At 37.8% G+C, this 52592-nt stretch overlaps 1 protein-coding gene and 1 long non-coding RNA gene across 2 annotated transcripts; one reads left to right on the top strand and one right to left on the bottom strand.

Moving 5' to 3' along the window:
• Window positions 1-42756: 42756 nt before the first annotated feature.
• On the bottom strand, window positions 42757-43342 carry LOC126620917 (uncharacterized). The gene is made up of 2 exons (XR_007622731.1): window positions 43155-43342; window positions 42757-43045 (listed from the first exon to the last, which is right to left on the bottom strand). It is a non-coding gene; the product is annotated as an uncharacterized LOC126620917 (long non-coding RNA).
• Window positions 43343-47310: 3968 nt separating this feature from the next.
• On the top strand, window positions 47311-51542 carry LOC126620916 (putative polyol transporter 1). Its single transcript, XM_050289234.1, has 3 exons — window positions 47311-47626; window positions 47907-48253; window positions 50246-51542. Exons 1-3 carry the CDS (start codon window positions 47467-47469, stop codon window positions 51320-51322), a joined length of 1584 nt encoding a protein of 527 aa, XP_050145191.1. The 5' UTR covers window positions 47311-47466; the 3' UTR covers window positions 51323-51542.
• Window positions 51543-52592: the final 1050 nt, after the last annotated feature.

Genomic DNA, 52592 nt, shown 5'->3' with positions numbered 1-52592 from the left:
CTCTTGGAAGTATGAAGGTTTGATCAAGAGCATGTGATTTTTCCCTGGACTCGCCGTACTGAGTCCCCTATACCTTCGTGTTTCTCTAAGACTTATTGCCCCTTCCCCAAATTGGTAGCCGGCATGGGACATGAGAGGGGATCGAGTCTTTCAAAGACTCTTGGGTCATTGATCTTCGAGCTTACATGGATGGGATTGTCTCGACGTTGCTTTAGGAAATCTCGACAGTCACGAAAGACGGCTTTCATTCCTTCCACTCATTCTGTAAGGAGGTGTCTTCCTCCACTTCTCCTTCTTTGGGTCGAAGCAGCTGGGTTGAGAGAAGTCTCATGTTGATCAATGTTCTGATGATTAGCTCGCTTCTCATCAGGGATACCCATGTTGAAGGAAGGTGACCGTTTATGTTGGGGGGCACCAGATGCTGGTTGATGTCCACAGGGGTAACGAGCTCACGTGTTTGAGTACGCTTAGTTTCGTGGAGCGTCTGAAAGAGCTTCTCATACTGCTCCTGAAGAACCTCATTCTTCATTACTATCTTATTGTTCTGAGCTTCTAGCTCATCGACTTTAGTTTGAAGAGCAACCCTTTTTCCTTCCTTTTTTTGTTGCCTCACACCAAGTGTAAGATGGGTGTCATTTTGCATGTTGTGGCTTCCTTTGCTCCCCATGTTGGAGAGGGATGCCTGGTCAAAATAGAGTGTACGAATGGTGGAAACCACCTTAACAAAGTTGAAGAGAGTGGGAATAAGTGTCATTCCCACAGACGGCACCAAATGTTGATGTATAAAATCAGTGAGGACTTTGGTACAACAGAAAGTGTTAAGTTTGTGACCTTTGCTAGATTGCTCCGGTCACTAGTGTGGATAAGTATGTAAATGGATAGGGACAGGGAAGTAAACACAAGATGTACGTGGTTCACCCAGATTGGCTACGTCTACGAAGTAGAGGAGTTCTCATTGATTATGAAGGGTTTACACAAGTACATAGGTTCAAGCTCTCTTTTAGTGAGTACTAGTGAATGATTTAGTACAAATGACATTAGGAAATATTGTGGGAGAATGATCTCCTTTTATAAAAGAGTTTCTAGCTTTGTTCTGACATTGACACATGTCGTGTTGTGATTGGCTTCTGATGTTGACATGTGTTGCGCTGTGATTGGCTTCTGATGTCGACATGTGTCGCATTGTGATTGGCCTTCTGGTTTGAGGGAAACTCTTTTGGGTCTTTAACGGTATAACGTTGACCAGTGATGCGAAATATATAAGCACACAAATTAAACCCTCTTTTTATCAATTGTAGCAAAGTATGTAAGTAGGGATCGTTCTAGGCCGGGGATTAGAAGGGATTGCTAAATCACTTGAAAATTGACTCAAAACGTAAAAACAAAGTTTAAAACACTAAACTAGACTCAAAGAATGCAAAACTAAACTCTAAAACACTAAAACAAACCAAAAGACTTAAAACAGCCCAGAAACACTCAAAACTGCCTTAAAACCACAATCTGGGCAGTTTTGAACACAAACACAAATTTGAACGAAAATAGGTTGTAACTTGACTCAAGACACTTAAAAACACAAACTAAATTGATTTCTAACTAATCTAACACTTCAAAATAAATGGGGATTTAGTTTTGACGAAAATTGAAAACAAAAACAAAACTTTGTAAATTGAACAGATTCTAAAACGAATTTGATAAAAGTGAATGGATGGAAAGCTAGCTAAGGGGTTCTTCTCCACACATGTCACACTTGCATACGAAACGATTTCCAATTTCTTTTCAATAGATTATGAATTCCCAACGCCCCAGATTAACCGTGAATTGCACTAATTAACCCTCAGATTTTCCTAAAGTTATCGAATTGGATGAATTGCATACGACAACCCAAAGCATTCCTCACAAGTTCCCTGCATGAATTGCATAACAAAGATACAAGCAAAGATCATTAAGTTCTGTGAAAATCATAAGCATTGGCGAGGCATTTGTTACTATGATTTGCATGAAACTTATGCCAAGAATTTACTTAACACGATTGTGATCAACAACCTTTACTACTTTTGAATATAAGTTCATAACGATTAGGTGAAATTCCCTTATATCCTAGCATCAAACTTATGCATGAAAATTAAGCGTGCACTCTCAACCAACACACACAAATCAGTTTTAATTCATATAGATAAGTAAATTGAATTCACAACTTATGAAATGCAATTAGAAGTAATCAAATCATATAGCAAGCATAAACATGGTTTCGAATCCCCCCCCTAGCCAAGGGGGGTTTAGTTCCTCATACGCATAAAGCAAAGATAAATAAGTTTAAACATTGAAATCCAAAGAAAGAGAACACCTAAAACGCTACAACTTCGCAGCAGGTGCATCCACGATTCCTCCTTCCTCCTTGCTGCGGCACAAAGATTTTGGACAGGTTTTGGGTGGTATTTGTATGGGGGAATGGATATGGAATGGTATGAGAGTGTTTATGATGGATGGGTGGTGCGGCAAGGGGTGATTTTTGGTAGAAGTTATGGAGTATGGTGGTGGAAGGCTGCGGCAAAAAAGAGGGCAGATTTCTGGCGTGAATTGATGTGTATGAGAGGTGGTAATTCAGCCAAGGGGTGAATGAGAGTATATATAGGCACTTAAAACCCTAGGGTAATCAGATATGGACTTGGATAACCCAAATCCACAAGGAATAAGGCTTAGAAATCAGAATTCACAAGGAAAAAGGCCTAGGGGGTGCGGCAGATAAGGATAGGGTAGGATAAGGCTTCTAGAAAGCCTTGCAAGGTAAGAAAACAGGTTCTAGAAAGGAGGAAGTGCGGCAAGGATTAAGGGGAAAATGATAGGGCTTCTAGAAGCCCAAAACCAAGAGGAAATAGGCCCTAACCCACGACAAGGATAAGGAAATGCTCTCCAACCTTTCTTTGTGTCTTCCAACACTTAGGAACCTTCTAATTTTGCTGAAACTTAAGGCCGTTTAGGTTTAGGAAAGATCAACCCAAAATAGCAACTTCTAGGCTTAACTCTCCTACTTCAAGTAGGAAACCTTGTTTGAGTAGGAATCTTCATTCTTCTAGGAATCCATCTTCAACTAGGAATCCCTCGTTGATTAGGAATCCTTCTTCAATTAGGACTCCTTCGTTGATTAGGAATCATTCTTGGACTAGGAATCCTCAAATCTTCAAATCTTCAATTTCGTCCAAACCTTTTGTTCCAAGCATGTGCTATTCAATCCAAGCTCACTTTTGCTCCAAAAAGCTCCAATTTGCATCTTTTTGTATAATAGGCTCTTAAAACCTGAAAACACATGAAAATAGCTTAAAAGACTACTTTCACTAAGAAAACATAACGAAAATGCATAAGAACTAGCTAACTAAGGCGCATAAATATGCTCCTATCAACCAGTGCTCAGTAGTTTCGGGATTGGTCAAGTATGGTACAAGCAAATGTAAATTTCATTTGAAAATTTTCCATCTCAAATGTTGTAGATGTAGTTCACATGAGCATGAATTTTGGAGCTAAAATTTGGTGCCTTTTGTTTGGGGAAATTTAGCCAAATCCTTAGGTGGATTTTTTGGGTTCTTGTTTGTCTTGTTAAAATGGTTTTAAAGTGACATTAGGAACCCCTAAGTACCCTAGTATGCTAATATGTTATTTCCCTTAAGTTTGAGAGGTTTTGGGGTGTCTTTAGGTGAAAAATGTTCATGGAGCTCTTATGGGTTTTCATGGACGTTCTTTAATGTTCTTGTTGTATTCTTCATATTCACAACAAAGAACATAAAGTTTTGGGTGTTTGTTTCTAAAATGTTTTTGAATTTCATTTAAAATTTGCTTGAAATAGTTGATGTGTGATGCGAAAATTAACTTAACACACAAATTAAACCCTCTTGTTGTCAAATTGTAGTATAAATGCAAGTAGGGATCATTCTAAACCGGGGATTAGGAGGGCTTGCTAAAACCTCTAAACTGACTTAAAAACATATAAACAAAGTTAAAAACACTAAACTAGACTCAAAGAACTTAAAACAAACTCAAAGGACTCAAAACAAGCTAAAAACGCTCAAATCTTCCTAAAAACACAAACTGGGCAGATTTGGACTCTAACACACTTTTGGGACACCTAAAAACACAAATCAAAACAAATTTTGACTAATAAAACACTTTAAAGTAAATGGGGTTTTGGTTTTGATGAATTTGAAAACAAAACAAGTAAATTAAAGAACTAATGAAATCTGCACAAATTTGAGTAAATTGAATGGATGGAAGGCTAGCTAGGAGGTTCTTCTCCACACATGACATACTTGCACATAAACCAATTTTCAGTTGTTCTTTCGATCAATCATGAAACTCAACACCCCAGGTTAATTAAGTCCGCTTAAATTAACCTTCAAGTTCTCCTTAAGTTATTGAATTGGATGGGAAAACGCATACAACAATTCAAGCATTCTTCAAAAGTTCTTTTACGTGAACAGCACAATAAAGATACAATCAAAGATCATTAAGCATATGAAAACTATAAGTATTGACGAGGCATTCGTTACTATGATGAGCATGAAACTCCTACCAAGAATTTATTTAACGCAATCGTTTATAAGCGACCTCCACTTCTTGTGAATATAAGTTTGTAACTATTAGGTGAAACTCCCTTATACTCTAGCATCATATTCATGCATGCAAACTAAGTGTGCACTCTTAATAAACATACATGAATAAGTTATCAATCAAGTAGTTAAACAAATTGAATTCACAACTTATGAAATCACAACTGAAGGTAATCAAATCATATTGCAAGCATGAACATGGTTTCGAATTCCCCCCTAGCTAAGGGGGGTTTAGTTCCTCATACTCACAAAGTAAAGATAAACAAATTTAGACATTGAAAACAAAAGAATGAAAACACCTAAAAACGCTCCAACAATCCAACTTGAATGGCAAGCACGTCCAAAGGTCCTCCTTCTTCTCTTTGTTGCGGCATGATGGTGGATGGATATAGGTGAGTTATGGTGAAGGGTGGATGGGTGGATTGTGTTCTCTCAGCCAAGGAATGAAAGTGTAAGTGTATGGAGTTGTGAGATGTGAATGTAGTGTCTTTTGGTGGATCTTTTTCTCCCTCCTTTGTTATGGTGAAGGGTGGATGTATTTATAGGCTAGGGAGAGGACCGCCATCTAATTAAGGTGGTAGTGGTGTATGTTGTGGTAATGAATGGATGTAATGGGTGTAGTGGGTGAATGTTTGGTAATGAGTGGATGTAATGGGTGTAGTGGATGAATGTTTGGTAATGAGTAGATGTAATGGGTGTAGTGGGTAGTGGGTGAATGTTTGGTAATAAGTGGATGTAATGGGTGTAGTGGGTGAGTGTTTGGTAATTAGTGGATGTAATGGGTGTAGTGGATGGATGTTTGGTAATTGTAGGTCAACACACTTGCACACAAACATGCTGATTTCTAGCATTCAAATATTCAAAAACGTCCATCCTCATGTCTCTATGCTTGCACTATCCAATTTTGGCCCAAAAATGCTTCAAAATGCTCCAAATAGCACTTTGTTGCTAACTTTGTTATTTGAACCTACAAACACACGAAAATAGCTTAAAGTACTAAAATAACTAGAATTAAACTAAGTAAATGCCAAGAAACAAGCTAACTAAGTTGCATAAATATGCTCCTATCAATGTGCGATGATTTGCGCTATTCAGATCAACACTTTTTCCATGTTACATGGAACCTTTTTTCATGGACATCACCCATCACTTTTCTTTTTGAAATTGTGTCTCACCCTCTCCCTTACACACCAAAATCGGCCACCTTACAAGTAGGGTACTTTCATGCAATTACATAAAGTTTTGATACTTTTATGTATTTGCACTTTGGTCCAAAAGTTTATGTTTTTGCGTAAAGGCCCAAAATCACTAAAGGACAAATTGTTTTGCTCCTTTGATGAAGTTTTTGCAATTGTTGAAAATTTTGGGTTCTATTTGTAATTACATGAAGTAGTGGACTTTTGTGTTTTTACAAAGTGACCCCAAAAGTTTGTGTTTTGCATAATAGCCAAATTGCTGAGGTTATTGCATTTTGGCCCAAATTAGGTTGAGAACAAAATAGTTTTGTTTCCTTAAATGAAAATTGGATTTTCATTTCATTTAGCTCCATTTAAATCAATTATATGGATAAAAAAGCCAAATGATATTGTTGCATTCTAGTTTAATTAGTCAAAGTGTTAATTAACTAAAGAAAGGGTGATTATGAACCTAAACCTCCGATAATTGAGTTATGTGATTGGTTGTCTCTCAAACTTGTTTGAACCATGGGAACGTGTAGATTAGATTTTTGTTGTAATTTGATTTGATCAAATGTTGTAAAAGAGCATAAACTCTTATTTACTTTAAAGTACTCCTTTCTTGTTTTATTCGATATGCATGTAATTGTAGTTGGGTCCAACACCCAATAGGGAAACACACCTTAATTTGATAAAACGTGTAACTAAAATCAATCATCATCCCTAGACCGAGATCCAACAGTAGGCTTGTGTTGGATCAAATCGAAGGTTCATGGTCATCCTAAGGCCATAAGGCAACTATATAGTCCAGCAAAGAATGCAAAGCTCAAGTTAGTAGTACCATATACTCTTGCTTTAAAAACGTTTTACAAGCTTAGTGGGAGTATCATATACTACTAAATCAATCACATGGACCAATAGTTGTCTTAGGACCAAATAGTTTTAATTGGATTAAAATGTATATTAACATGTGATGAGACCTAAAACCCTCAATCAAACCAATATTAAGTTGACAAGCATAAGAGTGCTTTGAACACTCTTTCATGGCCTTCCACCAAGGTAGGTTATCTTTGAATGTACACAAGTGCACTGCGCTTTAACTCTACATTACACGGGTGCAAAGCATGCATTTACATTTAAGGAGTCTATTCTATACATTTGATATTATGAAGGTAGGCAATGAGTATGACCAATAAAAAGACATTATGAGGTCATGCTTGAACCCCTACAAGAACAAGCATGGTGGGTAAAACTTAACTAAGTGAATGAAGTGCCAATAAGAAGATATTTTGAGGCATTGATTCTCTAGAGGCCAAATAAGATAGGAGCTTACAAGAGTTGTAAATGAGCCAGAGTTATTCTCTCATTATTATTAATGCTGGCCAATAATCAAACATGAAGAGGTGGGCACGGTAATGGTGAGCCTTCCATACCTTACTAAGAGTTTCCTCCAAAACTCTTGAATTCTAATGAGGGATATGGAATTTGACAAAATAGTGGGTGGTGCTATTTGATTTAAAGACCCGGATCAAATGGCTTAAAATCAATCAATTTATATTCATTATGTATTTATTTACCGATATATTTGCAAATGCTATCCAAACTTGACAAAGAAAAGTCGAAAGCTTTAGTTTCTGTACTTGGTACCATAATCCCATAGATTGTCTTGAATGGATTGTATATGTACCCAAGTAGCCTCATCCTCACCACCTTCCTATTGATAATGTATCACAAGAAGAACATGTTAGATATGTCTATCATAAAGAGGTTAACACAAACAACATGTGCTTATTCCTTTGTTAATTGGACAAAGGAACTTGAGAAGATTAGCTCAAAGACATGGACACTTTAAGTGCCATAATTCTTCACTTACAAATCGTTGTATGAAGAAATAAGAGTTTCTTCGAACAACCCTTAGTTAACACAAACACTAGTGCTTGTTTCTTTGTTAAATGAACAAGGAACTTGACAAGTAAGCACAAGGGCATGGACACTTTAAGTGCCATTATACTTCACTTACAAATTGTTGATGAAGAAATGAGAGTTGCCTTGAACAACTCTTAAAAGTTTGTAATATTGTTTAGAACAAGATGGTTGGTTGACAAAAATAGTCCATCAATATGGACTTATGATGATTTTGGATCATTGAGAGTTGAAATTGTTAAACAACTCCACGAGACGGAAACTAGGCTAGGACTTCACCTTTTGTGTCACTATCCAAATGGTTAAAAAAGGTTTCACTAGAGACAGTGGGAGTTTAGGGACCATGACTATTGTAGTCATAGGAGAAGTCAAATGAGGAAGGCAAAATAACTCCAAGGGAACAAACTTTCTTTATGAAAGGATGAAAGTTGGAAGGGGTATTTGCAAAATTTGTCTTGCAAATGTCAAGAACACACCTTTTTAAGGTGTTATAAATTGTACTTGAATAGTTCAAAATAGTTGGTTCTTCTACTTGAAAGCTTTGATTCTGTATTAGTAACTATGTTTTGCAATCGTTGTAAAAGTGTGACTAATAAGAAGTAGAAGATTAATGAGAGAAGAAAAGGTACTTCACATTCGAAACGTGAATAAAGATATAGATCTCTGCGAAAGCATATAGTACTTACTTCCTCATATGAACTACCAAGGAAATTGGAAAAACAAAGATTGTCTTTACATTCCAATTTTGAATAAAGAACTTGATTCCGTCACTATAATTTTAAGAAATTGATGGATTGTTTTGTTTAACAAAATATTGTTCTTTATTAATGAATAATTGGATTATTGTAATCCGATTCATTGTCTCTATAACGTAGAGATGATGTGGTAGTGATAACTGTTTAGGATATAATGATGCTTAAAACCCAAAAAGTTTCAAGGTAGTGACTAACCTTACTGAGTTGTGACACCTAGAAAATATAAATGACAAGTTGGTCATAGATGGATGCTTTGGATTGTTAGATCCGGATCCAATGCCTTCTTGTTAAACTTGTATAGAGGCAAAATGTTCAAATCTTTATTCTTTTGGAAAGAAGAAAGAGTCACAAAGTTGTTGAGGTTCACCAAAGATCACTCTCGGTTGGACTATCGTGTATTTTGAATAAACACAAGTCCGAATACTTTCGATTTGATTGAAGGAAAAAGAACACTTTAGAAGAGTTTCCTTGAAAAGTATTAAGGAAAATAGTATCATAAGATAATGGATTTCTCCATTGGGAGAAGAACGAACTCTAGTAAGATGTGGTTTGTTAAATAATATCAAATTACCAGTATATAGGATATACATATCTAAGACAATATTGTTGTCAATAAGAATGTCTTCCAAAATGTTTCATAACTCCATAGGATGTAATTAAAAAGAAAAACAAGTCTTAATCGAGCTAAGATTTGGGGTTGTGTGTGAATAAGCAATATTTGTTTGAGAAAACTCTTGGGAGATATCCTTAAATTAACCTTTGGATATCACTTCTAAAACCCAACTAACAAAGGTTGCATGTTTGGTAGTTCATTGTAATCCTACAATAGAATTTGCCTAAGATAGAGCAAATGAACGGGAGATACAACTCAAGGAATGAGTTCTTTTAGAGACAAGATGATACTCAACAAACATAATAACCTAGTTCCTACACCACGAGCTCTAAGATAGACGAGAAGGATCTGCAAACCGTCTCAATTGAATGGTTTGAACTTTATGACTATGTCATAGAGTTACACCTCTTAATTTGAAAGAAATAAGAATGAAGATCCTTATGACTATATTGAGTGTGTGTATGACATATACTCAAGGAAATGGTATAATACCATTTGACCCGAAATAGTAAACCTTCAAAGCTAATTGGTATCTTAAGGTGACTACAATCAAAGAGATTGGTTCACTTGGAAGAAACCATCTTTGACATAGTCATGGTTTCAATTAATTTGAAGCTTGCTTGCTACAACTAAACGGTGATTCAACATTTGGACATAGTATCGGTTTCCAAAACCATTATCAAGATAGTCTTGATAATATATGTCTAAGACTAGGAATCACAAGGTGTGTAAGTTGTAGAGATCCATCCACCATGAATCTTAACAAAGCTAGTGGGAGTTTTACGTGTCTTATGAGAAAAGATCAAACCGTTTGATTTTTCATAAAGATGTTAATGAATCTTTTGTTTACTAGTTTTACAAAAGATTAGTGGTAGTTAATCATATTCCTAAATTTGAATGTATATATAATATATTAATTTTGGAAATTAAAGGAATTCTTCTTTGATAAAGTTATGATTTTAAACATTCTATAATGATAGAACGTATATGGGAGAAATAGTCTATATATTTGGGATGGAAATCTATAATGATAGATTTTAAGATATAATAAGATTATCTCAATCCCTATTAATAGACAAAAGATGCTAGGAAGTTTCTCAAATGATAAACTTTAAATGGAATGACAATTCTAGTGAGACTAGGAAGTTGCTTTTCTTAAAGGGAATATGCCCTTTGGCTTCCAAAGAAACAATGTGTAAATTGAATCATGTATGCATGCGCATAAAGGTGATTTACGTATTTCATGTTGTATGAAAAACATTGTTATGTGTTGTACCAAGATCAGTACATGACGATATCAGTACAAGCCTAGAATCAAAATCATGGGAACTGTCAAGCGAGTCCTTATATATTTGAGAAATACTAAAGGATAGATTCCTCAAAATTGAGGAAGAATCAAAGTAACAAATGGAAGCGTAAACATATGAGATTATGAATCTAATATCGTATCCATCATTGGATATCTCTTCATTATGAATGAAGAAATTATTGGATCTCTTTATTATGACTAAAGAGATATTTGGGTGGAAACATTGAAAGTAATAACTTTAATGTGTTCTATCACGCATGCAAAATATATTGCCATATAGAAGTTTACAACAATGTTGTTTGGATGGGAAAGTTTATTTATGAACTCTCCATTTGGTTCCAATCTGAAAGTGTCATAAGTGTACCCACACTACGACGCTAATGAGGCAATAGCTCAAGCTAGGGAATAAAGGTCTCATCAAGATCCGAACACAAATGAGAGACCGAATCGCATGATTGAGAATCATGTATAATGGTGACGATGTTAATCTCAAGGTTGCTTCTATGGATAACATATAGATATCCATTGTTTAGGCTTATTACTCAGCTATTTTTAAATGAATTCAGAAAAGGTATCATCATTGATGACAGAACTGATTGGCTCTAGTGCAAATGGGATATTGTTGGAAATGTGCCATAAATCCAATCATATTTTACGGACATTTCACATGTTAAACTAAACTAGTTTTATATAAGAGCAAAGATTATTGTTTAAAACCCTCTCATATAAATGTTATACTTTTAAACAATAAGTCTGAGGAATATGTAATTAAGAGAATGTGATCTAAAGAAGTCAGATTCATGAGACCATTCTCTTCCATACACATATCCTAAACGTTATTGATCATATGATTGCCAATTGGGCATTGACGATCCGTTAAGATCAGTACATGCTATATCTTTTCGCCAAAATAGTGACTGGTCTCAAGTCATTGTTGTGATTGATACCAAGACAAGTATGTAGGTGCTCAATAGAGAATGGGTTCACTGAATATGAGAACAAGGAGTTCTCATACACATGTCTCATGAGAACTAATGGCTGGGATAATGCAAATTAGTCCTTTGAGCTGAGACAACATAGTTCTCTTATGGTTAGGACCTTAATCTTTGATTATGTTAAAGGCATTTTGTTAAGAGTGTCCATGGCATCATTGGGGTTAAGCTACCTATTCGTAGAGGAATATGAGTGTGCAACAAGGGATCTCTAACTTTCAAACTGTTGAAGGAGAATACTCTATGATATGATTAAGAGTCTATGGCCATAACATATGAATATGATTTAGGAAGTATATTCCAAATCAAATTCAAGGTAATCATATGACAAGAGGATCACATTGGATAGTAGACATGAATAAACCATCATCCAAACAATATGATCAAGAGTATTAGTTTAGAGAATGACCGTATTGAATTGTAATCCCAAACTAAATAGGTTATCCACCTCTTATGTTTAGCTTGGGTAGTTATGACATACTGTTAGGTATCACTCATGGTTTGTAGAAGCCCTGAATATTAACAATCACTAATATTTGTTAAAGGGAGAACTGAAAGTAAGTTTCAATTCACAATCGATTAGTAAGAGTTATAATCGCCCACTACCTCGCTAATTAGAAACTAATGGATCGTACACCGTGTAAGGTAGAGATTGAACAAACAACGGAAATGAGTAAGGATAATTGAATGGTTTAATTTTTTATGAGTAGGATTAATTAATATGTTAATTAATTAAACGCATAAGTTCGTTTTAGACCTCGGGTTAGTTTTGGGCCTCAAGGCCCAATGGGCTTTGAATGTCAAGTCCAATAACTCAAGTTGTTTGACAACTTGAAAACAGAAAAGGCATGAAAGCTCAATGAACCCATATGGCCGGCCATAGAGAGTGTGAGGGAGAGTTAGTTTTAATTTCAATTATGCTACTCAATGTTAGTGGCTATAGAAAGGAAATGATAACCCATTCCCTCATTAAGGTTTTCAAGAGAGTAAAGAGAAACACAAAAGGCTCTCTCTCTTCTCTAGGAGGCCGACCCTTAGGGAGGATTTCACTAGCATCAAATTTTTCCTAGGTCACTCATCTCTTCTTCAAGTCTTTACTTGGTGTGGAAACTTAGAGGTTCCCTTTCATGACCTTCGAATTGCTTGCTTGATTTGGAGCTAGCCAAGTTCGGGTAGTCTTGCTTGCTTGTCTCTCAAAGGTTTAATCTTTCAGAGTTCCGAACCATATTATAAACCCCTGGTTGGAGTTCCGAATGCATAACTGTAAAACTAGATGCGAGGCTGAATGGGCCTATATATTCCTGAAGTACTTAGATGCCTTAGGAAATATTTTGCTAAGTTTATTTTACTCAAGTCATTAAGCCTGTTAAAGTAAAACACTTGGAACTTTCATCCTTTGGTCTTTATTACGGAATAAATCCAACAATATTTATGAAGTAAGCTAAATTTGAAGTATCGAGTACTGAGATGAAACACGGGTAAGTTTGTAGGCTCGAGATAAAATGTTAACCAACCCACCCACCACTTTAGACTTACTTCACGTATCCACATGCAGTTTGTCATATTATGGAAACTATTTCATTATTAGCTTATTGTTTATTTAATAGTCATTTCGTTTTCAATTTTTAGGTTTTAGGAATGGTATGTAGGGCAAATGATAGATTAAGTATGGTGAAGGAGGAATATGACAGAGGGACAAAGGAGAAATGAAGATGAATGCATGAAACAAAATTTTTATTCTTTAACTTTATGTTTTTCATTTTTTTGTATCAATCTATATAATTTACTCATCCCTCCGACCATTATTTATCTTCATGTAAAACCAAACATTAAAACAAAAAAAAACTAAAATAAACAAACTAGTAAGCAGTCATTTAAACTAGTGTTCATAAGTTTTGATGTCAAGCTGAAGTTTCCAACCCAAACATTAGTAATAAACTTACACTAGTAAAAATAATTTGGGAATACCCTAAAATAGAACAATTTCTTAATCTTGGGACAAAAATAGGATTTTTCGAATATGCACAGAGCATGCACATGCCATGCACAATTGCTGGACATAAATAAGATTTTCCTCCACCTTGAAATGACCTAATTGCCCTCCCATATAAATGGGTTACCCAAAAAATTGCAACCCTCATTTATGATTTTGTAGAGAGAGAAACAGAGAGGAGTGAGAAAGGAAACCTCTCTCGCCTCCCCCACCGTCTCGTACTCCGCCAGCGACCTGGAATATAAACAACGAAATAGTTAAATCTCATCTTCCATTTTTCCTTGGTTTTTGCTTCTCATGATTTATATGACTCTTTTTCTTCATGAGGAAACCTATCTCGCCTCCCTCGCATTCTTATACTCCGTCGGCGACCTAAAACATAAACATCCACACATGTAAAACCCATCTTCTATTTTCCCTGGTTTTTGCTTCTTAGGATCTTTATGACTCTTTTTCTTCATGTTCTTTTTATGTTTGGCTTAATTTAAGCAAAATGTTGTATTTTTGCAATGAAATTCGATGCTTTGATTTGTACAAATGGGCTTAAGTTTAATGTGATTTGTTATTTGGTTGCACTTTTGAAGAAGTGATTTAGTTAGAGGAAAGTTGATTTTAGTTGATATGTGGAATTGAATTCTAGGTCATTAGAATTTGGGAATAATTTTGGTACTTTTGTTGGAGTTGTGTGAATTGAAACTTGTTTACATGGTTTGTTATGATTTCCATTTTCCAAAATTACATCTTGGTATTGGTGCATAGTTGGGATGATTCTTTGCAGCATATATATAGCTTCTTTAATCTTGAGATTCACATTAGATTAGAAAAATGTTCAAAGCTCTTGATCTAAGAATGGTTTTGAAGGATATACAATATAGTTGTTAAATCTTTTTTTAAACTTTTTATATACTTTTTCTTATGCGGTCTCATGTCATTTCAGAGGGATGGTTATGTTCTTGGATTCAATGGATTATCATATGTTGACAGTTAACGATGCTTTTAACTTCTCGAGAAAGATTAGCAAGAGAAATTTGATTCTAGTGGCTACTGTTGTAAGCTTCAATGCTCTTATTGATGACATTTGTAAGACTTCTGAGCTTGAGGAATCACATTTATTATTGTATAAGATGAATTTGTTATTTATGTTCTGTTGACAATTTTTGACAATTTTATGGAAACATTGTTAACAATTTGAATGTTTTAGCCTCTGTTGAAGGCTCTTGTGAAAGACAAACTGAAGAAAATTTGTACGATATATATCCAAATGAATGTTTTTGGTTATTTTCTTATATTGTTTGTAAATTCGTTACTCGCTTCTTTTATGGGGTGTTCTTGTCCATTTCAATTTCTTGTATCTTTTTTGTAGCTCCTATGACTGATTTACCATGAGGAATGCTACCAGGATTAGTGCTATTTCAAAGTTTTTTTTTCTTTTTGTATATTTCAAATGTGCATATTGTGAGCATGGTGTATACATTCTATGTGCATATGGCTTATCATGTTCTATGCATTAAAGGAGGTCAAATTTGGGTTTGTGCTCAATTATTGTAGTCTAATGTTGATGTAACATGATTAACAACGACACATAATCACGCCCTATAAGATTCGAACCTACGACATCGGGTTTTGGAGACTTAAGCATGCTTTGTTCATGCTTTGTGTTGTGCATCTTTTCATTTAAGACAACCCTTGAGAACCTAACCACACACCAAAGCTATGGGACTCGTCATTGACTATTGTTTGTAATTTTTGGATTCGTTTAGGGGACATAAAGATGTCGTGTGCATATACTGTGCATTACATGTGCATGTGTTGTGCATGGCATATGCATTTTCTTTGCATGTCAGTCATTCATCATAATATTTAAAGAAAAGAATAAAAAGACAAGCAAGCATTGATGATTGGGAAAAAGTGGCGGTAAGGTAGATTGATGACGTGGTAATGATCACACCTTGGGCTAGTTTTTTTGTAATTATGCATAGTTTTTAAAGCTTGTTGTTTGTGTATTTGTATGAAGAAAAATTAAAAGTAAAAAGTCCATAGAATTATGAATTCAGTAGTTTATGATAGTCATAAAGGAAAACAAAAGGCTGCATTGGAATTTAAACACTACGATTACCACAAAATTAAACGAACAAAAAACAAACTTAGTACCTATCTACCACATACTATATCACAAAAAAATGCTCATTTCCTGATGCCATCGACACGAATTGTAGCTACTGAATTTGTCTTGGCACCAGTAATCCCAATGCGTTCGGAGTGTGACCGGACCCTATTGACTTCCACAATTGTTGCAAGATTTGATGGCTGCGTTGTTGTGGTGAAATTTTAGGATTCAGGCCCTTACTTCCTTATGCACCCAAAAACCTGACAAACACTGCTGAAACCACTCTCGGCATTCCATTACACTCAACCATCCCTAGTTGTGACAGTTGAGAGAATAGAGAAGTTTGAGCCTTCGTGCTTGGATCCCACCCGTGGCACACCAAGATCGGACCGTACCCGTACTTTGCTACTTGATGGCCCTTAGAGATTGCACTCTTAAGCCGCTCAATTCCGTCTTCTTCCTTGTTGTTTTGGAAGAAGTATCGCATACCCACCATGTAGAGGGCCTCGAGGTTGCGTCATTAGATGTAGGGATTGATGAAGTTTGAGACTTTGTCACACATGCCTCATAATCTAAGCGGGTTGACGATCTTAAAGTCCATAGTATTGATGTGTTGATAGATAGGAGGGTCTTAAGCTATTTTCTTGAACTTCTTCGAGACCATATTTGCCGAAAAGAGGTCCCTTAACGAGTGGGAAGCAACGATGATGAGAATTTTGAAAAGAATATCGTCAAAAACAAATTGCATGGAGGAAGATGTGGTGTGGCCATTCTTCACCATTTTCAACTTCTAGTTATTTTTTTTGGGAGGATGTAAATTGAACTTATGGTTTTGTAATGAAACACAAACCCACAAGACAACTTAAATAGATGGAGAATAAGGGTCATTCAAGCGATGCAAATTCCCATCACAAAAAGGGTCATTCAAACGGTGCAACTTCCCATCACAAAAATATGTAATGATTCAAAAATAAAACCACCCAATACTATTATAGAAGTAAATTAATGATAATCGCCCTCCGTATACAACGCATGCACATTATATACACACACTACGCACATATACACACTATATACCCAAACAAAACATTAATTAAAACCCACTACTTTTGTAATATATTATTATTAAACACTGGGAAATTTATGAGTTGACATGAGGAAAAGGCATATCTTACACATATTGAATGCAATCCAGACCTCAAGTAGGCTAAGACAGGACATGAGGGTCATATACACCACATCTACACTGCATGTACCTTGTTTTGTTAATTTGTTAACTAGCTTGCCAACCAATCCATTTAGAAACAAAGTATGGAAGGCAAAATTTGGTATCCAATTTGCACTTTGTTTTTTTTTTTTGGGATTTCACTAATATGATGATGGTGCATTTTTGAAGATATGAAACCCTAAAATAATGGGGTATGTTGATGTACAAAATCAGTGAGGACTTTGGTACAACATAAAGTATTAAGTTTGTGACCTTTGCTAGATTGCTCCGATCACTAGTGTGGATAAGTATGTAAATGGATAGAGACAGGGAAGCAAACACAAGATGTACGTGGTTCACCCAAATTGGCCGTCCACGGAGTAGAGGAATTCTCATTAATTGTGAAGGGTTTACACAAGTACATAGGTTCAAGCTCTCCTTTAGTAAGTACTAGTGAATGATTTAGTACAAATGACATTAGGAAATATTATGAGAGAATGATCTCTATTTATAGAAGAGAGTTTCTAGTTTCATTCTAACATTGACACGTGTCGTGTTGTGATTGGCTTCTGATGTTGACACGTGTCGTGCTATGATTGGCTTCTGATGTCAACACGTGTCGCGCTGTGATTGGCCTCCTGGTTGGAGGGAAACTCTTCTAGGTCCTTGACGGTATAACGTTGACCGGTGCTCAGTAGTTTCGGGATTGGTCAAGTATGGTACAAACAATGCTCCCCTAAGTTCCCGAGTGAGGGAAGCTCCTTGGTTGGGGACTTGCAAGATCCAAACCATTAATTAATCATGAAACTTCTAATTACCGAAGTGTGGTATCATTTTCACTTGCCTTATTTGTCTCATATGTAGATGTGGCATCTTCTTTGGAAGTACTTTTCCTCCATCCAAGGGTGGTATCTTTAACCGATGAAGATGCACAAGGTAATGTATCAATTTCACTTGAAGCTTACTTGTAGTTTCAGGGTTGGTCAAGTGCGATACAAACCCTATAGTAGGAGTCCCCCAAGTTGCCGAGCTAGGAGATTTGCCGAATAAGGTAACAGACAAAGTAAGCAATCAGACTTCCAAGCAAGCAACCTGGATCGAAGGTTCAACTTCGGCTTCCGGTTGATTGTTCTCCTTCTCCTTGTGTCGTAAACAGCAACAAGGATAAGGAGAAGCAAATGGAGAAGAGATGATATGAGATACTTTTGCTTTTGAAGAAGTAACTTTCCACATGCTTATTCTTGAACTGGGCTGGAGGGTTTTCTGGTTTCCTTTAGAGTATAAGGCCGACTCAAGAATTTGAGGGTCAAAACAAGTCCATCAAATCTAGAGTACGTTCAACCCTAATAATATGGAATACTTTTGCTGTTGACAAAGTAGTGGATGTATCGACACGTGTTCTGTGACGTTTGTCTCCACATGTTTCCTTGTATCCTTCTCACTTGCCTTATCTGTTCCTTAGGCTGATGTGGTATCTTATCTGGAAGCATAAGATGTTGAAGATGAGTACTCAAGAGCAATGCCAGGTAAGTAATCATACAAGGGGTTCTAGGCAGTCAATTCCTAACTGGAAGCTTGATTCCAAGTGCTGACTGATTGCTCTCTTTCTTCTTGTCTTGCAGGTAAGAACAATGCCAAAGGAAAAGACAGAGAAAGAGCATGATATGGGATACTCTTGCTTTTAACCCTGATGATATGAGATACTCTTACTCTGGTGTGGCTTGTTTGCAGAGGTATTATCAGGGGAAAATAAGCTGAGTATTTCGAGAGACTTTGCTGAAAGTGCCATCTCGGATGTGAAGAAAAGTTGAGCATTTTTTTTTATTTGCAGGTCTGCCTGGTTGTGGAGGATGAAGGTTGACATATATAGGAATTGTCCCAACAACGAGTGGTAACGCTGTTCCTTTACCCTTATCGGTCATAGCAATGTAGTGGGAGCTGCAAGATTCACATGTTTTAACTTTGTCAGACCACTTTGAAAAAGTGGTCTGTGGTATCTGGAAAGCTGATGTTGCATGTGAAGATTGCAGACAAGCTTTATCCAAGGAAATCTAGCTCTCGAAGTTCGGAGAGTGGTGCCTCTTCGGTTTTCGAATAAGCAATCCTGTCAGGCATCAGGCTCTTGAGATTCGGAGAACGGTGCCTTTTCGATTTTTGAGAAAGCAATCCTGTTAGGAGTCTGGCTCTTGAGATTTGGAGAGCATTGCCTCTTCGATTTTTGAGCAAGTAATCATGTTGGAAGTCTGGCTCTCGAGATTCGGAGAGATGTGCCTTGTCAATTTTTGAGCAAGTAATCCTGTTGGGAGTTTGGCTCTCGAGATTCGAAGGGCGGTGCCTCTTCGATTTTTGAGCAAGTAATCTTGTTAGGAGTGTTTTCTAGAATGTGAGTAAAGGTTGGGCACTTTTGCTGGTCTGCCTTGCCACAGAGCATGAAGGTTGACACACATAGGGACTTTCCAGTTATCAAGCAATGGTGCTGTTCCTTTACCTTTGCGGGTAATAGTAGGGTAGCTGGACCTTCAAAATTTATGTGTCTAAACTTTATCAGAGATCTTTGGCAAAGTTATCTATGGTACCTGAGGAGCTGATATTGCGTGTGGGGATTGTTGACATATCTGGAGAGTGGTGCCTCTTTGATTTTTGAACCAACGGCCATGTTGCCCTTTCTTTTATTGGGGTTCCAATTATGTGCAAGAAGTACGTTCAGAGAGTTATTGCTTGTAGAAATTTTCCCTTTATTTTTGTACTTCAGAGATTTATTGCACCTCATTTCTCCTTCATTATTTCTGAGAATGTCTGGCCCATTCGACCGTCGTTTTGACTTAAACTTTGGTGAAGAGGTAGTCATGCCATCTCAAGACAACATATGGCACCCATCCTTCTTATCCCTTACTGGTCCTCTTACCGTTGGGGACTTTGTGATGAAGAATGATATGACAGCTGCGGTGGTGGCCAGGAACCTTCTCACTCCCAAAGATAACAGACTACTTTCCAAACGATCTGATGAGTTGGCTAATAAGGATTCTCTGGCTCTTAGTGTTCAGTGTGCAGGTTCTGTGTCTAATATGGCCCAACGTCTATTTGCTCGAACATGCCAAGTTGAATCATTGGCGGCTGAAATGATAAGTCTCAAACAAGAGATCAGAGGGCTCAAGCATGAGAATAAACAGTTGCACAGGCTCGCACATGACTATGCTACCAACATGAAGAGGAAGCTCGACCAACTGCAGGAATCTGATGGTCAGATTTTACTTGATCATCAGAGGTTTGTGGGTTTATTCCAAAGACATTTATTGCCTTCGTCTTCTGGGGCTGTACTGCGTAATGAAGCTCCAAATGATCAACTTTCAGTGCCTCCTCCTTCTGGGGTTCTGCCTAGTATTGAGGCTCTGAATAATCACCCTCTGGTGCCTCCTTTTTGTAGGGCTCTGCAGACTGCTGAGACTTCTTTTGAGCAACCTTTGTGAAGGCTCCCTCTTGTTTGTTTATTTTGATTCATGTATATGTACATATTTGTAACTTAACATAAATATCAATCAACAAGCTTTGCTTCATTTCAACGTATTATGTTAAATACACCAATGCCTTCTTCACTAAGTTCTTTGTGTTTTTTCTTTTGTTGAAGCTTGTATGTTGAAGCTTTGTGAGTGAAGCATATATGTTCAGGTAGTGCTCCCTTAATTTCCCGATAGAGGAAAACTTCTCGGTTGGAGACTTGAAAAATCCAAGTCACCGAGTGGTCGTGAGACTTCTGAGTATCAAGGTGCAATAGCATATGGTAGGAGTCCCCCAAGTCTCAGGTTGAGGGAGTTGACGAATGAGGCATTTCCTTTCTAAGTGGTAGCCCAAAACTCCTCCTTCATATATATTTGTTATAAAAATTGTTAGGCCCAAAGAAGAGGAGGCCTAGGCAATTTTTTTTTTTTTGAATTTTTTTTTTGAATTTTCGAATTTTTGAATTTTCGAATTTTCGAATATATATATAGTTTAAGCTTTGTAGGTGAAGCTTTGAGGTTGAAGCTTTGTTGGGTACTATGATTTGATTTTGCTTCACACTATCTTGATCAAGATAATGTGAAGCTTTTGTAGGTGAAGTTTTTGTGTTGAAACTTTGTAGGTGAAGCTTTTGTGGGTGAAGCTTTTGTAGATGAAGCTTTTGTGGGTGAAGCTTTTGTAGATGAAGCTTTTGTAGGTGAAGCTTTTGTGGGTGAAGCTGTTGTTAGTTAAGCTTTTATGGGTGAAGCTTTTGTGGGTGAAGCTTTTGTGGTGGGTGAAGCTTTTGTGGGTGAAGCTTTTGTTGGTGAACCTTTTATTGGTGAAGCTTTGTAGGTGAAGCTATTGTGGGTCAAGCTTTTGTGGGTCTAGCTTTTGTGTTGAAGCTTTGTAGGTGAAGCTTTGGAGTTGAAACTTTGTAGGTGAAGGTTTTGTGTTGAAGCTTTTGTAGGTGAAGCTTTGGAGTTGAAGCTTTGTAGGTGAAACTTTGGAGTTGAAGTTTTTGTTGGGTACCATGAATTGATTTTGCTTCACACTATCTTGATCAAGATAGTGTGAAGCTTTTGAGAATTTGTAGTTGTCCTCCATTGATGAAGCTTTTGTGGTGAAGCTTTGTTGGGTACCATGAATGGATTTTGCTTCACACTATCGTGATCAAGATAGTGTGAATCTTTTGAGAATTTGTAGTTGTCCTCCATTGATGAAGCTTTGTTGAATTTCCCTTTTTGTTTTTTTTTTTTTGTTTTGGGGAACTAGAAATTTGGAAATGTGGGAGAGACAACATATACAAATTTTGCTTCCACACCGTTGAGCAAGAGATTGTAATGCAAGCCACACCTTGTAGTAGTCGAAGGTTTGGACGAACCATATAAATTGAATTTGCTTCGAACAATCTTGATCAAGAGTGTGTGAAGCTTTCTACGAGTTGTAGTTTCCCTTTATTGATGAAGCTTTTGTTGGCACCATAAATTGGTTTTACTTGATCAAGAGTGTCTGAAGCTTTTGAGAATTATGGTTGCCCTCCATTGATGAAGCTCGTGTTGGCACCATAAACTGGTTTTGCTTCACACTGTCTTGATCAAGAGTGTGTGAAGCTTTTGAGAATTGTGGTTGAACTCCTTTGATGAAGGTCTTGTTGGCACCATAAATTGGTTTTGCTTCACATTGTCTTGATCAAGAGTGTGTGAAGCTTTTGAGAATTGTGGTTGCCCTTCATTGATGAAGCTCTTGTTGGCACCATAAATTGGTTTTGCTTCACACTGTCTTGATCAAGAGTGTGTGAAGCTTTTGAGAATTGTGGTTAAACTCCTTTGATGAAGCTTTTGTTGGAACCATAAATTGGTTTTGCTTCACACTGTCTTGATCAAGAGTGTGTTAAGCCTTCTACGAGTTGTAGTGTTTGCATTGTTACAGAGGGGAAATGTCTGAAGTAGATGCAAGAGGGCTGAATAACTTGATCTTCGTATGCCATGCACTGAAGTTGTTGTTGGCTTGCAATAAGACTTTGTTGGTTACTATAACTCTTGTTAGGCATAAGTGCTCCCTTAGTTGAGTTGTTAAGCTTGAGGGTTTTTGATTATTTGTGAATGCTAGGAGTTCACATGTACAAGTTGTACCACTCGTCTTCTGGTAGGTGGAATGAATGATGAGTTACTTTCATCACTTGGTTGGTGGTACGAAGGTGAGTTCCTTCATCACCTTTCATCACATTTCATCACCTGGTTGGTGGCACGAAGATGAGTTCCTTCTTCACCTGGTTGGTGGCATGAATGGCAAGTTGCCAAATGATATTAGAGTAGGGTTGTACATTTCATCACCTGGTTAGTGGCATGAAGGAAAATACGGGTTGTACATTTCATCACCTGGTTGGTGGCATGAGTGGAAATTTTCCAAATGATATTAGAGTACGGGTTGTACATTTCATCACCTGGTTGGTGGCATGAAGGAGAGTATAGGTTGTACATTTTTTCACCTGGTTGGTGGCATGAAGGAAAGTACAGGTTGTACATTTTATCACCTCGTTAGTGGCATGAAGATGAGTTCCTTCTTCACATTTCATCACCTGGTTAGTGAGAATAATGGTAAGGTGTCGAGGCACATTGTAGCAAGTGTCGAATGACACAAAGTATGTTGAACCATTTCGAAGCACAGTTGGCTTATGTATGAATGTGTTGGAATGTATGATTGAACGAATATACTGTGAAGCAGTTCGTTTATTTGTATAGTCTTGTTGACATAAACTTTGTTTCATGTTGGAAGCATTCATGTTCAAGCTTTGAACCCGGGTGTTTCATTACTAGGAATGTAAGAGGATTAGGACCGAGTTGTCTAAATCACCTCTTTATTGAATTCATGCCAAATAGTCTTCGTTACATAGGATACCGAACGACTGAAGCTTAACACTTGTATAATGTGAGTTTACTTGTAATAGTACTTTAAGTGATCAGCGTTCCATGGATGGCCAAGGGTCTTGCCATCGGAGCTTCTAAGCTTGTAGGAACCAGGGCGACTGAAGCCAACAACTTTAAACGGTCCATCCCAATTTGGACTAAGTGTTCCTTCACTCGGGACTTTGTCGCAGAGTAATCTTTTCTTCAATACCCAGTCCCCCACTTTGAAAGAACGAGGTTTGACCCTCGAGTCATAGTAGTTGGAGATGCGCTGCTTGTAGGCGACATTCCTCAAGTGAGCCTGGTTTCTATGTTCCTTGACTAGATCTAAGTTAAGGGTAAGTTGTTTGTCATTTTCGCTTTGCACGTAGTTCTGGACTCAGAACGTTGCTTGCTCAAGCTTAACTGGGACAACTGCCTCTGTACCAAAGGCAAGTGAGAATGAGGTTTCTCCTGTTGATGTCCGATACGAATTGCGGTATGACTAAAGAACTTGGGTATAAATTCTGGCCAATAACCTTTAGCCTTGTCCAAGCTGGTTTTCAAAGTTCGCTTGATTATTTTGTTGATGGCTTCAACTTGTCCATTAGACTGGGGATGAGCTGGGGAGGCAAAACATAAGTTGATGTTGAACTTAGAGCAGAACATCCTGAACTTATTGTTGTCAAACCATCGCTCGTTGTCAGTGACTATCGCTTTGGGAATGCCGAATCTATAAAGGATGTTCTTCCATACGAAGTCTTTTATTTTTGCCTCAGTATTGGTTGCCAAGGGTTATACTTTAGCCCACTTTGTGAAGTAGTCAACTGCAACGATTGCATAACGGACCTTACCCTTCCTTGTAGGCATTGGGCCAATCAAATCAGGTCCCTATTGGGCGAAGGGCTAAGGGCTAATCATATTAGTGAGCAGCTCGGGAGGGGAGTGAGGAATAGTTGCGTAGCATCGACACTTATCACATGAGCGAGGTATTTTAATGGCATCTTGGTGGAGTGTTGGCCAGCAATATCCTTGGCAAAAAGCCTTATGTGCTAAAGATCGATATCCAACATGATCTCCGTAGACTCTTTCATCTTTTTCCCGAAGGACAATTTCCGCCTCTGCGAGCGTAAGGTATCTTAGGTATGGTAGGTTAAAACCCCGCTTGTAGAGTTGGTCATTAATGATCAAGTAACGGGTAGCCTTATATTGAATCTACTTAGCTTGGACTTTATCATTTGGAAGGGTGCCATGAGGAAGGAATTTATAAATCGGGGTAATCCAACTATCCCCTTGTTGTAAGTTGCACACTTCCGCAGCCATAGTGCTTGGTGTTGCCAACAATTGACCCTGAATTTTTCTTCCAATCTTGTCTTCCACCGCTAAGGCGAGGTAAGCCAAAGCATCTGCATGACTGTTTGCTGCTCGAGGATTTTGGGTGATCTGGTAATGGAAGTGCTTGAGCAACAATTGTGTTTATGCCAGATATGCTGCCATGGAGCTATCCTTAGCGTCAAGGTTGTTGGTGACCTGGTTAACCACCAACTGGGAGTCACTGAAGGTATAAATTCATTTAACCCCAAGGTGTTTGGCCAAACGTAAGCCTGCTAGGAGGGCTTCATATTCGGCCTCATTGTTCGACGCCTTGACTTTGAAACGAAGAGCATACTCTATCGCCATTTTGTCAGGGGTCGTAAAGACTAGTCCTGCTCCACAACGCTGTTGGTTAGATGAGCCATCAACATATAAACTCCATGCTGAGGCTGTTGGTTCTATTTTCTGAGCTTCCGAGGGTAACGAAACCATTTCTTTAGGCGTAGAAACAATGTCAACAGGATTTGTGAAGTCGGCGATGAAGTCTGCCACTGCTTGGCCCTTCTCAGCTGGCTTTGGTTGGTAGGAGATGTCAAACTCACCCAATTCTATTGCCCATTTTATCATTCGCCTGAAGTGTCAGGACTTTGGAGTATCTGTCGAAGAGGATGATTGGTAAGCACGATGATGGAGTGTGCTTGGAAGTAAGGGCGAAGTTTTCGAGCAGACATGACCAATGCTAGAGCCAATATCTTAATGTTGGAATATCGTGTCTCTGCATCTTGTAAGGCCTTGCTAGTAGAGTAGACAGGCCGTTCGACATTACCATTCTTTCGAATGAGAACGGAACTTACTGCTGATGCCGATACCGACAGATAGATAATGAGAGTGTCACCAACCTCAGGTTTGGAGAGCATAGGGGCTTTAATCATGTGGTCTTTGAGGTTCTTGAATGCCTCGGCACATTCATCAGTCCATGTAATGTACTTCTTACTTCTCTTAAGTGCTTTGAAGAAAAGAGCACATATGTCTGTGGCCTTAGAGATGAACCTAGTTAAGGCTGCCACCTTGCTAGTAAGGCTTTGGATGTCTTTTGAAGTTACCGGTTCCTTCATGTCAAGGATTTCTTTGATCTTGTCGGGGCTTTAATCTTCTCAAGATTAGCCTTAATGCCTCGTTGGCTTATCATGAAGCCTAAGAATTTGCCAAAGCCTATGCCGAAGGAACATTTATTGGGGTTTAACCTCTATCGATACCTCTTCAGAATGGTGAAAGTTTCAGATAGGTTAGCGATGTGTTAGTCAGCATGTTTGCTCTTGACTAGCATATCATCAACGTAAACTTCCATGCTCTTCCCAATCTGTTCGGCGAACATTGAATTGACTAGTCTCTGATAAGTCGCTCCTGCATTTTTTAGGCCGAAGGGCATGACTTTAAAGCAATATAGTCCCATGTCAGTAATAAAGGTTGTGTGTTATTGGTCCGAAGGGTTCATGATGATTTGGTTGTATCATGAGTAAACATCCATGAAGCTTAGGAGTTCATACCCTACCGTAGAGTCTATAAGTTTGTCAATGAGAGGAAGAGGAAAACTATCATTCTGGCATCCTTTGTTTAGGTCGGTGTTGTCGACACACATTCTCCACAAGACCTTTTGGAGCAAGAGACTTTCTTTGGTCGAATTTTTCTTAACAAGGACCACATTTGCTACCCATGTTGGGTAATTGACTTCGCGGACGAAGCCTATGACTTTGAGTTTTTCAATTTCTACCTTCATTGCTTCTTAGCGTTCAACGTCATAAGATCTTTGCTTCTGCCTCATTGACTTGGTCTTGGGGTCAATACTTAAGCGATGACATATGATATCGGGAGAAATGCCTGGCATGTCCTCGTATGACCAAGCGTAGACCTCAGTGTTCTCTTGCAAAAAAGAGATCAATGCCAACTGAATGGGTGGTGACAAGGTGGTGCCAATATTCACCAAGCGATCTGGATAATCTTTTGATATAGAAACTTTTTCCAGCTCTTTAGCGGGTTATGCTTGCTGGGTGAAAAAGTCATCTCGAGGATCATTGGGTTGACTGTTGCCACCGTGAAGATCTAAGTTGGCTTCGTCCGAGTTTGTCTTTATGACTTGGTCATGTATAGAAAAGGTTTCCTTGGGCACAGGCAGGTGTTTTTGCTTGACCGAAGTGTTGTAACATGGCCGTGCACTAAGTTGATATTCTCTGATGAACCATTGCCAAAGAGGGTTGGAAATTTTATCAACAACATATGTGTGGATACCATGGTCTTGAGATCATTGATGCTTGTGCTTCCAAAGATGACATTGTATGCCGTTGGGCAATCAACTACCAGGAAGTTAGTGGTAATGGTAGCTGTGTAAGGGGATGTACCAATGGTGAAAGGTAAGTGTATGCTCCCTATAGGTTGCACGATATCACCAGAGAAGCTTATCAGAGGAGAAATCGAGTGATCGAGCAAGTGTTCAGCTACATTAAGTGCCTTGAAAGCTTCAGCAAACATGATATTGACCGAAGCCCCAATGTTTACCAGGATTCGTCTTACTTCAAAGTTGGCTATGTGAGCCTCCACGATTAGTGGGTCATTGTAAGGGTAGATGATACCTCTTTCTTCCTCAAGGTAGAAACATATTGGATCCCAGTTAGGCTTTTAATACTTGCCTCCCCTGATGTCTTTCATGTGAAACACTTGGTGGCCAAGCCTTAAAGCTCGTTCGCTGTTTTTCATGGCCCTATTAGAAAATTCAGATATGGGTGTGCCGTCACTTATGGAATATATCACATTCACTTGGCGTTGGTTATGGTTATCCCTTGACGGGTGAAAGAGGAATCGATCAATTTTTCCTTCACGCGCCAAAGCTTCAATATGATCCCGAAGAGTGATACACTTCTCGCCGTCATGGCCGTTATGCTCGTGGTAGCAGCAAAACGTGCTCGTGTTCTTCGTGGGCTTATAACCTGACTGCCTCGGCATTGGCTTCGGTATCAAGTATGTTATGCTGGGGTAAATGGCCACGCATGTGGCGTTCAAAGGTGTGTATGTCTCATACCTCGGGGTAGGGCCTGTCCTGACACGTGCTTGGCCCACTGTGTTGATTGCCTGGAGGTGGGCATTATCGTGGCGATACCCTTGGTTATCGCGATAGTGTCCCTTACTCCTTTTACTAAAACGGGATTGGTGAGGATGGAAATCTTTCCTTTTATCCTGAGATTGATATGTCTGTTGACTTGGCGAAGTATTAAGTAAGGCAGGAGGAGGCACTACTGCCGTTTGGAAGGTCGAGGTCTTCTCGACCTTCCCATTTGGTTGGATCTAGCTTCCACTCCCTACTTGCTGATAAGGGGTGGCTGTGGGGGGTTTCCCTTGATATGTCTGTGCCTCAGCGGAGGCATGGTTGTAAGCCTGTGCCATCACCTCAGAGTAAGTCTTCCAAGTGTTGGCATTGATCATGTACTTGAAGAAACAATCACGTAGGCCTGTCGTGAAGGTTTTGAGGGTAGTCTTATCGTCTACCTCGGTACAACGGGAATACTCATGGCTGAAGTGGCCAGTATACATACGTAATGACTCGTTTGGCTTCTGGCGAATAGTGTACAAGTCATCCGCAGAGTGCAAGTGATCGGTCTGGAAAATGTGTTGAGAAACAAACAGTTTCCTCAATTCCTTAAATGAGTCTACTGTCTCAGGTGGAAGACGACAATACCAGTTTAGAGCTTCGTCAGAGAGGGTGGAGGGGAAGAGAAACATCGCTCTTCGTCAGTGTGCATCCGGTATGCCATGGTGGACTTAAAGAGGTTAAGGTGTTCAATCGGGTCCTCCTTTCCAGTATAGAGTTGCAAGCCAAGCTTCTGCTTTGTCTTTGCTTGGAAGGGGGTGTCGAGGATCTTCCTTGTAAGAGGGCCAAGCCTAGGTTGGTTCCAATCAGGTATCTCAGCTTGTCGTTCGCCCTTCAACTTGTTTACTTCCTTAAGGAGCTGTAGGACAAGAGGGTCCTGAGTAGAGTCATGTACCACTGGAGCTTTCTTTCGTAAATCTCCATCTCCTCTTGGAAGTATGAAGGTTTGATTTAGAGTATGTGATTTTTCCCTGGACTCGCCGTACTGACTTCCAAGATATGTCTGTCGGAACATCTCTGAGTCCCCTATACCTTCGTGTTTCTCTAGGACTTGCCTCTTCCCCAAATTGGTAGCCGGCCTAGGACATGGGAGGGGACCGAGTCTTTTAGAAACCCTTGGGTCATTGATCTTCGAGCTTACATGGATAGGATTGTCTTGACGTTGCTTTAGGAAGTCTCGACAGTCGCGAAAGACGGCTTTCAATCCTTCCACTCCTTCTGTAAGGAGGTGCCTTCCTCCACTCCTCCTGCTTCGAGTCGAAGCAGCTGGGTTGTGAGAAGTCTCATGTTGGTCACCATTTCGATAAGTAACTCGCTCATCAATGGGAATACCCATATTTAGGGCAAATGACCTTCTGTGTTGGGGGGCACCCAATTGATGGTTGATTTCCACATGGGTGATGAGCTCGTGTGTTTTAGTATATCTAGCCTCGTGGAGCATCTCGAAGACCTTCTCATATTGCTCTTGGAAGATCTCATTCTTCATCACTATCTTGTTATTCTGAGCCTCCAGCTCATTGACTTTAGCCTGAAGAGCAAACTTCTTTTCTTCTTTCTTTCGTTGCTTCGCACCAGGTGCAAGAGGGGTGTCATTTTGTGTGTTGTGGTTTCCTTCGTTCCCTATGTTGGAAAGGGATGCCTGGTAAAAAAAGAGTGTACGAATGGTGGAAACCAGCTTAACAAAGCTGAAGAGAGTGGGAATAAGTGTCGTTCCCACAGACGGGGCCAAATGTTGATACACAAAATCAGTGAGGACTTTGGGACAACAGAAAGTATTAAGTTTGTGACCTTCGCTAGATTGCTCCGGTCACTAGTGTGGATAAGTATGTAAATGGATAGAGACAGGGAAGCAAACACAATATGTACGTGGTTCACCCAGATTGGCTACTTCCATGGAGTAGAGGAGTTCTCATTAATTGTGAAGGATTTACATAAGTACATAGGTTCAAGCTCTCCTTTAGTGAGTACTAGTGAATGATTTAGTACAAATGACATTAGAAAATATTGTGAGAGAATGATCTCTATTTATAGAAAAGAGTTTCTATTTTCATTTGACATTGACACGTGTCGTGTTGTGATTGGCTTCTGATGTTGACACGTGTCGTGCTATGATTGGCTTCTGATGTCGACACGTGTCGCGCTATGAATGGCCTCCTGGTTGGAAGGAAACTCTTCTAAGCCTTTGACTGTATAACGTTGACCGGTGCTCAATAGTTTCGGGATTGGTCAAGTATAGTACAAACAAGGTAAGTCTCATCCCTTTTGGCGCATGGTCTTGAAAAGAATCCCAATGCCAACTGGGTTTACAGTAATGTGTGGAAAAATTTGATTTTTGACGTGGTACAATATTGGGTATGTTCCAATATGTGTTTCAGTTCAATTGCAGAAATTTCACAAAATTTTCCTAATGTGTGCATATGACGTGCATCTATTGTGCAAGATTCTGGCATAAGTTGTGCATTTCTTGTGCATGAGATATTATGTGCATTTAAGGTGCATATTATGTGCATATAGCAGGGATACATACTTACATAGTACACATGTTTATTATTTTAAAACACTTAGCAAATACATTGCACACAAATAAAATATCGTATAATCCCGTTATGGTTGACGCGGTTCCTTTCCATTCACTAGTTGACAAGAGTCCTCAAAACCCTTGTTGCATTCCTCCTCCATTTCGGCATTTCCCTCTTGGGAATGCTCATACGACTCAATATGACCCTGATGCTTCTAGAACAATTCAAAATTTAGGAATGTGATCCTTTCTCCAGACGTGTTAGTGATAGGAGCATATTTAAGCAACTTAGTGAGCTTGTTTCTTGGCATTTACTTAGTTTAATTCTAGTTATTTTAGTACTTTAAGCTATTTTCGTGTGTTTGTAGGTTCAAATAACAAAGTTGGCAACAAAGTGTTATTTGGATCACTTTGGAGCATTTTTGGGCCAAGATTGGATAATGCAAGCATGGAGACATGAGGATGGACGTTTTTGAAGATTACAAGGCTAGAAATCAGCATGTGTGAGTGCAAGTGTGTTGACCTACAACTACAAAACACTCATCCACTACACCCATTACATCCACTCATTACCAAACACTCATCCACTACACCCATTACATCCACTCATTACCAAATATCCCTCCACTACACCTATTACAACCACTCATTACCAAACACTCACCCACTACACTCATTACATCCACTCATTACCAAACACTCATCCACTACACCCATTACATCCACTCATTACCAAACACTTATCCACTACACCCATTACATCCATTCATTACCAAACATCCATCCACTACACCCATTACATCCACTCATTACCAAACACTCACCCACTACACCCATTACATCCACTCATTACCACAACATACACCACTACCACCTTAATTAGATGGTGGTCCTCTCCCTAGCCTATAAATACATCCAAAGACACTACATTCACATCTCACAACTCCATACACTTACACTTTCATTCCTTGGGTGAGAACACAATCCACCTATCCACCTTTCACCATAACTCACCTATATCCATCCACCACCATAATTTACCACTCATCCATCAAACCACACCTTGTGCCGCAACAAAGAGAAGAATGAGGACCCTTGGACGTGCTTGCCATTCAAGTTGGATTGTTGGAGCGTTTTTAGGTGTTTTCATTCTTTTGTTTTCAATGTCTAAATTTGTTTATTTTTGCTTTGCGAGTATGACGAACTAAACCCCTTAGCTAGGGGGGAATTTGAAACCATGTTCATGCTTGCAATATGATTTGTTTACCTTCAGTTGTGATTTCATAAGTTGTGAATTCAATTTGTTTAGCTGCTTGATTGATAACTTATGCGTGTATGTTTATTAAGAGTGCACACTTAGTTTGCATGCATGAATATGATGCTAGAGTATAAGGGAGTTTCACCTAATAGTTACAAACTTATATTCACAAGTAGTGGAGGTCGCTTATAAACGATCGCGTTAAATAAATTCTTGGCAAGAGTTTCATGCTCATCATAGTAACGAATGCCTCATCAATACTTATAGTTTTCATAATGCTTAATGATCTTTGATTGTATCTTTATTGTGTTGTTCACGTAAAGAACTTTTGAAGAATGCTTGAATTGTTGTATGTGTTTTCCCATCCAATTCAATAACTTAAGGAGAACTTGAAGGTTAATTTAAGCGGACTTAATTAACTTGGGGTGTTGAGTTTCATGATTGATCGAAAGAACAACTGAAAATTGGTTTATGTGCAAGTATGTCATGTGTGGAGAAGGAGCTCCTAACTAGCTTTCCATCCACTCAATTTACTCAAATTCGTGGAGATTTCATTAATTTTTTAATTTACTTGTTTTGTTTTCAAATTCGTCAAAACCAAAACCCCCTTTACTTTAAAGTGTTTTATTAGTCAAAATTTGTTTTTGATTTGTGTTTTTAGGTGTCCCAAAAGTGTGTTAGAGTCCAAATCTGCCCAGTTTGTGTTTTTAGGCAGATTTGAGCGTTTTTAGCTTGTTCTGAGTCCTTTGAGTTTGTTTTAAGTTCTTTGAGTCTAGTTTAGTGTTTTTAACTTTGTTTTTATGTTTTTAAGTCAGTTTAGAGGTTTTAGCAAGCCCTCATAATCCCCAGTTTAGAACAATCCCTACTTGCATTTATACTACAATTTGACAACAAGAGGGTTTAATTTGTGTGTTAAGTAAATTCGCATCAAATTTTTGGCGCCGTTGCCAGGGATTAGAAACTTTGCTAATCCCCCATTGTATGTTTTTCATGTCTTTCGTTTTAGTTACTGACTTTGTTTCTATTTGTGTCTTTTATTTTTACTTATGATATTTGATTTAGTTTTGTTTCCTTGATTTCAGGTACTAGAGAAGTAAGACATGGATTTTGCTACCATTCAAGCTCAATTGGCGAAACTTACTTCTCAATTGTCACAAAATGCCGAAAGGACCACAATGCAAAGTGTCCCTACATATGGTGTGTCCTATGGGCAAGGATATCCAACTCAGCAATGTTCATAATTCGCTGTGAATGAAGATGCTTGGGGTTATCAAGGCCATAGCCTATCATGGGACAACATGTTTTCCAACGCTTACAATTCAGATTGGAGAGATTATTCAGATTACATGTGGGGAGAACATCAACAATTCCAACAAGATGGGTATTGGCAGCAAGAAGAGAAGTTCTATTCAAGACCTATGCAGCCACCACAACAATCTGCCTACATCAATTTAGGTACGTCTTTGGATAATGATATGTTTAATAAGTTACTCACCTCTTTGAACCAGGAAGTAGAAAATGGAAACAAAGAGATCCAAAATCAAGCCAAAAAGACGGGTGAATTGGAGAAGCAAATTGGGCAGATTATGGAGTTCATGGCACAAATTCAAGAGCAAAGTGAACTCTCCAACTCAACTATTGAAAATTTGAAGGAAGATTTTGAAATCCATGATGCTATCACTTTGGGAAGTGCTATGGAGGTTGGAGGTGAACCCAAGACATCCAAACCAAGCCAAAACATGGATGAACAGCTGCTGCTCGAAAAAGAGGAGATTAACAAGGCCACGGCAAGGGAAGAACCACCCTTGCCGCAGCCCCATAGGCCATCTATGCCGTCCACTACAACCAAGGTAAGTCTAAATTCAATTTGCCCTGACCCCGTTTCACCAAATGTCCTTATTCCTTGCAGGATCATGCAATCCAAGGAAGAAGAGGGTGAGAAAGGCATATTCGAAACCTTTCCAACAAATCAAGAGCAAGAAGTGGATGGGGAATGTCTAGAATTCATCAAAGAAGATACACTTGAGACAAAAATTCCCAAAGAAGTTGGATTTTATGACACGGGATAAGTCATAACTCTCAAAACACCAAATCTGGCCAAGTCCCATATCCCTGCAACCTTCAAAGATGTGGTGTTTGTAATTGAGTTTGTGTTGGAGCAAGCAAGTAAGCCATCTTCTCCAACTTCGATTTTATTATATACTAACTTGCTGATTTTGATGATTCAGGCACCTACACTAGAATTTAAACCATTGCCGGATCACGTCAAGTATCACTTTCCATTCAAGGATCAATTCCATGCTATGGGCCCTATCCAAGTTTAGAAGGAAGTTTTGTCCGGCTAGAAGACGTTAAAGCAAGCTCTTCTTAGGAGGCAACCCATGTATTCAAATAAGGAAGATTTTTGAATTGCTCCACGATTGGTTTTCCATTCCTAAAAACCTTCCCTTTTCTGTAGTTTTATTTTGCCATGATTGTCATTTTTATTTGTTGCTTGTTTAATTGTTTTTAGTGTGGGTTTATTTTTTTAAAACACCGACAGTTATGCAAGGTATTTTTACATTCATTTTCATAAAAAAAAAAAAGGAACATTAAGGAGAAAAAAGCTACAAGAGGGAGCATTCACAAAGGCTGCTTAAGAGAAGTCTCAGTAGTCAGCGGAGCCTCAGTAGTCGGCGAAGCCCCAGAAGGAGGAAGCATCGGAGGCTGATCATTTAGAGCTTTATTACGTGGTACAGCCCTAGAAGACGAAGGCAAAAGCTGTTGGAACAATCCCACAAACTTTTGATGATCAAGTAAAATCTGACCATCAAATTCCTGCATCTGGTCAATCATCCTCTTCATGTTTGTAGCATAGTTATATGCAAGCCTGTGCAACTATTTATTCTCATGCTTGAGCCCTCTAATCTCCTGTTTGAGACTCATCACTTCAGCCGCCAATGATTCAACTTGACGGGTTCGAGTAAATAGGCGTTGGGCCATATTAGACATAGAACCTGCACACTGCACACTGAGAGCCAGAGAATCCTTAACAGCCAACTCATCAGACCGTTTGGCAAGTAGTCTGTTATCTTTGGGAGTGACAAGGTTCTTGGCCACCACCGCAGCTATCATATCATTCTTCATCACCGAATCCCCAACGGTAAGGGGACCAGTAGGGGATATGAATGATGGGCGCCATATGTTGTCTGGAGAAGGCGGAACTGCCTCTTCACAAAGGTTCAAGTCAAAACGACGGTCGGAGGGGCCAGACATTTTCAGAGGTGTTAAAGAAATAAGAGGTCGGACAAGTCAAGATCGTAGCAGTGCAAGAAGGGAGTTTCTACAGGCAGAAATTCAAGTGTGCTTTAAATGTCCTGCGTACCTCTATAAAAATCAGCACTCGACGGGATTTCAGAGATCGAAGAGGCAAGCTCAGAAATTGAAGAGGCCAACTCAAAAATCGAAAAGGCGCTAGCTTTCTCAAAAGCTGGGCTTGCTCAGAAACCACGGCCAATCTTCTTTTCCAGATTTGTCCGCACTTGTCACATGCAACCTCTGCACTCGAAGGGATTTCAGAGATCGAAGAGGCAAGCTCAGATATCGGAGAGGCATCTGCTTTTCCAAAAGTGTCAGCATCTGTCACATGTAGAGTCAGCTTTGCGGAAATCACAGGCATTTGTCGAAGCATCGATTCCAGATATCGGAGAGGCATCTACTTTTCCAGACATGTCAGCATCTGTCACATGCAGAGTCAGCTTTGCGAAAATCACGGGCAGTTTTTCGAAGCGCCGATTCCAGATATCGAAGAGGCACTTTCTTTTCCAGACGTGTCAGCGCCTATCACATGCACACTCAGCCTTACGGAAATTTCGGGCAATCTGTCGAAGATCTCTTATGAAGTAGAAAGCACGTGAAGTTTACTATTAAATCATCCAACGGTTGCTGACAAGAGTGAAAGAATAGTACCGGTTATTAATTCCTATAAATGTCACCCTTCACCCTTCATTACAAGGCAGACATACATAACCCTTCTTCTTCTCCGAGAATGCCTTTCCAACAAACCCTCTCAAGTCACTCAGTGTTCCTTATTCCTTGGTGTACCTCTGTAAACAACTCATCCAAAGCAAAAGTATTTCATATCATGAAGGTTGAAAGCAAGAGTATCTCATATCGTGCTTTCTCCTTGTCATTCTCCTTGTCGTTGTTTTGGGACAAGGAGAAAGAGAGCAATCAGCCAGCACTTGGTATTAATCTTCCGATCTAGAACCGACTGCCTGGAACCCCTTCCTGATTGCTTACCTAGCCTTGCTCTTAAGTACTCATCTTCATCATTTTATGCTTCCTCTTCGTCTACCACATCTGCTTGGGGAACAGATAAGGGAAGTGAAAATGATACCTCGAAGCATGTGGAGACAATTTGCCAATTCATCCTCAACTAGGGACAAGGAGAAAGAAAGCAAGAGGTGGGCACTTGGAAAGATTGAAGAAAGAAACAGACCAACTCCTCTACCTCGTGCCTGCCTGCCATGCAGAAGAAACAAGCAGAGAAGAATGCAGACTGCACAATCAAATCAACCCAGCAGAAAGAGTTTGAATTGAAACCAAGGAACTCTTATATTCCTCGCTCAGAATTCCAAACCAGTTCGAGATCAAAGCTGTGGAAAGACAACAAGATCATCTATCTCTAAAACCAGATTTGCGTTCTTAAACTCTACTCTGTCTGGTTTTTACTTTGCCATACTTGTCATATTTATTCGTTGTTTGTTTATTTACTTGTTTTTTGTGTGAGTTTATGCTTAAAACATTGAGGACAATGTTTGATTTAAGTGTGGGGGGGGGTAACCATTGTTTTGCATGAAATTCATAGGAGTTTATCACCCATTACTTCTAGTGTTGTTCCTTGCTATTTTAAGTGTTTTTAAGCTGTTTTGGAGTGTTTCAGTGTGTTTTGACATAAAAATCCGAAAATCTCATAAAAAATTGAAAAATTGTTTTGAAAAAACCCAAAAAGAGTTGTTTTTGTATATTTATTTGTGTCTTACGGTACCTTCCAACACAATGATGAGGATTTGGTTTTTAATTACATGACTGTTAAAGAGAGTTATAAACATGGATGAAAATTTGATTTACTCTTTGGTGTATGCTTGGTTGTGGTTATAATTTATGAATTCACATGCAATCATAAAGGAAAAATCAGTTTTGTAACATGCTTGAAAGAAGGAACTCAAATGTACGCTACAACCTTGTGAGACTTGAGCCTAAACGTTTATTTGGAGAGTTAATAATTTGTGCATCATTGTTTTCTAAAGTCGTTGCATGATCTAATTATTCTTTGCTTGGTTGCTACTTAGAAGGCGTTTCATCATTTAGTTCCAAATGCTAGAACTCATGTCTATTTCATTCAAAGCATGTTATTGATTCACATAACACATTTTCAAGATGAAGATGTGTGGTGACCACCAAAGCGAAATTGCCGTGCCCCTATTTCATTATGTGTTTAAGTTTAACCCCGTTGAGCCTTGTTAAGCCTATGTTCTTTGCTAATCCACATTATCCTTACCTAGCTTAGTTTTAGGACCATCCATACCCTTGTTCTTGAAGCATAGTAAAGAATGACTTAAAATGAACTCCTTTTTGATCAATGTATTGCAAAAAGCAAGTGTGGGGGAAGTGATTCTTGTGTGTGTGTGTGTGTGCCAAAGTCCTTAATAAGGCACGGGTAGAAAAGAAAAAAAAAGAGTGAAAAGAAAAAAGTTTGTTAAAAAAGGGTCCAAAACATTGAATTCGGCCCTAAGTGTTGCATGAATCTTCCCTTTGTATTTAAAAGTTGATTCTGCATTCTAAAGTGAATTCCAAGTGTCTATTTCATTGCTTTGCTTGCTATCACTTTAAGAACGTTTGTTATTCCTATCCTTTCTTTATTAGCCATTACCCCTAAGCCCTGTTACAACCCTTAACTTCAATCTTGAGTGTTGTGCATTTCAATTTGTGGAGTTCGAAATTGGTATGAGCATATGGTGTCACTGGTTCTTGCATCAAAGTAGTAGCATTCCATTCATGAGATCATATCTAAACATGCTTAATAACTCCAAAAAATTGCTTTCTTTGTTATAACATATGTGAGTTCTAGTCTTTCGTGTTTACATTAATCTTCTCACATATACTAGTGTAGGGTGTGTAGTCAGAAAATGTGTGTGAAAATAGAGAGTATCTTGTAAGGAATTGAGCAAATTCTCTAAGGCATGTTACTACATTCAAAACATTGTTTTAATGGGTTAATTGTGAACTAGTAAGTATTGACTATGATTAAGTTTGTGCTCAAGTGTGAAGATAACCAAAATCTGTGGGAATGATGATTTTTAACATGTCATGTGCATTGGAAATCCCTGAGGCAAATGTTGGAAGGTTAGGTTGTGTTTTGTTTGTTTTGTTTCGTTTTATTTCTTTTGTTTTGCTCGAGGACTAGCAAAAGCTAAGTGTGGGGGAATTTGATAGGAGCATATTTATGCAACTTAATGAGCTTGTTTCTTGGCATTTACTTAGTTTAATTCTAGTTATTTTAGTACTTTAAGCTATTTTCGTGTGTTTGTAGGTTCAAATAACAAAGTTGGCAACAAAGTGCTATTTGGAGCACTTTGGAGAATTTTTGGGCCAAGATTGGATAGTGCAAGCATGGAGACATGAGGACGGACGTTTTTGAAGATTAGAAGGCTAGAAATCAGCATGTGTGTGTGCAAGTGTGTTGACCTACAACTACAAACACTCATCCACTACACCCATTACATCCACTCATTACCAAACACTCATCCACTACACCCATTACATCCACTCATTACCAAGCATCCACCCACTACACCCATTACATCCACTCATTACCAAACACTCACCCACTATACCCATTACATCCACTCATTACCAAACATCCATCCACTACACCCATTACATCCACTCATTACCAAACATCCATCCACTACACCTATTACATCCACTCATTACCAAACACTCACCCACTACACCCATTACATCCACTCATTACCACAACATACGCCACTACCACCTTAATTAGATGGTGGTCCTCTCCCTAGCCTATAAATACATCCACCCTTCACCATAACAAGGGAGGAGAAAAGATCCATCCAAAGACACTACATTCACATCTCACAACTCCATACACTTACACTTTCATTCCTTGGGTGAGAACACAATCCACCCATCCACCCTTCACCATAACGCACCTATATCCATCCACCACCATAATTTACCACTCATCCATCAAACCACACCTTGTGCCGTAACAAAGAGAGGAAAGAAGACCCTTGGACGTGCTTGCCATTCAAGTTGGATTGTTGGAGCGTTTTTAGGTGTTTTCATTCTTTTGTTTTCAATGTCTAAATTTGTTTTTCTTTGCTTTGTGAGTATGAGGAACTAAACCCCCTTTAGCTAGGGGGAATTTGAAACCATGTTCATGCTTGCAATATAATTTGATTACCTTCAGTTGTGATTTCATAAGTTGTGAATTCAATTTGTTTAGCTGCTTGATTGATAACTTATTCGTGTATGTTTATTAAGAGTGCACACTTAGTTTGCATGCATGAATATGATGCTAGAGTATAAGGAGTTTCACCTAATAGTTACAAACTTATATTCACAAGTAGTGGAGGTCGCTTATAAACGATCGCGTTAAATAAATTCTTGGCAAGAGTTTCATGCTCATCATAGTAACGAATGCCTCGTCAATACTTATAGTTTTCATAATGCTTAATGATCTTTGATTGTATCTTTATTGTGCTGTTCACGTAAAGAACTTTTGAAGAATGCTTGAATTGTTGTATGCAATTTCCCATCCAATTCAATAACTTAAGGAGAACTTGAAGGTTAATTTAAGCGGACTTAATTAACCTGGGGTGTTGAGTTTCATGATTGATCGAAAGAACAACTGAAAATTGGTTTATGTGCAAGTATGCATGTGTGGAGAAGAACCTCCTAGCTAGTCTTCCATCCATTCAATTTACTCAAATTCGTGCAGATTTCATTATTTCTTTAATTTACTTGTTTTGTTTTCAAATTCGTCAAAACCAAAACCCCCTTTACTTTAAATTGTTTTATTAGTCAAAATCTGTTTTGATTTGTGTTTTTAGGTGTCCCAAAAGTGTGTTAGAGTCCAAATCTGCCCCGTTTGTATTTTTAGGCAGGTTTGAGCGTTTTTAGCTTGTTTTGAGTCATTTGAGTTTGTTTTGAGTCATTTGAGTTTGTTTTAAGTTCTTTGAGTTTAGTTTAGTGCTTTTAACTTTGTTTATATGTTTTTAAGTCAGTTTAGAGGTTTTAGCCAGCCCTCCTAATCCCCGGTTTAGAACAATCCCTACTTGCATTTATACTACAATTTGACAACAAGTGGGTTTAATTTGTGTGTTAAGTAAATTCGCATCAAATTTTTGGCGCCGTTGCCGGGGATTAGCAACTTTGCTAATCCCCCGTTGTATCTTTTTCATGTCTTTTGTTTTAGTTACTGACTTTGTTTCTATTTGTGTCTTTTATTTTTACTTACGATATTTGATTTAGTTTTGTTTCCTTGATTTCAGGTACTAGAGAAGTAAGGAATGGATTTTGCTACCATTCAAGCTCAATTGGCGAAACTTAGTTCTCAATTGTCACAATATGCCGAAAGGACCACAATGCAAAATGTCCTTACATATGGTGTGTCCTATGGGCAAGGATATCCAACTCATCAATGTTCTCAATTTGCTGTGAATGAAGATGCTTGGGGTTATCAAGGCCATAGCCAATCATGGGACAACATGTCTTCCAACGCTTACAATTCGGATTTGAGAGATTATTCAGATTACATGTGGGGAGAACCTCAACAATTCTAACAAGATGGGTATTGGCAACAAGAATGGGAGTTCTATTCAAGATCTATGCAGCCACCACAACAATCTGCCCAATTCAATTCAGGTACGTCTTTGGATAATGATATGTTTAATAAGTTACTCACCTCTTTGAACCAAGAAGTAGAAAATGGAAACAAAGAGATGCAAAATCAAGCCAAGAAGACGGGTGAATTGGAGAAGCAAATTGGGCAGATTATGGAGTTCATGGCACAAATTCAAGAGCAAAGTGAATTCTCCAACTCAACTATTGAAAATTTAAAGGAAGATTTTGAAATCCATGATGCTATCACTTTGGGAAGTGCTATGGAGTTTGAAGGTGAACCCAAGACATCCAAACCAAGCCAAAACATGGATGAACAGCTGCTGCTCGAAGAAGAGGAGAATAACAAGGCCACGGCAAGGGAAGAACCACCCTTGTCACAGCCCCATAGGCCATCTATGCCATCCACTAGAAACAAGGTAAGCCTAAATTCAATTTGCCCTGACCCCATTTCACCAAATGTCCTTATTCCTTGCAGGATCATGCAATCCAAGGAAGAAGAGGGTGAGAAAGGCATATTCGAAACGTTTCCAACAAATCAAGAGCAAGAAGTGGATGGGGAATGTCTAGAATTCATCAAAGAAGATACACTTGAGATGAAAATTCCTAAAGAAGTTGGATTTTATGACACGGGACAAGTTATAACTCTCAAAACACCAAATCTGGCCAAGTCCCATATCCCTGCAACCTTCAAAGATGTGGTGTTCGTAATTGAGTTTGTGTTAGAGCAAGCAAGTAAGCCATCTTCTCCAACTTCGATTTTATTATATACTAACTTGCTGATTTTGATGATTCAGGCACCTACACTAGAATTTAAACCATTGCCGGATCACGTCAAGTATCACTTTCCATTCAAGGATCAATTCCATGCTATGGGCCCTATCCAAGTTTAGAAGGAAGTTTCGTCCGGCTAGAAGACGTTAAAGCAAGCGCTTCTTGGGAGGCAACCCATGTATTCAAATAAGGAAGATTTTTTAATTGCTCCACGGTTGGTTTTCCATTCCTAAAAACCTTCCCTTTTCTGTAGTTTTATTTTGCCATGATTGTCATTTTTATTTGTTGCTTGTTTAATTGTTTTTGGTGTGGGTTTATTTTTAAAACACCAACAGTTATGCAAGGTATTTTTACATTCATTTTCATAAAAAAAAAAAGGAACATTAAGCAGAAAAAAGCTACAAGAGAGAGCATTCACAAAGGCTGTTTAAGAGAAGTCTCAGTAGTCGGCGGAGCCCCAGAAAGAGGAAGCATTGGAGGTTGATCATTTGGAGCTTCATTAAGCGGTACAGCCCTAGAAGACAAAGGTAAATGTTGTTGGAACAAACTCACAAACCTCTGATGATCAAGTAAAATCTGACCATCAGATTCCTGCATCTGGTCAATCTTCCTCTTCATGTTTGTAGCATAGTTATGTGCAAGCCTGTGCAACTGTTTATTCTCATGCTTGAGCCCTCTAATCTCCTGTTTGAGACTCATCACTTCAGCCACCAATGATTGAACTTAACGGGTTCCTTTCCCTTCACTAGATGACAAGAATCCTCAAAACCCTTATTGCATTCCTCCTCCATTTCGGCATTTCCCTCTTGGGAATGCTCATATGACTCAATATGACCCTGATGCTTCTAGAACAATTCAAAATTTAGGAATGTTATCCTTTCTCCAGACGTGTCAGCCTTCATTTTCTGCTTACTTGCATGGTACAACGCTTCGTTGGGTTCACCGTTGAGGTTTTATAGCCTTCATTAGCTTGTGGTTCCAATACTCGGGCAACATCCATCTCATAGTCGAGTCTCCTGCGGACCTAATCTATACTTTTCAGTAGCATCTCAGAGTCCACAGAGTTATACAATGGCATAGGATTTGCCTTCAGCGACCCTGAAAGTGGAGGAGGTTCCATGTTGTACCACTCGTGGAACTCCGCATTACAGCCCTTAGTTTCATGTGTGAACTTGGACATGTTTATGTTCTCAAGTGTTTTGGGTATCTGAGAAGTCTAAATTTTTAGGGGGGGTTGATGGTTATTGCAACTATGTGTGAGAAGCATATTTATACACAAGTTTACCATGATGAGGATGAAATTAGTTGGGTAAAAGAGGGAATGTGTTGAAGGTGTTTATGTGGTGAGGATGTGATGCATGTGACCTTTAAAATTTTGTAAGAATCTCCACCACTACTTTTTTGTCTCCCAACTTGAACGATGTTTCCAAATGTTATACTTCATTTCCAACATAAAGGTTAGTGTGTTATCAAATCTCACACCCCTAAATCATGTTGTGCATGGGTTAGTCCAGGCATATGTAACTATTTTGTAATGATGGGGACTATACATTCATAGTTTCAACAAGACATGGGTTCGAAACTTGGAGGTTTTTACATCTTTTTCTTTTTTTTCTTTCTAAACTCATTGTTATGGTTTTAACTCATCGTCTGAAGGACCTTTTGAAACCCATAATTCAACACCTTGTATATGCTGATAACAATATACAAGCATAGGGAAAATCATGTGGAGATGACAAATGTGCATGTCATGTGCATATTGTGTACAATTTCTTTCATATTGAACTAAGACTTGTAATTCACAAACACTTTCAAACAAATACCCATTCTAGATCAAATTCACAAAAATTTGTAGGTTCATAACAAAATTAACAAATATTGAGTATACTGTAACAAACCCACAAAGCCAAATTCACCAACACAACTCCATGAATCTTCAATACCCTAAACAAAAATTAAAACGCAAACTTCTAAGATTGAAACCCATAATCTAAAATAACAAAACCCATAAACAAATAAAGATTTCCAGAACACATTTTGAGCTCTCTCTTCCCCATCCCTCTTTTGTTTGACTTCCCATCTCTGCAAATCCAAAAACCTAATTGAACAAACAAGTAATTAGCTGCAGAAATAAAGACAATGACCGAGTTAGAGAGAGAAAGAGATGAGAGAGAGAGAGAGAGAGAGAGAGAGAAAGAGAGACGAACCGGATGACTGTGGAAATATGGTTGTCGAAGCTTCACTGGCCGGAAAGAATGGAACTTTCCGGCCAAAACGCAAAAATCTGGTACAAGAATCATATCTTCAAGGATGGAACTTCGAAGCTTCACTCTTGACTTCCTTCTTTTCAAAATCACAGCTTAGAGATCTGAGCTCAACCTAGGAACCCAAAGCTCTCTTGGCCTATCTCTCTTCCAAATGATAAAAATGATGAAATGAGCTAAGGGTTTTAGTATTTATATGTGGGCATTTTAGTAATTTCGATTTTGTGCATGGTGTGCATGGCTTATGTATAACCGGTTTATACTATTTCTGTACCAAGATTACATAATTATCTCATTTTGGGGTTTTCCCAAATAATTTTCAGACACAACTTTTTTCCTGCACTTTTTTATTTCTGGATTTTTTTAATGTGGAGAAAAAAGAATAATAGTGTAGGAAATCACTTTCCCACCATAAAGATTCACATATTGTTGTAAATACGGTGATATTATAATGCAGTGCTGGTGGAATATAAATCATGGGTATGTGATTAGACAGCAAACAAGCACATGTTCTTTGCCTTAATAATGAACTGTGTCTAGGAATTTGGCACCTACCAAAGTTGTGATATAGTGGGTTCATGCTTTTCGCCAATTGGTAGTGGGTGAAGTTAGGTTAGGTTTGCCATCTTTCACATACATATGTACTCCTGCACTAAACCACTGCAGCAAAAGTGGCACTCGAGGTTGAGACATACTACCCTCATGGAAATGATTCCAACCCTCCCTTTACGAAGAAAGCTTAGGTAGGCATTGAACTAGTTTTGATTTGGTCATGTTGATCAAGAGTTGGAGTTCAAATTTGTGGGGGCTAAGTAGAGAAGTGGGGGTTAGTGTGATTTATGATGGTTTTCCTTTTCCACTTATGTAATAGACTTTTCTAGAATTATATGCATATCTGTACTGTTTTTATTCTTCTTCTTCTTTGTACTCACTTCTTCCTTTGACGATGCCAATATTGCACTAAACTTCATTCCAATAATGCATATCTGATCAGGCCTTAATGTTAAATACTTAAATAACCAAAAATTATCCTATTAAAGAAATTTAAACACACAACTGCTTCATTTTTAAGGGATAAAAATAAAAAGAAAATGAAATTTCAAACCAAACAAAAATTCGATACTGAATTAGGGTAAAATGAAAAAAAACAAAAGTCTCTTGACATGCGCTCACGCACGTTGAGAGATCAATATTAATAAAAGCAAAGATGAGAGACAATGTATTTGGAAAGTTTTGAATAAGAGGCTGTTAGAGTCTTCTTCCAATTGTTTTTTCTCTCTTATCCATTCATATTTTCTCTCACAACACACTTGTTCTTTAGGTCAATCACGTGACTCAAGCCAATTACCTATGTCATATGCAGATATTTATATAGGCATGTGAGAAAGCGATGACCCAATGCTCACAAATTTGTCATTACACTATTAATTATACTATATAAATGGTCATATTATTAGGTGAAGGTACCACAATATCATAGTAGTTGCAGAGTAACAATTTTGTTTCTGCTTTTATGATCTTACAAAAGAATATGGAATACTAAACCTACCGGCGCTCCTAACCCTACCCAAAAGCATAGTTATAGGGATATCATGATCTGATCGCCAAATAAAAAAAAGGGCATGGTACGTATAATTGGAAATATTTGTATTTCTTTGATCTAAAAGATGCTTACAAGTGAGGTGAATTTTCATGGTGGTTATGTTGTTTCTCTTCAACTCAATGTGTCTTGGGTTTAAACCTTTTCATCCTATAAATTGCAATTTAGTGTAGTAGTATCGTTTGTACTAAAAGAAGACCTCATAAAGCCAAGAGGGCAAAACAAGAGTGCTTTTTACAAAAAGCAATCACCAAATCAAAAAAGACAACTTTAATGAAAAGCTTCTGGTATTATTCACTTTAACAAAAAACCACATTTTTACAATAAAAAAAATCAATCCTAGTACTATTCACTTTACTCTTTATTTTGTCTTTATCGTTAAAACTTAACGTTTTCAAACATTTTTCATTAGTATGGGCACGGTACGTATAAGTGGAAATATTTGTATTTCTTTGATCTAAAAGATGATGGTGGCTATGTTATTTCTCTTCAGCATGTGTGTTGGGTTTAAACCTTTCCGTCCTATAATTTGTAATTTAGTGTTGTACTATTGTTTGTACTAGAAAAAAACCTCATAAAGCCAAGAGGGCAAAACAAGTGTGCTCTTCACAAAAAGTGATCACCAAATCAAAAAAGGGCGTGGTACGTATAATTGGAAATATTTGTATTTCTTTGATCTAAAAGATGCTTACAAGTAGGGTGAATTGTCATGCTGGTTATGTTGTTTCGCTTCAACTCAATGTTTCTTGGGTTTAAACTTTTCCGTCCTATAATTTGCAATTTAATGTAATAATATCGTTTGTACCAAAAAAAAAAGACCTCATAAGACCAGGACGGCAAAACAAGAGTGCTCTTAACAAAAAGTGATCTTCAGACATGAAGGAGAAAAGGTGGCCTTTGGTACTAATGGGCACGCTTTTATGTTGCCAAAGCCAATAGCAACGATACTTCATTTAGTTGTACACTAAAGTTAATAGACTGGAAAACGATTTGAAAGTGGTTGTCTTGGTCTCGAGTTAGCCACTTTCAAGTTGTTGTCCGGCCAAACCACGTTGAATTAACCGTCAAGAAAGGTATCATTCTCTTCGTCGTGTCGAGAAGTATGATTTTCGTATTTGAATCACTCGATTTTGTTGAGGATTGAAGAAGTTATGAATGTTTAAAGTTTACCCAGATTTTAGCGAGTTTTCCAGTTTTGCCGTGAACCAGTCACCTTTTAGGATATTTTTCGGCCATCTCGGGCAACCATTGGGCTTCCAAATAGGTATAATCTTGTTCTACACTTTCCTATCTTCATTTTGATATATTATGAGTTACGAAGCTTTGAAAATTGCCCAAATTTGCGACCAAGAGCTGCTGGACACATAACGGAGTTTTTAACAGAATGACCAAAATAATGGATGGTGGACAATCTCAAGGACCATTTCTATTGATTTTCAATCTCAATTACCAAACTGATGTGTTATGCAAATTTCATGGACCATTTTGGTTAAAAATCCTTTTCCTTTTCTGCAGTTGTCCATACTCATCAGATGGCGAACTATATGGAGAACCAGTGAAAAATGTTGACTACCAATATAATGGAGAATTAATTAATCGCTTTACAACTGGGACCTCATTCTATAATAAAATCAACTCAGGTTGCTTGAGAGTTTCATATTAACCAGGGATGTGTGCCATGGCTCCATTAACCATTGTAAACTGCTTTCTTTCTTCTGGTTGTTTAATTGGCTTGGCCACCTTTGCCTGTTCCTTTTTTCTTGGGTTAAATAGTTTCTTCTTTCTAATGATGTTACCATTCGACCAAAAAAATTATTATATAAAATCACTAATTCGGTTTAGGACCTCAAACTAGTAGACCACAACTAAACCAAACTAGTCTCTCAAGTGAGCGATTTGGTTTTGAGATCAATTTCCTTATAAGCAATTAAGGAAAAGAGCGACCATTCTTATTAGATAATGATCACAATTTCATACGGCACGCCGGAGGTCACACCGATCACTGGAAGTTACTTTTCACTTTGATTTGGTTCAACCCAAGACTTTTGGAAGTTGAAACGAAACCAATCGCACATACTAGTTTAGTTAGTTAAGTTTAGTTAACGCAATTATTATCTTAGTTTTGGCGTGTAGTGAATGAACTCTGTAGACGCCTTTAATTAGGGAACCATATCCAACAGATTTTGCTACTTTGTGGATTCTTATTCGATGTAATCAGTTAGTAGCGTGATTCTTACAAAGTAGAGATATTGGGACCGGATTGGATAGTTAAGAACTGACCATATTATTATGTTCTTGAACAAAAACACATTAATCCTATCCCATATCCACTGACAAATGAAAATGGACTTACATGGTACAAATACACTGTCACGGTGGTGTCCTCATGTCATTTGAGTTGTCTTTACACAAATGAAAAGTGGTGTTTCCTTTTCCTAAGCAAGAATACCTCGACCAATGGATAAAATCTATATAAACAGAACTCCACTTGTAGCTCAAGCAATATGTACTTCTCTCTTTGATAAGTGATCTCTCTATTTCTCTCCATGATAAGTGGTCTTTCTATTCCTGTCTAATATATAACTGATCTCTCTCTCTCTCTCTCTCCATTTATTTATCTATCTCTATTCATTTTATACACATCTATCATTAAAGATGGAGATGACTGACCGGAGAGCTGACGATAAGACCATCACCGGCGAAGCCCAAAACACGTGTATTGCAGACTTTGATCCACCAAAGAAAGCCAAGACAAAGAAGTTTGCCATTGCTTGTGGCATTTTGGCTTCAATGACTTCAATCTTACTGGGTTATGGTAATATATATTGTCTAATATTGGTCTGTTGTTCCTTAAAAGCATATATCTTATGAAAACAAGATACAAGAGAAGAGTGCATACTGACTAATTCGGAATGCCGACAACAGTTGTACTTTTTTTTTTTTCTACTTTATAAAACACTTCAGGAGAAGATTTAAAGTTTTTTTTTCTCGAAATTTGAAGTATTCTAATTGAAAGAAAAAGAAAAAGTGGTTTTCTACTTTGAAAGAAAGTTATCTTCATATAGAATGCATGTTTGTTCCACTTTTATGTACAGATATTGGTGTAATGAGTGGAGCGTCACTCTTTATTAAAGAAAATCTCAAAATCAGCGACGTTCAAGTCGAAATTCTTAACGGTACTTTGAACCTCTACTCCCTCATTGGCTCCGCCTTGGCCGGTAGAACCTCCGACTGGATTGGACGCCGGTACACCATAGTACTTGCGGGAACAATTTTCTTCATTGGAGCTATCCTCATGGGCCTTGCTCCCAACTATGCCTTCCTCATGTTCGGCCGATTTGTTGCCGGAGTTGGAGTTGGCTACGCTCTTATGATAGCTCCTGTCTACACTGCCGAGATCTCTCCGGCCTCGTTTCGTGGCTTCCTCACATCTTTTCCTGAGGTTTGTCACGATACCATGTTATGTTATCATATAATAAACTATAAGAAGCTTTTGTCAAAAAATCAGCAGAAACAATATACATAGTAACTTTCGTTTTAATAAAATTACATTACAATCGTTAAAAGGTTTATTGTCCAACATTGTTTGTTACTCATAAATGCCTTGTCATAGTATAGATGTAAGTTATTATTAATAAACGTCATGAAATTATTCGTTATCGTTATTCATTTTTGGGCTCTTTGCCTTCATGTTTAATTGTTTTGCAACATGAAATTAACATTACACGTCTGAATTAAAAGAAAGGTGAGATTAAACTATAATCGTCAAAGTTAACACTCCAATGTTATATAATAATGTTCAGGTTATAGTAAAAAAAAATATAATGATAGCATAGAAATATCACTCTTTGTATTAATTTGTGTAATATATTACATATAGAGGGTTACATAAATCCCTATTTATATAGGAATTTTACAATAAGTACAATTACAAATTATATTCCTATAATACATGCAATAATTATAGAGATGATTCCGGATTAATTTCTCTTAACTTAACACATAGTTGTTACTGTAATGAGTTTGATTTTTAGAAAACTAGATTTAGACCCTTAAATAAGATGAAGTTTACAAAAATGTCTTGTACAAGATTAAAAATTAATTTTAGTCGCTAGACTATTTAATGCCAAGATATGCATTCAATGTCTCTTTGATTATGAAAAATATTGTAAATTTTAACACTTATTTGAAATTCAAATAAATTAGAGCTCGTTTGGATGTATTTTTAAAATAACTGAAAATGCTTTTGGTGGAAATATTTTTGGAAGCAATTCTTAGTAAAAATGTTAGTAAATTCTTGAAAAGTATTTAAAGTGCTTCCTGAAAAAAGCACATAACTTGTGCTTCTTGGATAAAGCACTTAAAGTGCTTTTGGAACCCAAAAACATTTTATTTAAAAGCATTTTCAGTCATTTTAAAAGCACATCCAAATGAGGCCCTTAGTTTTTTTTTTTTTTTTTGTCAAATGATAAATTGTGTTGGATTAGATGTTAGATTAGCCACCGACAAAATTTGAACTCACGCCGTCATACAAAAGCTCAATACATTTTCACAATTGTGGTAAAAGGCCACTTGCAAACCTTAGTTTTTATTTGTTGACCTTTTCCATCACCAATTTATGGTAAATATCTTATATAAGAAAACATTTTGGTAGGGACTTTTTGGTACACTTATGTTTTTGCATATTTTCTTATATGCCACTAATTCATTACAATATATTTAGGTACAAACATTTTAGTACACTAGTTTAGTATAATATGTTTAGGTACGGATATTTCGGTACCTTAGTTTAGTATAATATATTTAGATACGGACATTTTGGTACACTAGTTAGTATAATATGTTTAGATACGGATTTTTCGGTACACTTAAGTTTTTGCTTATTTTCTTATGTGTCACCCATTCATTATAATATATTTAGGTACCAACATTTCGGTACGCTAGTTTAGTAAAATATATTATAATACAGACATTTAGCTATACTAATTACACGAAGGTAAACATTAAAACATTAAAGAACACATTAAAGAACTAAAATCAATATGTAATCTAACACCAGATTTTTATTAAGGATTATGCTAGGGAGACCAAAATTTAAATAAAAATTTCAAATTAAATGATGTGTCACCAATATGAAATAAGCACATTAATCAACTCTTAAATAATAATCTATATCATTTGGTTTACAAAATTTGGTTCCAAAATTTGGTCTCCATAGTATACCCTTTTATTAAAGTTTAATCTTAAAGAATTAAAGTTCAAAAACCCCTTTGATTTTTATGTTGTGAACATCATACTACTGTTAAAAGGTAAAATTTATGTTTGCTGTGAGGTTGGACGGATAAAAAAGTTCAGACCTAAAACATATCATTCGATTTTTTTTTTCGAAGATTTACTTCATATTATGGATTTGATTTGTTTTAAAAATATGTAGGTGTTTGTTAATATTGGCATATTACTGGGGTACGTATCCAACTATGCCTTCTCCAAGCTCCCCATTCACTTGAACTGGAGGGTCATGCTCGGCGTCGGCGCGTTTCCATCTGTTGTTCTTGCCATCGGTGTCTTAGCCATGCCCGAGTCGCCTCGTTGGCTCGTCATGCAAGGGCGACTTGGAGACGCCAAGCGAGTTCTACAAAAGACATCAGAATCCATAGAAGAGTGTCAGCTCAGACTAGATGACATCAAAGAAGCCGCAGGAATTCCCAAACAGTCCAACGACGACATTGTTCAGGTTTCTAAACGCAGCCATGGTGAAGGCGTGTGGAAAGAATTGCTCGTTCATCCCACGCCAGCCGTTCGCCATATTTTAATCGCAGCTCTTGGTATCCACTTCTTTGAACAATCGTCAGGTATAGACTCTGTCGTTTTGTACAGCCCCAGGATCTTCGAAAAGGCAGGAATCACCTCCTACGATCAGAAGCTACTCGCAACGGTGGCTGTTGGAGTTGTCAAGACCATTTGCATCTTAGTCGCCACGGTTTTCCTTGATAAGTTTGGACGGCGTCCTTTGCTTTTGACTAGCGTGGCTGGAATGGTACTTTCACTTACCTGTCTCGGTGCAGGCCTTACAATCGTCGATCAACACCACGGAAAGATCACGTGGGCCATCGTGTTGTGCATCACCATGGTATTACTTAACGTTGCGTTTTTCTCCATCGGACTGGGGCCGATCACATGGGTCTACAGCTCCGAGATCTTTCCGTTGCAGCTGCGCGCGCAAGGGTGTAGTATGGGAGTGGCCGTAAATAGGGTGACGAGCGGGGTCATCTCCATGACTTTTATTTCATTGTATAAGGCCATCACGATTGGGGGAGCCTTCTTTCTTTACGCGGGAATTGCTGCGCTTGGTTGGGTGTTCTTTTATACGTTGTACCCAGAAACACAGGGCCGAACTCTTGAGGATATGGAAGTCTTGTTTGGTAAATACCATAAGTGGAGAGAAGCCAATGCCATGCTTAAGAAGACTAAGCAAGTTGATGGTGAAGACAACAAGGGTCAAATCCACTAGGGATAGAAGGGCAAATGCTCAATAATCAGTGTTTGATGCACTTGATGATGGTTTCCTGATTCGAATTTCTTTCTTTCGAAACCTCTTTGCATATTTCAGTTTTATATGTGTAATTGTTGCGAACATCTTCTTATCTTCTTTTTCAAGTTGGAATAACTTGTGCGGAAGGAAGAAACTAAGTTTGTTAGATATGTTCATACAAGTTTGATCTTCAGTTTGACCCTTACCATTGAAAATAGCTTACGAACGCAAGTTTAAGCAACCAATAATATGATACACACATATGCATTATACACATATGTATATATTTTGACTTGTTTATTTCTAACAAACATTTCTTGAGGACAAGATTAATATTTGCACATTTTCACTTTTAATATACAGCTGTAAAACAGTGAGACTACAACAGAACTGGTCTTTTATCAAATACAATGTACTCTAGTAATTGTGAATAATTTAAGCAAGACACGCCGTAAATGCTCTTCAAGGCATGCCTTGCACGCCTTAATTGGTATCAGTGCGGCATTTATGAGTGTTGTAATACTAACAATAATGGCACATGTGTGCCGTAATTTATATTTGGTACAACGTTTGTTGAATGTCATAATACTATGAAGGCAATTACGACATAGATAGTACATCGTAAAAGTAGACTATTAATTACACCTAATTTTGCATGCCATATTTTATTTTGATTAATTTTGATGAATGTACCCATGTTTGCGCGCGCGCACACACACACAATAGTATATTTACACACACACGCTAATTTTGGTTAATTTTGATGAATGTACCCTTGTTTACACACACACACACTCAATACTATATTTATATTTTAATATTTTTAATCCCATAAATTATGGTTTTTTATTTAAAATCTCATTAATATAAACAACTATAAATTTCAATTTCTAATTTAAAAAATATAGTAACATATATAGAAATAAATTATCACATTAATTTCAGGGATTTCGATCAAAAATTGAAAACCAACAAGATTTCAGTCAAAAAATATTCATAGTTAGGGACCGCATCCAATGTCTCCCTATATATATATATATATATATTTATTTTTTTTTCACAATTCATTTTAGATAGACCTCACTTCACAACATCTAAATTAATATTACAAGGAATACAATAGAAAGATAACAATAATCATCATAAACACATTAAACTCCAAATACTTGAATCAATATAGAAATTGTCGATTACAATACAATTCGAAATTTTGACACAAACAAAAAATATGAATTGTTTTGTTCCTGTT

The sequence above is a fragment of the Malus sylvestris genome, chromosome 5 (genome assembly GCF_916048215.2).
Source record: "Malus sylvestris chromosome 5, drMalSylv7.2, whole genome shotgun sequence".
Lineage (NCBI taxonomy): Eukaryota > Viridiplantae > Streptophyta > Magnoliopsida > Rosales > Rosaceae > Malus > Malus sylvestris.
The sequence above is the reverse complement of the archived record's forward strand: the minus strand, read 5'-3'. Positions and strand labels throughout refer to the sequence as shown.

What these genes read in the sequence shown, in the direction of transcription:
- LOC126620916 (XM_050289234.1), top strand. Translation starts at nt 47,467, where the DNA reads ATGGAGATGACTGACCGGAGAGCTGACGATAAGACCATCACCGGCGAA. An exon ending in TTCAATCTTACTGGGTTATG is followed by an intron (nt 47,627 to 47,906) that starts GTAATATATATT and finishes TTTTATGTACAG; the next exon opens with ATATTGGTGTAATGAGTGGA. An exon ending in TCCTCACATCTTTTCCTGAG is followed by an intron (nt 48,254 to 50,245) that starts GTTTGTCACGAT and finishes AAAAATATGTAG; the next exon opens with GTGTTTGTTAATATTGGCAT.